Here is a 69,913-nt window from a genome sequence, read left to right as displayed (position 1 = left end):
CCGGTTTGCACATGGCAGGCACCATGGCTCTTGGTAAGGTTCCAGCCTATCTTTGTTTCTGGCGTCTTTTCCTCTCCTCCCCCACCTCCCCATCCCATCCTACATGTCCCACCTGACCCAGGGTCCGTCCACATCCCTGTGTGGTCGGAACCGAGGATGAGGCGTCTGTGCTGTGCTGGACTCTACCCTTGGCCAACTACTCGGACTGCAGGGTGGGGTGAGCTGGGCAGCCGGACAGTGACAGCGGGAGGACCAGACGACCTTACCCGGAGCAGCCTGGGCCGGGGAGCTTTAATTTATTTAATCAATTCTGGCCCCCAGGCTGGGAACGGAAAACGGCAGGATATTAAATCTGTCGCTCTTGCCAATCTGTCATAGGGATGTCAGCCCACACTGAGTCTCGTCCTCCCGCCCTTATCAGCTGTCTCCTCTGGGTCCCAGCCGGGCCGTGCCCGCGAGCAGGCAGCAGGGTGCAGGTGGAAGGAGCGGTGAGGGGCAGGACGCAAGGACCTTTGCGGGGACAATTAATGTTTAGAGTTGGGAGGCAGGATCATTTGTAATCCAAATCCTTCAGTTTATGGGTAACTCCCAGAGAGCATGGGGGTTGCCTCACTGCACGCAGCCAGTTGGGGGCAGGCCTGGGGCTCAAACCCAAGACTCCTGATACCCAGGCAAGAGCTCTTTCTATTCATTTAATCGACATAGTTTCCTTACATGACTAAGTGCTGATCGCATCGATTGCTCATTGGGCACAGTATTTGGGTTCCTATTACGGCTGTAACAAGTTACTATGAGCTTAGAGCAGGCGTGGGCAAACTACGGCCCGCGGGCCGGATCCGGCCCGTTTGAAATGAATAAAACTATTAAAAAAAAGACCGTACCCTTTTATGTAATGATGTTTACTTTGAATTTATATTAGTTCACACAAACACTCCATCCATGCTTTTGTTCCGGCCCTCCGGTCCAGTTTAAGAACCCATTGTGGCCCTCAAGTAAAAAAGTTTGCCCACCCCTGGCTTAGAGGCTTAAAAGAGCTCACATTTGTCACCTTACAGTTCTGGAGGTCAGATGTCCGAAACGGGCATCTCTGGGCTAAATTCAAAGTGTCAGCCGGGGTGCCGTCCATCCTGGAGGCCCCAGGGGAGGCTCCATCTTTGTGCCTTTGCAGCTTCCACAGGCCGCTTGCCCACATTCCTTGGCTTGCAGCCCCCTCCGTGTTCACAGCCTGCAATGGCCAGCTGGGTCTCTCATATCCTGTCACTTTGACATTGACTCTGCTGCCTCCCTCTTCCACTCCTGAGGAGCCTTGTGATTACCTTGAACCCACCTGGATAATCCAAGTTAATCTCCCCACCTCAAGGTCAACTGATCAGCAACCTTAATTTCATCTGCAATCTTGACCCGCCCCCCCCCCCCCCATGTAAGGTAGCATAGTCACATGATCAGGGGGTGAGAATGTGAACATTTTTTAGACCATTATTCTGCTGATTTCAGACCAATCGGCAGACCAGGCTGAGCACTTCACACTCAGCACCTCACTTTATACTTAAAACAACTTGACTGATCACTGCTAGTTTGCCCCCATTGTACAGATGAGAATACTGAGCCTCAAGGAGATTGAGACTTGCTAAGTAAACCACACAGCGAGTCATGGGTGGAGCTGGGATTCAGACTTTGGTTCTGTTGAGCCAGAGGCCAATCTCTCCCCTGATCTGCTGCACTGGGGGTCTTGATGTCCAGTTTCAGTTGTCCGGGGGTGAGGGGTTGTCTGAAATCACCTGAATCCAGGCAAGGCAGGCAAGACCCTGCAAGGAATCTGCCCCTGGCCTTGGCCCACACAGCCAGGTAAAGAGGCCACACTTTTTAAAAAAGGGGGGGGGATGTGAACAGCCCCCAGACTGTCAGAGACACTTTCTGTTCTAAGTAATTGGGCGTCTGGCTCCATCTCCCTCTCCCCAGCCCACTCTCACTCATATGATTTATTTGCTCATAAAATTGAAGGCCTCCTCCTCTGGTGCCATTTTCTACTCAGCTTAGACAAATATTTAGCAGCCAGACCTGACCTTAATTTCCTTAAATATCAGGGGCCCTGGAAGATGGAGAGCCTGCCCAGTGGGTGAGGACAAGATGAAGCTGGGGTGGGAAGAATGGATGGGATGCTGCTTCCCCTTCCCCTGGTGAGGACCACATCTCCCCATGACCATCCAGGTATGTGCCCCCAAACTTTCAGTCTCCCTTACTGAGGCTGTAAGACACGGTGGGTTGCAGATGGCAGGGTTCCAGTGACTCCCCATGGGACTGCTGTGATGTTCCATCTATGGCCTGATACTTTGTAGTATCTTCTCGGATCTGCATCAGGAACCTGTCACATTGTAGCAACATGGATGTATCTCTCTCACATCGATGTCTCTCTCTCTCTCTCTCTCTCTCTCTCTCTCTCTCTCTCTCTCTCTCCTCTCCCCCCCCCCTTTTTTCCACTCCCCCTAAAAATCAATGGGAAAAATAGCCTCCGGTGAGAATTAACAACAACAACAACAACAGAAGTCGGGGTAGTGATGGTACCTGCCTCATGTTTCTGTCGTGAAGATTCTATTAGAGAGAACTCACAAATAGCTCCTAGCAGAGTGCTGGCCATCAGATAAGCTACCAATAAATACGCTGTTTGTTGTGGGTTGAAGTGTTTCCCCAAAAGATATATTGGCGTTCTAAGTCCCCAGGACCTGGGAATGGGACCTTATTCGGAAATAAGATCTTTGCAGAGGTCATGGAGTGGAGATGAAGTCGTTCTGGGTTACAGTGGGCCTGCCCAGTGGCTGGTGTCTGTGTGAGAGGAGGGAAAGGTGGACGGATACACACTTAAGAAGGGCACCGTGTGTGTGGATGGAGGCCAAGGTGGGAGCGAGGCATCTGCACGCTCAGGACCACCCAGGGAGCTGCCCTCCCTAGAGGCGAGGGGAGGGCCTGGACCAGATTCTTCGTCAGAGCCCCCAGAAGGAACCCATTTTGCCAACACCTTCACTTTGGACTTCTGGCCTTCAAAACTGTACAAGAATCAATTTCTATTGCCGGAAGCCCCCCAGTTTGTGTTCATCCGTTACAGGAGCCGCGGGAGATAGCACACTGTTATTAGGATGCTGCCAAGGCTCTGAACACAGGCTGGGTACACAGTGGCGCTCAGCGACTGCGGCTTTGCTGTCCTTGGTACTGACTCTCAGCCTCCAGTTCCACCCCCACCCCCACCCCCCTCTCCTCCTCCTGGCGCCCTCGCCCTCCCTCCTCCCTGGCTCGTCTGGCCAGGCCTGTCTGGGCTGGAGTGACTCTTGCCACCACCCCCACCGCCCACCCTGAAGGTGGCCAGAGCAATTCCTGGCCCCATGCAAAGGCCTGCAGCACCTCATTACCAGGCAGAACACAGTGCAATTTCACCCATGGACAGCGCGGAAAGCCAGGACTTTGCTGGGGTAATGGATGGGCCGGGAGCTACTATTGGTGCCTCCTGCCCCCTCCTGGGCCCAGCAAATCTCCCAAGCGCCCAAGAAGCTGGCACACACACGCTTCCCAGCTGAGGCGCACAGATAAACCTCGGCAGAGCGCTGGCTGTTCGGTCCTAGGGCACATCAGGAAATTAATGGGTCTTTCCATGGGCAGCGCCTCTTGGCTGGCCCCGCTCCCGGCTGCCTGCCTCGCTCTGCCTGCCCATCTCCCCCGTCCAGGCTTTGTTCCCTTCTTCCCTTTGTTTCCTGTTGGCAATAAATGTGATTCATGCCAGCCCAGCGGGGCCCTGTCACCCCGCCCAAGGCCGGCGGTATATCTCAGTGATGAGCCGCTGTGGCTGCAGCCGGGGCCCCATAGGAAGTGGCCCCGTGGATGAAGGCAGAGCTGATGCGGGGGCACCAGGTGGGTAGCAGAGCGCCAGGGCTCTGTGAGGTGCCGCTGCCCAGAGGGCACCAGGGGGCACTCAGAGAAGTGGTGGTGGCCAGGCACTCCTGGGTTAACCCGTCTGCCCTGACAGCTGCAAGTAGCCTGGCTCCTGAGCCAGTTTCCTAGGGCTGCTGTAACAGAGTATCCCAAGTGGGGGGGAGGAGACGCTTAAAAAAAAACAGAAATTTATGGCATCACAGTTTTGGCCACCAGAAGTCCAATATCAAGAGGTTAGCAGGGCCACGCTCTCTCTGGAGGCTCAGGGAAAGCCTTCCCAGCCTCTCCAGCTCCTGGTGGTGGCCCCAGTCCTGGGCCCTCCTCCGCTGTGTCCCTCCAGCCCTCCTCCGGCTTCCCGGGGCCTCTTCCCTCACGTGTCTGTCTTCACGTGGCCTTCCACTCCCTGTGTCTCCTTCCTCTTCTTATAAGGACACCAGTCACCTTCCATCAGGGGTCACCCTACACCAGTCTGACCTCGTTTTAATGAATTAGATTTGCAACGATCCCATGTCCGAATAAAGTCAGTCACCTGACTTTATTCCTGGGGGTGAGGGCTTCAACATACCTTTCTGGGGGACAGATTCAACCCATAGCAGCTCCCATGGCTCCCAGCAGTCAGGTCCCTGCCCTCCCCTCCGAATCCACCTCTCACCACCGCCCCTCACACACCTGATGTCCCGCCATCCCGGGCCACACCCTCCTATGCGCTGCCCCTCTGCCTGGGTGCCAGACTCCTGTCTAACGGCTCACCTGCCGCACCCCAGGGTGGTCCAGCTGCTGAATGCCTCCTCCTCATCCATCAAGGTGAAGCTTGGCGGTCACCACTCCCGGGAGCCCTTGCTGGCCCTCTGCCTCTAGGCTCCCTTAATGCCCCGTGCTGACCGCACTGCGGCTCCTTACCCATGTGCCACTCCTCCTCAGGCCCTGAGCTCCCAGGCTCCCAGTGGGCAGGATCTGCGTCTTACCTCGGCACCCCTAGCACACGGGTGCCCAGGAAATGAATGACTGAGTGAAGAGTGCTATCAAGCAGCATTCATTGAGCACTTACTGGGTCCTCATGCCCGGCACTGTCCTAAGCCAGTGGTTGGCAAACTGCGGCTCGCGAACCACATGCGGCTCTTTGGCCCCTTGAGTGTGGCTCTTCCACAAAATACCAACTTCTGCGCATGGGCCACAAAGTTTCAATCGCACTGTACGTGCGCGCCCGCACATGGTATTTTGTGGAAGAGCCACACTCAAGGGGCCAAAGAGCCGCATGTGGCTTGCGAGCCACAGTCTGCCGACCACTGTCCTAAGCCCTTTTCTTACATTAACTCACTTAATCTTCGCAATAACCCTATGAGCAAGGTGCTGTGGTTAGCCCCATTTCACAGATAAACAAACTGAGCTCAGAGTAGTTAAGCAACCTGCCCAAGGTCTAATGATTGGTAAACAGCAGAGGTGGAGATTTGAATCCGGCAGCGTGAATGAGGACCCTACCCCACCCTTGGAGGGCCACGCAGCTGAGCAGACAGGAAGCTTGGACTTCAGGGTCCAGGGAGAGGCCCCGAGCTTCGGTGTGGGAGAGGCCACGGCCCGGAGGTGTGTCCCTGGACGGAGGAGGTGGTGTTCTTGCACGTCACCATGCTGGGGCCCCGTCATTTGATCATGAGACTGTGAGCTCCCTGGGGGCAGGACTGTGAGTTCCGACAGAGCCCTGCCCACAGCGGCTGAGCCTGGCATCTCCAGGTGGGGGTCCTACCCAGCGGGGGCCCTCTGCGTCCTTCTCCATCACTCCAGAGCCGCCGTTCCATGAGGCTCAGAGAGAGGCAGCTGCAATGTGCTCCAACCCGCTCTGAGCAGGAGGGAAGCGTGGCTTTGGGGTCACCGACTGCTCTTTTCCTCTCGGGGCCGCCACATGCCAGCTGTGTGACGCTGGCCAGGTCACTTACACTCTCTGGGCTCTCCTTTCCTCATGTGGACAGGGGCGAGGTGTTGGGGGGAAGACAGCGCGGAAAGCTGTGACAGACAGGTAGGGAGCAGCAAGCTAGCAGGCAGTCGATGGCGGCCATTACGCCTCCCCCGTCTCTTCCTCCATGGTGTGATGGATGCAGCTTCCAATTCCTTTGCCTTTAACTCACTTACTTAAATTTTAACAATTCGTTTAAAGAAATGAAGCAAAACACAGATAAACAGCCATTTAGAATCATGACTCCATAATCGAGGAATTCTCTTCGCGGTGCAATCTGTTCAGTAATTGTTTGTGAAGTGGGAGGGAGAACCTGGCGCGGCCGGAGGCTCCCGGGGAGGGGCGAAGGCCCTGCCTCTCCTGACGGGTCTCTTCTCCCCAGAAATGTCACTGGGCGGCAGCCTAGCGAGGTACCTGAGAACCAGGTGCGGTGCTGGATGGATTAGCAATGTCTGCTGGGGGAGCCCCATGCGAGGGCAGCAGCCCTGGTGGGGCCAGTCCCCTGGTTTACACACGTGGGAACTGAAGCCCAAAGGGGGCGTCCCTCGCCCAAGGACACACAGAGCTGAGGATACGGGCTCTCTCCCCTATACCGATGGTTCTCGAACTTGAGCGGGCAGCTGAGTCGCCTGGAGAAGCAGGAGAAAGCACAGATTCTGGGCCCCGCCCCCAGCGTCTCTGATTCGGAAATCTGCATTTCTAATGCCCTCCCAGCGATGCCGCTGGTCAGGTGACCTCACTGTGGGAACCACTGCTCTCCACCGACCTGCTGGGTTGAAAATCGAGGTTAATTCTGAAAAATGGGGCTAACTGTCCCCTCCTGAGCTGCTCGGGTGGCAGGGGAGGGCATGTCAGGTCAAGTTGGGGGGTGTGCTCTGCAGGTTAAAGCAGAGGCCTCCACCTCGGCTGCACGTTAGGTCACCTGCTGCTGGACCTGGAAAAGTCCTGCTTGAAAAGAAATAGTAATTGTGTGACGTGGCGGAGGTGTTAGTGATGCTACGGTGTGAATCATTCTGCAACACATCAATGTATCAAATCAACACGTTGTACACCTTAAACGCACACAAGGCTCTATGTCAATCATCTATAGTAATAAAAGCGTAATATGCTAATTAGATTGGACGTCCTTGCTGAGGAAGCCGGGGCTGTGAGGGAAGCCCGGGTCCCGGGTGCCAGACGGAAGCCGGTGCCCGCAGCTGGGGAAAGGAAGGCCTACTCTTGCATGAATTCCGTGCATCGGGCCTCTAGTACCTCAATAAAGTCCTGCTGCTCAGGCCACAGCCCAGACCAATTAACTCAGAATCTCTGGGGTAGGTCCAGGCTTCAGTGGTTTCCAAGCCTCCCCGGTGATTCACAGTCAGTAGGTCCGGGAATAGGCCGAGAGTCTGTCTTTTAAACAAATGCCCAGGTGATGCCAGTGCTACTGGTCCCCAGGCCACACTTTGAGAAGCAAGATGCAGAGAGAAAGAGCCCCTGCTGTTATCACCTGAGCCTGGGCACCCTTCGCAATGCTTTAAGGAGGCAGATAAGGGTCCACCCTCAGGTTGGCAGCCCCCCTCCCTGTTACCAGTGTTAGCAGCATGCCATCCTGACTGCACTGTTCCCACTTCCCTGCAGTCCTGGCTGGAGGCATGGGGGATCCGGGGACCACGCCAGAGCTCATGGCCGAGCACAGCCCCCGCAGGCCCCATGCTGCGTTGTCAGGCGGGAGCCCAGCACACCATCCGCCACCACTCATTTGCTTCGTCTCCATTCTGGTCTTTAGCGAACGGCATCAGAGATGGTGGATTTTTTGTTGTTGTTTGCAAACCCAGCCTCGAGGCTGGAAATTGACATCATCCTCTCTCCTCTTGCATCCTTTGTGTCTCGCTGTCTTTTTGCCCATGATTCCTCCTTGCCAGTTGCGCACAAGGTATTTCAGCTAATTCATGCACTGGTTGAACGCCTACTGTGTGCAAAGGGGATAGCAGCTTGCTCTATGACCTTGAACAAGACTGTTACTCACCCTGAGTGAGAAGTTTATGGGTTGGGATCTCGTCTTAGCCACCTTGGTGTCCCTGGGGCCTGGTACAGTACCTGGCAAGTAGGCAGTGCTCGGCCAGCACCTGTTCAGTAAACGCTGTTGAAGGGATGAAGCCAGGACTTCTCAGAGCCTTTGTTTCTTTGCCTATAGAACGGCCTGTTTCATAAGAGTGCAGTGGGGCTTATCATCACCGGGGAGGCTACCCGTGTGCAGGTGGGTAAACTGAGGACAAGATATGCAAGCAGTAAGGCACTGGAGAAAGCTGAGCGAGAGCCTGAGTCTATGACACTCAGGAACCTCCATCTGGGGCAGAAGAGCCATTTGCCTTTGAAGGCAGAGCGGCCAGACCAGAAGTGAAGCTGCATGCAGGATGGGGTTGTGTTTGCCCTCTAGCACTTCTGCCATCACCAGAAAAAGGATGTAACCTGTGCACAGGCGGCAGGCCCTGTGCCTGCGGAGGAGCTAAGCCAGCGGCGCCCCAGCAACTGGCAGAGGGAAGTGGCCCAGGAGCCAGGCCAGCCATCGGCACTTTTGAGGACTGGCTTAGCAGGTAGAGAAGCCGGGGCGAGGTCTGAACCTTCCTCTCCCTTCCTGAAGTATCTGCTCAGAACGCTCAGCCAGCAGCAGTGGGCACTGGTGCCAAGCTGGGAGTTGGCCACAGTGGGCCAGGCGCCTGGCTCAGAGGAGTCCAATCTGGGGCAGCCTTCTCTGTCAGCCAGATGCAGCCCTGTGGGGGGGCATCCGCACCGTCCACCTCCCTCAGAGCCTCCCTTGAGCTTCCCAAACCCTCGTGTGCAGCAGCTTCTCCCAGCAACAGTGCTTGCTCTGTCCCGGGCAGCTCAGACCCCATCTCCTCCTTGGGTGAGGGGATGACAGGGTGCCATGTAGAAACACAAACATGAAGCGCTACAGGTTGGTGCCATTGCTGAGACCAGGGAGCTGGGAATAGGTATCTCCTTGTACCCAGCTCACGCAGGCCAGTGTACAGTCTGGTATCTGCTGCCGCAGGAGCTCCTGGTAGAGGGCAGCTGTGCAGGCTCCAGTGGGGTGTGTAAAGGCATCTCGGTCTCTCCCCTCCTCTACACCCATGGCGTTGGGCCTCTCCCCATGAGATTCAACAAATTTATCATTCTAAGCATCCTTGGCTCTCGGTGTCCAAACTTCTATGATTATAGGGCTCCAGTTTTATGTAATCAAGACTCTCAGTTGCAACCAACAGAAAAGCCTGGTCTCAAAGCTGAAAAGTCCAAAAGCAGACTAGGACTCCAGGCATAGCTTGGTCCAGGAGCTCACGGCAAGTCTATCTCTGTGCCTCGGTTCACGGTGAGGTTGGCACACTTTATGCTTGGGATAGACCTGATGGCTAGTGGTAACCTTCCTATCCTCTCAGTTTCAAGTCCTGCAGGACAAATGGAGTCTCTGCCTCGCTTCCTCTGACTCCTCATATCAGGCCCAACAAGCTGACAAAAAGTCCAGGACAGAATTCCGACTGGTCTGTATTTGCCATGAGCCTATTCCTGAACCAATCACGGGAGCCCAGGGGACAATGGGATACTCTGATTGGCTTAGGCCTGAGTCACATGTACATCCCCCCACCCCCATCCAAATCACATGGATTGAAGGGGAATAGTGAGTCTCTATTGAAAATTGGTGAGTTGCTATCCAAAGAATGGCATACAGATTCAGGAAGCAAAAATAAAAAGTATTCCCGCACTGAGGCTCTGAGATGAGTGATGATGCTCTGAGACTTGACTCAAGGTTTCGAGGAGTCCCTAAAGCTCACCTCTCAGATTTGGGACAACGGTGGTGCCAGAGGTGAGGGTGAAGGTAAGTCTCCCCCACTCTCCACTCTTCCAGAGTTAAACCACGTGTCCCTTTACTTTCCTTGACATCTAATGCTTGGAGCCCAAGTATTCTCTTCGCATTTCTTCTCTGTTGTTATGTTGCAAGGAGTGGCTTCGGGGGGACAGTCAGCTGTCAGTTTGAATCTGTAGGAGGGAAGGAGGAGGTACAAACACAGCACAGAAGATTGAATTATTGATCCCAATTCTTCGTTCCCCTGGAGTGGTACTTTATATTCATACCCTTGCCGTGGCTACATGGTGAGGCGAGTCTACTTGGCTGTGGGCTTGGCCAGGTGACTTGGTCTGGCCAATGGGTTGGTAGCAGATATAATGAGAGAAGAGGTGTGAGATGTGTTGTGGGGTTGTGTTTGCCCCCTAGCACTTCTGCCATAGCCAGAAAAAAGAACTTAACCAGGTAGCACGGCCCCTTACATGACACATGGAGCAGGCATGAGCTGGCCACACCCGAAGCAGAGCTCTCCGGCCAGCTTCTAGACTGTGAGCAAAATGTAAGTGTTACTGTCGAATGCAGCTGAGATTTTGAAGTGGTTCGTTATGCAGCATTACTGTGGCAGTAGCTGACGGATGAAGGTAGCAAGGAGGATCAGAGGCTCTGGCTGACCAAGAGAGTGTGGGATCAGCCCTAAAACTGGGGCTTTGGGGACCCCACAAAGTCAGGAGGTGGGAGCCCGGGTTCTGGCATCTTCCCCCAAAGTGCCATATGATCATGGGAGGTCATTCCTCTAACGAGCTTTGACTGTCCCTCTTCTAAAATGAGAACAATGTCTGACCCTGACTTCTAACCTCAGTAGCCAGGTCCTGGAGCAGATGGTCCCAGAAGTCCAGGCTCTGCTGCTGCTTGTGACCTGCCCGCTCCCCTGGCCCCAGCTCTTGCCTGGGAAGTGGCCCCCCTAAAGAACCTTCACGCACCCCCACACCCTGTGCACCCTCACGCAACAGACTCTATATAGAAAACAAGTCAGACTGTGATGGGTGCAGAAATAGACGTGCGAAGTTGTTCTGGGAGCAAAGAGGAGGCAGAGCTGAAGACTCTGGGGGAGAGAGTGGGGGTGGGTGGGGGTGACTTCATCATAGAAGCGAGGAGTTGGGCCTGAAGGATGAGTAATGCTTCAGCTGGTGCACAAGAAGAGAAAGCATTTCGGGCAGATGGAGTGACGTGAGTAGAGGCGGGGGCATGACGCAGCCTGGTGTGTTTGAGCGATGATGGCAGCTTGGCAGCTAAGGGCTGAGTCAGGGCTGTTGGGGGTGGGGTGGGGGCTGCCGTTTGATGAGGGTGGAGAAAGGCCTTTGAGGAGAAAAAGGCCTTGAGTGCCGGGGCTGTGTCCTGTGGGCAGCGGGGAGGGTGTGGGCATGGAGCGCTTGGAGCAGCAGACCCTCCTGCCGGGAACAGTGGGAGTCACTGAGGGTTCCTGGATGTCCCGGGTGCTCCCCTGGCTTCCCCAGCCCCTTGTAGTATCCGCAGGAGAGAGCAAGGCCTGGGAGCCCTGCAAAGTGAGCAGGTTTGGGGGCGGAAGAGGCAGGGACTCTGAGCGAGTTGAAGAGGAGTCTGCTTGAAATAGATGATGACCGAGTGGGGAGCAGTGGGCTTCCAGCTAAGACGAGAGGAAGGAAGAGGGCGGGGCGGTGAGCTCCTCTGGGTCACAGCATCGAGGGGGCTGACTGAGCCTCCGGTGTGACCACAAATCCCGTCCTCTTACACTGCAGACCTATGGTTGCAGCGGGGCACCCTACGTCCAGCAGTCAGTCAGACCTGGGTTCAAATCTTCACTCTGCCATTTACTAGCTGTGTGACTTCAGGCTAGGGACTTAACCTCTCTCAGTTGCCTCTTTTGTGAAGCAGGGACTATACTATCTGCTTTCTGGGATTTTTGTGGAGATGAAATAATAACAGCTGGCGTTTACTAAGCATTTATCATGTGTAGACTCTGACCTCAGTGCATCCCTTGAACCCCTGACTCCTCAGCACAGCCTTAGGATGTAGGTACCCTTTACAGAGGAGAAGCCTGAAGAACAGAGAGGTTATATGAATTCCCCAAAGTCACACAGCTAATAGGTGGCAGAGCCGGGATTTGAACCCAGGTTGTCTGGCTCCAGGGCTTGTGCCCTGAACCCGTGGGCTGTATCTGAGATGACATGGACAATTCACACATAGGACACATACAAAAAAGGCTGGGGATTCCCTTGTTATCTAAAAATCCTACCAAAACTATTTGGGAGAACAAACAATTCCTGGGAGATGAGTTGCAGGGAGCCCTCCACAGGTGGGGAGAAGATCCTCTGAACCTTGACCCCAAATGAGACCGAGCAGGACAATGACCTTGCCCACGGACTGCTGCACGCCAGTCACACTGCATATGCCATCCTCACAACCAGCCCTCGAGGTGAGTCTTGTCTCCCTTTTAAGGTAAGAAAATTGAGACTCAGAGAGTTGAAGCAATACCACCTGGCCAGTAAGTGACGCAGCTATAAAGGGACTCAAGTCTGTCTGACTCCAAACTCCATTCTATTAACCACCTGCCCTGCAGGCCCCTCAGTTATTCATGGATTAAAGTGATAATGATCACAAAATCCTCCGGGGATTAGCACAAGTCCTCTGCTCTTGGTCCAGTAATGCTGGGTCCCACGTGTACTGGTCTGGTTCCATTTTCCTGTCTTAGCAAACGTGATGAGTGTTCGCTGACTCCAGGCGGCCTCTACACGCACGGGGAGGAGAAGGGTTGGAAGGTACAGAGAACAGAGCAATCCAGGTGAAATCAGCTTAGAGTTTTAAAGTAAAAGCAGAAGAAAGAAAGCATCCACCCCACAATCCATCCAAGGCCAAAAGAGACTGATCGCACCCCCTCGGGCCCCGTCACCCACGGGTGACAAGGTGCTGTTGGCCCCAGCAGAGCACGGGTACGGGAGAGTGTGGGCTCCAAGGTCAGCTGGGCCTTACACACCCTGGCCCCTCTGAGCCATGCTTTGCTCATTCATAAAAGGGAGATGGTTATTCTCCAGGGGCTGTTGGGAAGATAAAAGAGGATGGTGTACGTAAAATGTTTATACGGGGCTTGTCACACAATAAAGGCTCAATAAATGTTTATTGTGGTCATTATGAAGGAAGGGGATATGCATAAAGGAGAGAAGGTGGGGAATTTAGGAATTTGGGGAAAGAAACAGGAAAGAAAACAAGAAGAGGAGGAGTGGGGAGGAGAGGAGGAAGAGGAGGAGCAGGAAGAGGAAGGTAAGGAGACATACCACTGGCCCAGCTCCCCAGCACAGCCAGCTGTGCTGGCCTGGCCCAGGCTGCTCCCCCACATGTCACTACTCCTGCATTCCTCCTGCATCCTGCTGCCACGTCTGCCAGGCAGAGCCCTGGATGCCAGGGAGAACAGCTGTCCCCACACGTGCCCAGCTGCAAAATGAGGACCCAGAAGTGTTGTGAAGGACATAGAGGCCTTGGGGGGATGCCCCAAAGGGCAGTGCTGTTAGGAGGCAACCACACCACTGCAATCACCTACCCTGGGCCTCAGGCTCCCATCGGTAAGTGAGAAGTCAGGAGATGACCTGGCATTTTGTGTGCCAATCCCGTGGGGTGTTCACAGCCAGGGGCCTGGGCCCCTGCGTTGTGTCCTGGAAGGGGTGGGTACAGCCCTGCCCTCCTGGGTCCTGGGGCTGTCCTGCCATTTGGCAGTGAGGTCTTTCTAGTTTGCATGGGCGAATCTCACCAGACAAATCAATTCTCGAGTTGGGATGTGGGCTGGGCCGAGAACCCTTCCCTTAGCAGATTTGGGCTCAGAGAGAGGAAGTGCCTTCCCTGGTGATGAATTGGGGAAACTAGCTTAGCTGTGTTTTAGACATGAGGCCTGGTGCCACAGTAGGGGGCTCTGAGAGTGGGCACCCAGCAGGGACCTAGTTCAGCCAGGAGCAGTACAGCGGAGCAGATAAGTGTGGTATCTTTGACATCAGGCAAACCTTGGTTCAAATTCTTTCCATCGCTGACTCTTTCTGTAACCCTAACAAAGTCCCTTAACCTCTCTGACCTTCCATTTTCTGTCTGTAAAATGGGAATAATAGCATGGTAAAGAACTTGGACTATAAACTCAAAGTGCCTGGGGTTGAGTCCTCGGTATTTATCTGCTGTGTGAGCTGAAAGTTATTCTCTGAGCCCATTTTCCCACCTGGAAATAAGGATGGTAAGAGGACACCTCATGGGGTGGCTGTGAGTTTAAATGAAGTAAATAATGCATGTGTACAGGAACTGGCACTCAATAAAGGCCGGCCATTCATTATTATTGATGCTGATGCTCTTAGTAGCCTCCCTCGCTGCCTAAAAGGCATCCTATCCGCCTGGCACTGATGATCTGTCAGCCAGTCCTTTATTCCAGCTCAGAGGCCCGGGCCACAGAGTCCTCTGGCACAGAACATTCCCTCCCCTGCCCACACGGAATAAGCCAGAATAGGAGCTGGCAGTGGGGCAGCCCATCAGAGCTGCACAGACTCCTAACTGGGAAAGTGCCAGAAAAGCTCTTTCTTGCTGTCACTGCAGAGGTCCAGATGGAACCTGGTGGTCAGGGTTAAAGCTGGCCTGGCTCTGGCGCCAGTGAGCCAGCCAGACTGGCTGGGGCAGGGCTAGGTGCTGGCCAGCTCGTGCCAGGAAGCTGAGGCCAGAGGGACAAACAGCAGGGCTGGGTGAGAAGATGGGGCTGAGATTCCGTGCTGAGTCATGAATGAGCTCACACAAAAGCAGGTACACCAGGAGCCCTAGGTATTCCTGAGGAGGGGCAGGGGGTCAGGCCCTGTAGATCACCCTGCTCTCCAATGCTTGGGCAGTCCCCTCGGGCACTCAGAGACCTCCACCAGGAGTAACTGAGTTATTCTTGAACCTCAGCATTACTCACAGCGAGCATCACACCACCTCCAAGGATTCAACTCAGTGGCCAACTCTTCGCTTCTCATCCCTTTGCCCTCACCTCAACTGTGGATCGGGTGTTACATCAGAATTAGCCACTGTCCGTGGTCCTGAAACGCCCCACTAACAAGGACTGCTGGTGTGTGTGGGTGTGGGGGGCGGGGAGGGTGGACTTCTACCCAGCCGCTCCTGGGAGTTCTGAACCAGGTGATGGCTTTCTTTCCAATATCTGTAATCCCTTTTACTAATACAGAACCAACAAATTCTCGACTTTAGGCCTAACTATTTATGTAACTGGTTGCGTGTCCTTTTGATGTTCCTTAACATTTACCTCTGCTGCCATACATCCCTTTGAAACATTGGGAAGTCCATATTCCCCATGGCTTGCCACCCATTCTAAACTCATTCTCTCTTCCCATACTCTCCTGGGAGATCACGGTTAGATCTCTAGCCTCATGTCATCATTTGTCAGGACAACACAGGCCAGAGTGGGAAGGGCACCAAGACCACAGTGTAAGTTAGAGCAAACCTGAGCCATCACAAAGGTCTACTGGCTCCCCATCTACCTCATTCTCCATTACCCCACACGTCTGCTCCCCTGCCAAGGGAAAGGGGACCCCCAGGCAGCATGGAATCTCCTTCCAGGGCCCTTTCCACAGAGAACATAATAGCTACCATCTTTCCACTCCATGCCACGCACGGTGCTTCTGCATAGGGTCTCCCTCCTCAGGGAGGTGTGGTCACTGTCCCCAACTTACAGGTAAGGAAATGAGCTCAGAGACGTGAAGGGATTTTCTCAAAGCCACACAGCTAGTGTGTGACTGAGCTGAGATTAAAACCAGAATTTTTTTTTTTTTTTAACCAGAACTTATCGGCTATTTCTGACCTCTGCCTTTCAATCCAGTTGTATTAATAAGACCCTCGGGGAGTCTGCTTTAAAGCCCTTAACTTGGAGGTTATATTCTCTCCCACACGATGGTCTGGTCTGGTCTTTGGCTAATGCTGTCCTGTCCAGAACTTTGACAGGGTCCTGCTCTCCCCTGCCAGGACTTTGGCCCTACGATGTGAGAACACCCTGGGGTCCTGACCCCTTATTGACTTCCACTCTTGAAGGCCTCAGCCATAGCCCGTCTTCTCCAGATGTTGGGGTCAGACCAAGGCCCCTGAAAACATGGGTGGGAGATGCGGGGGTCATCTTGTTGGGAGAGCATTATGTGGCAGCGTGAATATTGATGAAGCTGTAATTGGCTCCCTCTTTCAGAGCCAGGGCATCTGCAGGCCCAGGCGCCGGGGCTAATTGTTGCAGGCAATTAATAACTTGGATTGTGTTCACTCTGGCGCAGGCTGCCTGCTTCCTTGGAGGAGGCAGGCAAGGCTGGGAAAGGAGTGCTAGGCCGGCTGTTTGCAGAATTCTGGAGGAGGCGGGAGTGAAGGGCTGCCATCTGCTCAGCCTCTCTTACCCCAGCCTGGCCCTATCACCTCTCCCCAGACCTCTCTCTCCTCTCTTGAATTATTGCCCCCCTCCCCATCCTCTGTCCCCTTCAACTCATACTTGCCCCCATGCACAGAGCGCCAGGAAGAACGGGGCGTGGAAGAGGAGAGATGGTGACTTGGGAAGAGCTCAGGATTGAAACCCAGGAGGCCTGGGGCCAACTCAAGCTCTTCCACTAACTTGCTGCATGACCTTCAGGTGGAAATTCATTCGCCAGGAACTTGGGCGAGTTTTCTGAGCTCTTTTGCATCTATTATATCACATGAAGTGCAATCAACCCTGAAAGTCATGGAAACAAGGACTGGTCATTCTATCATAATCTCTCTAACTCTATAACTATAACTATATCACTACGTACATATATAACTAATTATCACCTATAAATCTGTGCTCCACCTCAGCTGAGAAGATCATGGCAGGCATAGTATAAGCAGGGGTCATTAGACTCCCATTTTGCAGTTGGGGAACCTGAGCCTCAGAGAAATGAAATGATTTACCCAAGGTCATACCATTAGTAAAAGACACAGAGAAAACTCACTCAGCCTTGTAAATCTGAAGCCCTTTCCCGCACACCTCAGCCCCTTGCCTCCACTCACTGGCCAAGAGCTCCAAGTCAGGGTGTAGCCAACTGAAGGAGGGCTGCTTATACATGTGGTTACTCTATTCCCTGATGCTGGGACAATGAAGAAACTGTCTTAGTCTACGGTATTTTAACAGATAAACACCCAACCTTCCCCATATACTCTTCCCCTCAGCCATTCAACCATCTGGTGGGAGGACTTGATTCGTATTCAGTCCTCCTCACCAGGGCTGGGGCTAGGAAGTGAGAGGTGTGATGGTCACCACTAGGTCATCTCTTACCCAGCAGGTAAGGAGAAGAAAAGAAGAAAGAGGAGAAGGAGGAGGAGGAGCTAGTATTTATTTAGAGCTTGGTTTATGCCATGCCCTGTGCTAACGGGTATTTTTGCACTGAGTTTATTTCATTTAATATATCTCTGTAACCACTGCTATGAGGCAAGTGCCTTTCCAATCCCCATTTTATAGATGAGATGACTGGGGCTCAGCGAGGTGAAGTGACTTTCCCAAGGTCACACGGCTGGTAGGGATGGAACCAAAGTATGGCTGTGCTGGGATCCGTGCTGAGCTCAGAGGATCCACTTCAAACACAGTCGGAGAGAAAACAGGAATAGAAATAAAGGGATGGGAGCTAAGGACAAAGCAGCCCTTTATGGCTCAAACCCCTTACAGAAGAAGGCTTTTCAATTAGCGGTGAAGACAGAATCCAGGGGAAGCCGCCTGTTGGCGCCAAGAGGCATGTAAATCAGACCCGGAAAGAGCTTCCACCAGACAGCTCTGGAGTGGAGGGTCAGGGGCGGGAGGGCGGGACAGGATTTTATACTCTGCAGCCTTTCCATTGGGCAGGTCATTTGGGCACTGGAGCCATCTTTAATTAGCATCTTGAGGTAAAGGGGGCTACAGGGTACCCCAGGTCGGACAGGGATCTCTGAGTCCAGCACCCCCAGGTCTCCATAAACAGATGTCCTGCAGGCAGAGTTGGAGCAGAGGGAAGGGAGTTGGACGATGAGGCCCCAGGAGGAGGATTCTCATGACTTTCCCTGCCCGCGCCAGCTCCTGCCGCCACCACCAGCTCCACTTTATGGCAGGCATATTTCAAAGGCCCGGTTCCATTTGCATTTTTAAAACCTCGCTGATGGCCTGGGAAAATTGTATTTTCCCAATGTTCCTGGGTACCACACTCCTCCCCTCCTCCCCCACTCCACTGGGCCTCCATCTCTACACCCTCCGTTCTGGGAAGGCTCCCCAATCAAGGGCAGAGCAAGCCCAGCCCCCATCCGGGATCATCTGGAGGTCCCGGGAGGCCGGAGACAGCTTCTGGGAGGGTGTAGAGAAGGTGGCCACAGCTAGGACCCCGATCCACTAACTCTAGTTCGCCAAGGAGTGGGGGCGGTGTCCCCCAAGGAGGGCGGAGGGTGTTGGGGCACCACAGGGCACATTACTGGCTCTCCCTGAGGGTTTGTCAGGCTGAGAGGGTTTGTCAGGGCAGGCGCTTTGAGGAACTTTGAGGAGGCTCCTGGAAGCAGCCTTCACACCAGCTGAAAAGAGTAAGCCATTCACGCAGCAAACAAAACACTTTGCTCTCAGCTGGGCTTGGGAACACACTCTGTCTCCCTATTGCTCCTTTAAATGCCAGTCTTTTCCTGTTCTTCCTCCCACCCTCTCCCAGGGCACACATTCTCGGCCTCCCCTCTGAGATGTGCCAGGAGGGGCTGTCCTCTGCACTCAGATGTCAGCTTTGGCCTCTGATATCGGAGCAGCAACACATACGCTCTCCACCTTTTGGGTGAGGACTCCAGTCTCTCTCTGTCCGCCCTCACAGCTCAGGGCAGCACTCCTCATGCCTGGAGCTGCTCCCAACACTGTTCTCCAGGCCACCGGGAGCTTCTGGAGTCCCCTACAGACCTGGCAGCCTGGCAATGGCTCCCCTGGTGACCCTGAGCACATAGGGAGTGAGTGCTGGGGCAGGGACACGGCCTCAGGACATTTGCTTCTGCACAGATGTGCTCCCCAGTCTTCCCTGTTCCTCCCTCAGCACACACTCCGTGGATGTATGACAAGCTCCCGGCTCACCCCTCACACAGCAGTGGCAATGGCCTCCCTTCTTTCTGGCTTCCCTCAGTCCTACAGCCGGGGACTGGCAGCTGGTCCTCTTTAGAGGCATCCCCGTTGGATCTCCCTGGGTGACACCAATGCCAATGCCCTCTGAGCACTGATGGAGAGAAATGGGCCAGACACTGGCCACCGCTCCCCAGCTGCTTCTCCTGTGGTCCTCGGGCCAGGGTTATCAGGCCACAGGTGTGTTAGAGCTGGAGGGATGCCGGGGCCAGGAGTTGGCATGACTCTGGGCTCTGGTGCCAGAGAGGTGAATGGAGAAGGAGGGAGGGAGGGACGGTGCCAGGAGCCTGGGCTTGGCATCTCCCTCTGGGGAGACCCAGGGATGCCCTCGAATGTCAAGGAGCCTGGTGACCTGCCAAGGCTGGGTGACTGGGAGAGGAACCTAAGAAACTCCTGGGGAAGGGAAGGCGGCCCCGGCCTGAGCCATTTGCACAAGCGAGAACTGACCCCCAGGGGTCGCTGCGCCGCTCGCAGCCCCGGCCGCTGGCAGTGGGAGCCCGGTTGTACCACCGCACGGCTCCCGCAGGGGGAGCGGCGGCCACCGTGGCGCCTGGCGGCGGGCTCGGGAGACAGCAGTGCGCGGTGGAGCGCAGGCCCTCTCCCGCCACTGACGCAAGGCCGGGCGGTTCAGAGGCCGGTGGCGCCGATGGCTGGGGGTGGGGCCCGGCTTCAGAGCCTGCCCTGGACACCCCCACATCCCGTGGTAGAAGCCGAGACCCAAACAAAGGCGGGCGGCGAATAAAAGGCGGCGGCGCGGAGAGCTCGGGGTTGCGCGTTGGGGACCAGATTCCGCACCAGGCTGTACGCGGTCTGTGCGTTCTGGAGCGGGACTGGGAACCCCGGCCTCCCGCAGCTCCGAAGAGCTTTTCCCTGCGACTTCCGCGAGGAGACCAGTCCGCCCCGCTGGGTGGCTGCAGTCCCTGGCGGCTCCGGCGCGCCTCCCTCCCGCGCCCGCGGCTGAGCCCGCTCAGCTTGGCCAGCCGAGGTGAGTGCGACGGCCGCTGGGCGCCATCGGGGTGTGGGCTGGGGGATGCATTGCTGCGGGAGCGGGGCAGGTCCTCCGCGCCGCCCCTACCCCGGCCTGCGCGGGGCCGTGTGTGAAGTTCTCCCGAGCCCCAGCCAGCCCGGGATGCGGGCGTCGGAACCCACCAGCCCCGGAGAACCCAGAGCCTGTCCCCCGCGGCCGCTCTCCAGCTCCGCACCAACTCCCCGCGGACCCAAGCAGCCTCGGTTCTGCACGGGCCAGTTTGAGGTCCAGAAACCACGAGGCATCCGACCTGCGGGGCGCCTTCCGACCTCTGGCCCCCTGCTCGTCGCGGCGGGTGGATGACTGAGTCCATAAAAGTTGTCAGCCTGAACCTGCCCCGAATCGGGCTCGGGGCCGGGCTAGAGCGGAGGGAGGGGTCAGAAGAAGGTTTGTGACCGCCACGCCACCTGCTCGCCGCCTGAGCGCACTTACGCTCTCAGCGGGACATTTCCCGGGAGCCGCGGCCCCGTTAGCCGGGCTGCAGGTCCGGCGGGGCGGGCGAGGGAAGCCGAGTGAGAGTGGAGGTGGGGCGGGCAGCGGAGCAGTGGCGCGCTGAGGATCGGGGAAGATTTCTGGCGCGAGTGGTGCTGAGTCCCGTGAGTCAACCCCGCCTCTGGGAGAACTTTTCCCAACTCCCGGGGGTGGGGGTGGGCGCAGCTAGGCTTCCGGGGCCCCTCTCTGCTGAGGAAGCCCACGCCAGATCCCTGCAGTCCCTCGGGAGGCGTGGCGAAGGGCCCCGCCCCTCCACGCCCTGGGTCAGCACCGCGGACAGCGCCTCGCGGGGGAGCATAGCCTCAAACCCCAGGAACCCACATGCACCCTCACACAGATCTACAGACCACCCGCAAACACCCCCCACCCGGATTCACAGTCCATTCACACAAACCCATATCCACCCACCGTCCGCACCATCCACACGCCCGGGAAGGTCCATCCACACGCACGTGAACAAGCTCAGATCTTCCCAGGAGCCCCTGCAGCCTGGCAGCCTCTTCACTCCAGGTCCAGTTGTCTCCGGACCCAGAATAAGCCCAACTCCAGAGCTCACTGCTGAGTCCTCACAGGGATGCCCAGGACTCAGAGCCCTCACCACACACACACACACACACACACACACGCACGCACACACGCACGCCAGTCCTGCTCCTGCCAGGGGAGCAGAGCACACACACACCCCCCCTCACCCCAGTGCAGAACCAGGCAGGAACCCCGGCCTTTGCCAAATGGAGGGAGGAGCTTCCGGCCCAGTGGAAGCTTAGCTGCGGGCAGAAACCCAGCCTCCCCAAATCTTGGTTTTAGGCTCAGTGCGTTTTGCTGAGCCCCCCTTCTTCAGACCTTACCCCAGACAAGCCTCCTTCGACAGCCAGGGTCTGTGCCCCTCTCTCTGCATCATTCTTCACTTGCACTTTCTGTGTCTTTGTTCCCTGTGCTCTTCTCCTCCTCTGTGTTTATCTTTCACACACACACCCCCCTCCTCTTTCTTTTGCCTTTTCCAGTTCCTCCTTCCCAGGCACCTTTACTCTCTCCCCAACTTTCTTCAGTCAGCCCACTCCCCTGTGGGTACAGCTGGCTCCTACGGGGAGCTGACTCCATTCTCCTGGCAGATTCTGCACCCCTACTTTCCTCTTTGGGAGTCTGGCACACACACACACACCCCTTTTCACCCATGGCCTCAGCAGCTTCTGCCCCTCCCCAGGAAAATGTCCAGGAATAGATGCACCCGAGACCCCACAGTCTCTCCAAGGGGCCGGGATTCCACACCAAGTGGCTCCATCCCCACCTCCCTGGGGACCTGACTTTTTGACAGGCCTGGTGCCCATGCCCTGGCCTGCCCTTTGATGCTGCTCCTGCTGTCGCCCTTAATATCCAGAAACTAGGCTCCAGCATGATGTGGTGGGAGGAGCTCTGAGTGCACGTGGGGAGGCCTGGGACCTAGTCTCAGCTTGGCCACAGATCAACTGTGCCCTTCAGTGAATTCCCTTCTCCAAGCCTCAGGCTTCCGGTCTGTACAAGAACAGGGCAAGTTGAGGTGACCTTCCGGGTCTCTTTTTGGCCCTAGTAATGTGGGACATTGACTGTCTCATGAGCCTCTTGAGTGTGGGTGGGAATGAAATTTTCGGTTCTAACCCCAGAGCTATTGTACCTTTCCCCTTTCTCAGAGCACCCACCACTAGTGAAGTCATCCTGTCCCCTGAATGAGGGATGTTCAGATGATTTCCTTTATAGGACCAGAGATGTCAAGTAATTTTCTTGGGGTCACACAGCTGAAATGCAACCTCCATTGGGGCAGGCAGTGATTCCACTGCCTGTATATCCTCTGTATGAACCACAGTTTTTGTGGTTGGTGGATGCTTAGTGAATAAATGAACAAATGAATGAATGAATGAATAAAAGAATGAATAAAAGAGTGGAGCCTTAAACCTGGATCTCCCGATCCCCAGAGCCTTGGGGTCATGGTTTAAGCCATTTTCTCTATAGTTTAGACATGTTTTCCTTGTCCCCCCATTTCCCTTCCACTTGCCTGGTCATGCAAAGGCAGATGAAGTTGTCTAAGACTCTTTCTCCCCAGGACTGACTCTGATTGTAAATGACCACGGAGAAGGGACCAGCTGAGAGCAGCTTTAGAGGGCCTGCTGGTGGGTAGGGCCTTGGCAATCAGCCCCAAGTTCCTAAGACTCAAAAGTAGGCTGTGCATGGGCAGCTGGCCAGGATCTGAGGCTGGGAGAGAAGATAGTCATCCCTACCATTTGGCTAAGCAGCCACTTCCCACAGCCCCATGAGCTGTAAAAATCACCTTTACAGATGAACAAAGCGAGATGCTGGGAGAGAAGGTGGTTTCCCTAAGGGCAAACAGCCCGCCCACGGTCAGCCATAAAAATAGGCACCCACACATGGAGGAGGTGGTGGAGGTGGCTGATAATAGCACTATCGCTGTTGATAATGATGGTAGCATCATCATGATTGGAAGTTCAGTGATTGGCCTCTTTGGTTCCTTTTCTCCTCTTTGAAATTGTCTCCCCATGGGAACCTCTTATGCTCCTCCCCCACCCAAATGTGGAGAAACTGGGGGCTGGGACAGTGAGACAGGGGGTCTGGTTGTCGGTTAGTCCCAGCCGAGGAAGAGGGCTTGTCATTTGACATCCTCCTCCTCCTGCCCACCCTCCCCCACCCGCGTGCGTCTCTGCCGGAGAACCAGTGTCCGAGTCCGTCAAACACCCTTCCTCGCTGGGTTCCACATGCAAGGCGCAGGGAAAAGAAATAAAGAGCAGTGTTGGCCCGAAATAGACTCACAAATATGCATGTTTTCCCAAAGTCGCATTTCACGGGCAAACATTTTGATCTGAAGGAAGGAAGAGCCCTTATTTTGCCCAGTGTTCTCCATTATTTTATTTATTTAGGTTTAATCCTCACCCGAGGGTATGTTTAGAGGAAGTAGGGGGAGAAACATGGATTGGTTGCCTCCCATCTGCACCCAGGCCAGGGACTGAACCCACAACCTAGGTATGTGCCCTGACTGGAAATCGAACCTGCAGTCATTTGGTGTACTGGGTGACGTGCCCAGCAATGGAGCCACCTATCCAGGGCTCTGTATTGTTTCTGGTATTCGTTCGTTCATTCATTCATTCATTCAGTAAATATTTTTTGTGTGAATGTAAATTCCTCTGCTCCCTGAGTCAGAGGTGAAGGGCAGTACTGTCACCTGACGCTGGCTCTGGCCATCTCTCATGGGCCCAAGGTGGGGACTCCAGACTTCTGAGCTAGGGCCAGAACTGACTTCTGAGCGAGGGCCCGAACTTGGGTGCCTTACCTTTGCATCTCAGGCTCTGTCTCCAGCCATGAGAGCTGTAATCCGTTTGCCTGGGGGATGGGCTCAGGCAGGCGTCCCACTGTGAGGCTTGGGCTAGAAAAGATCTTTAAACTCCGTAAGAGGCCAGGGCTGCACCTGGGGACGTGGTTTCAGGGCGGCAGGTGAGCTGCCCAGCATCACACAGCTCGTTGGCTGCAGAGCCTGTGTCTCAGCGTCCCAGCCGGGCATGCCATGCCGCGAGGGGAAATGCAGCTGGCTCCCGCTGCCCAGGGCCTCTCCTCCACATCCCCTCAGCATCGATCCTGACCCTGTGGCCTGTCCCAGATCCCCAACTATTCATCATCACGAACACTAGCACCTGCAGAACACGTGCCATGTGCCAGGCACTGTGTAAATGCTTATATTAATTGATGCGGTCCCCACAACAGCCAAAGTGTGCTTGTTCCACTTCACAATGGGAGGACCAGCGGCTAGAGAGGTTGACTCCCCTGCCTAAGGTCACACAGCTGGTAAAGAGGCAGGGGGGCCCCCAGGGCCTCCATGAGCAGGTTTACTCTGGGGGTGAAGAAGGAGGTTTGGAAGCAAAGCCGAGGGAGGAGGAGCAAACGGACAGCGGCAGGCTATTTACGCGACCCCTCCTGCCCTGCCATTGCTTGCTGGCATTTGTGCCGGCAGAAGCGGTGCCTCTGCCAAATCCTGGAAGGAAGAAACCCGGTGCGGGGTCCTGGGGCCAACCCCTGGGGGACGTAGGGTCTGGGTATTTCTCCCTGAACTCAGGGGAGAGACCGAACTAGGCATGCAGAACCCCGAGCATGCGCTTGACTCTGACATCTGCTTCCTCCCTCTGAGGGACCCAGAGTGGGGACCTGGGCATTTTGGAGAGGGCCATTGGGTAGCAACTTAGGGTCTTGCTGTCTGTAGTGAGCTTGGCCATTGGGAACGAGGAGGTGGCGGGGACAATAGGAAGGACTGACTTGGAGTTAGATGCCAGTGGGAGCCGTGCAGGTCTCTTATAGGGGGCGCTCTTTGGAACCCAGAAGTGATGTCCCAGGAGACAGTGCCCAGAGGTTTAAAAAGCCTTCTCCTGAATCCCCACCCCAGTCCCTGCCTAGCAGCCCCACTGTGCGCCAGGCACTGGACATGCGGAAGTGGGGAAGCCCGCCTCTGTCTCTGTAGCGCTCACCAGCCTCGCATCCCCGCCCTGGCACCTCCTGCCCCAGCGGAGGTGAGGGATGAGAAGGGATGGCTCACCCAGGCCCCCCACCAGAAGTAGACGAGGGACCCATGTGTCCCCTGGGACTCAGAGGACATGACCCAGGCACGTGGTCATTCCAGGGTCAGGAGAGATGTTTCCCATGGTGGTGCCTGCAGGACACCTGAGTGTCCACCCCTCACCCCCCGCCCCGGCTTGATGTCCTGGTGGGAGGGGGTGCAGCAGGGAAGACTCACGCCTGTCCAGCCATCTGCCCAATGCCTCCGGCACACATACTGGCACCTGGACCACGCGTCCTTTGCCAGATCGTGTTAATAAAGGGGACATGACTGCCAGCTGGAAGCCACTCCTGTCCTGAAGGAGAACGTGGTGATCTGCTTGTCTCTGGGGAAGCAGCTCAAAGGGGCTTGGAGTTGGGGCCGCTGGGGCAAACGTGTTCCCAGGATGTGTGGGGAGGAGTGCCGCGTGCTCCCCTCCCGCGTTGGCCTCTGTGCTTCCTGGTGGGCTTCTCGCGTTCTTAGCCGGGAGAGTTCTGCAGGGTGATCGCCCGGAGATAACGATGATGACAATAATGGCCAACATATTTTGAATGTTTACTCTCTGCCAGGCACCGGGCTTAGAGCTTTATAGGTATTATCATCCCATCTTCATCCCAGCCCTATGCAGAGTTGCCATTGTTATTTCATTTTAAGGATGAGAAATGAGAACCATAGAGAGACTGAGCAGCTTGCTGGTGAGCCATGGAGCTAGGAGTCAAACCCCAGGCAAGCTGGCCCCGGGGATGCCATAACCACGGCCACCACAAGACCACTGAAGCTCACACTCTGACCTTCCTATCAACTTGATTTGGGTCTTTAAAGATGAGCGTGATTGAAACCCAAATACCTTTGGGATCCTTCAGTAATCTGGGTAATTTGTGCATAAGGATTTGAGCTACATCCCTGTTGACTGGGTGACGTGGGTTGACCGTTTGCCTCTTGACTGCCGAGCAACCAAGCAGATCCCTTTTCAGATGTCCAGATGTGGGCAACATCTGGCAGACTGGCAGGACTTTTCTGGCGGTCATCCAGATGTTTCCCCTGTTCGTTTCATGTAGACACAGCTGGGACTTGCATCCCTCCAGATATGCTTCCATGTGGGAAATTCCTGGTTGAAAGCACTTGCTGGTTTAATTTTATTTTAATACTAGAGGCCCAGTGCATGAAATTCGTGCAATGGCGGGGGCGGTCCCAAAGCCCAGCCTGCACCCGCTCACAGTCCAGGAGCCCTTGGGGGATGTCTGACTGACGCGGAGGTGGGAGAGTCTCCCGCCACTGCCACCTCAGCCGTGAGCTCAGCTTCTGGCTGAGCAGTGCTCCCCCTGTGGGAGTGCACTGACTACCAGGGGGCAGCTCCTGCATTGAGCGTCTGCCCCCTGGTGGTCAGTGCGTGTCATAGTGGCCAGTCATTCCACCACTTGGTCGATTTGCATAATAGCCTTTTATTACATAGGATTGATTTTTAGAAAGAGGAGGAAGGAAGGAAGAGAGAGAAAGAAACATTGATATGAGAAAGAAATACTGTTTGGTTGCCTCCCACCTGTGCTCTGATCGGGGATCAAACCTGCAACCCTGGAGTGTGCCCTGACTGGGAACGAACCCACCATCTTTCAGTGTACAGGGTGACGCTCCAACCGACTGAGCCACACGAGCCAGGACCATTTGCTGGTTTTAAAGCATCACCTAGTGACTTCACAAAGGCAGGATGGCGGCGTTGGTTCCTCTCTGCGACCCAGGCCTGAGAGCCTGGGCTAAGCCGGAGGAAAACCGGCCTCTGGGGAAGTGGCAGGAGGTAAAGGAGAAAACCTCCTTCCCTTCTCAGCCCGGACGCTGGGGCGAGGCTGGCTGGTGAAGGGCATGCGGGCGAGTAGCCGCTGCATGCTCCCTGAGAAGTTCCTGACTTTCCGACCCCGTCCTCCGGAGGCTTTGAGCAGATGGTCCCCGAGTAGCAGCAGGAATTGGTGATGAAAAGAGACATGTCGGCAGAGAGGCATTCTCGGGCATTAATGAGCATGAGAATAGATCTGGGGTGAGAAGGTTCCCAGAGCCTTGGGGAGGAAAGGATTTCAAGACGTTGCAAGTTAAGATCTTGAAAATGTAACAGAAAGTCCTTATTTTATATAGCGAGCACCAACCAGTGAAGGAATTAAGACTATGAATGACTAAGGGAATGAATGAACTGGGAAATGTAGAATTAGTGAATGGGGCTGATGGACTTGGACAGCCAGGGCCTTGATTGGGTGGGGCCTGACCTGGTTCTCAGTACTGACAAAGGGAAGAGTCCTGTTCTTGTCCCCCTGGGATCCCCTTTAGCTCAGGGTCAGAAAGAAATAGGATGAACCCCTGAATCTCATCTTCTTACTGTGCACCGCACCCCCCATCCTGTTTTGCAGGACCTCCGGTCACGGGGTTCCCCTGGCTCCTGGCCATGGCAAGGTTGGCACCCCAGGTGGCTGCAAAGCTGATGGAGGCTGCAGTTTCCACACCCCGAGAAATCTGCAACCCTCGTCACCTTCCCAGCTGCTCCCCCAGCCCTAAGTCCCCCCTCCTCTCTTGTCACACGTCTGTGACTGGACCTTTGGGAACTCCAAATGACAGAATTGGGAGGTACCTGAAAGCTCATTGGATCTAGCTCTCCCATTGGACAGACAGGCAAACTGGGGCCCCAGGGAGAAGGAAAGACTTGCCCAAGGTCACAAGCAAATGGGAGACAGAGCCCATTATTGCGGAAGGACTAAGGAAGTTCCCACCAGATGGGATAGCACCGCGTCACTGGGCAGGGGCAGCAGGGGCCTGGGATTCTTGGGCCCAGGGGGCGCCCTTGGGTCACTCCTGGCCTCTGGGGCCAGGGCCAGTGGTTCTTAGTTTCGGGGGTCCTGACCTTCCCCAGCATCTTGTGGGAAAGGCGGCAGAGTTGGGGGGTGGTCCTTGGGGATCTGCCCGCCACCCTGGGCATCCTGTGGCAGCTGCTCAGCTCCGGCCCTGACCCCTGTCTCTCGGCAGCGGCACCAGCGTGGAGGGTGGGCTGAGGCTGAGGCCAGTGTTAGACACCCCACCCCGGCAGGGGCCTCTGTGCTGGCCCTGGGTGCGAAGGGGCTGGTGGACTTTGACATCCTCTCCCCCCACTATGCACACCTGAGCTGTCAATCAACAGTGTAGCCAGGAAGCCCTTTCCCTGAGCCACTGACCTGTGCGGGCACAGGGGTGTGTTTCTACCTGGACCCCCAAGATGGTGAAGTTGGGTGTCAGTTCCTGATGCTCTTTTCTCGTCCCCCTTCCCTGGAAGCTGCCCCACAGGCTGGGCTGTGCCCAGACTGTGGCCAGAATGACTCCAGGGGCAGGCACTGAGTGTGTATGTATGTGTGTGTGTGCGTGTGCGTGTGCGTGTGTGTGTGTTTGCGCGTGTGCGCTGAGTGTACGCATGATTGTGCATGTGTGCAGGCCAGCAAGGTTTGGGAGGGCTGGCTCTAGAATTCTGGGAGTTTTCAAACATGTAAGATTCTAATACACTGAGAAAAGGAATCAGCTTATCAGAAATCAGGTTCAAAGAAATCCCTTTTCTTAGCTTCAGTTTTCTTGTTTGCAAATTGGAAATAATCCTTACGACTGGGAAACGTATAGGAACATGATCTCCAGTGCCGCACCGATGCAAATCCTTCAGTCCCCCAGGCCGAGGGGAGGGGACAGGAGATAATGGCTCTGACTCGGGACCGAGGGCCTGAGCAGCCTCCAGCATCTCCTTGCGGTGCTCCTTTCATCAGTGCTGGCCTCCTCGACCCCCACAAGCCCAGGCGGCTGGGGCTGGGGGAGCCCCGAGTTTGCAGAGGGGGAGATTTGCCCTAAGGCTTCTCCCTTTCTTTCTAGGCAGTGAGGCTGGAGGTACAGTCCCTTCTCAGATCGCCACCCAAACCAGTCCTGGTGGCCCCTTGGGGGGCTTGATTGCTTTGCATTAAGTGCCTTTTTATCTTTGCGCTTCCAGCTTACCCTCAAGCTTCTCTTTGGTGGGGAGACCCAGGAGAGTCTTGCAACGTCCTGGACCCACAGATGTGTCTGGGTGTGCTGCGGGGAGCAGAGGGAGACAGGCCTCCGAAGCTCCCCCTGAGCTAAGAACTGGCAGGCGGCCACCTGCCGTGCCCCAGTGCAGCCCATGGCATCGGCACATACTGGTCAGCGGACCTGACACGTGGAGTGATGATACAGCAGGACCCACCTGTGTGCTCCCCAGTTAGACAATAGCTTCCGATTAGGGATGAAGGGGAGCCCACTTTAGAGAGCATCTCCCTCTAGATGGGGGACCATCCATCCAGAGATGGGACTGACTTGCTCTGGGTCACCCAGCAGGCTGGTGGCAGGGCGGGGCCCTACTCTAGCCTCAGGGGGCCCCTTGGGCTGCCCCACGCACCCATCCCTGCTTCCTCTCCTCCCTGCCTCTGAGCCTGAGTTCCCAGGAAGAGCTGGCTGGAGCTGAGATGCAGAGATGCCCAGGGAATTGTTTTACATATTTGTTAATCGGGTCTCGGAGAGAGAGAAGGGCCCCGAGCTCATCAGCCAGGAAGGAATCCAATTTGGCTTTTATGGCCATGGTTATTGGTCTTATTTTGCAGGGATCTTTTTATTTGTTATTAACGCAGTGATCTGGGGGCTGGGGAGCTGACTGGCTGCTGGGTGCAGGGGGTCCTGTGGGCTCACTCGGAACTCCAGGCAGCGGCCGAGACTCAGGGGTGGGGGTGAGGGGGTGGGAGGAGGCAGCCTGGACAGGTTGGCCAAGGCATGCAGTGAAGGTTTTCCGGAACCTTCTGACCCTGCAGACAAGGGGCGTTTGAGGGGCTGGCTATAACTCGCGGTTCTGTATGTTGCCGGTTTTATTAAGCTTTTATTGCCTTTTCCTCAGAGATGCAAGGCTGCCGATAGGTCTGGGATGTGAGGCCTGAGCTGTGTAGGCAGAAAGGGGTGGAGAAGAGAGGGCAAGAGTGGGCCAGCTGGGGTGCAATTCCTCTGTCAGAGCAGTGGCTACAGGATGGGCTCTGACCGGCCTGCAGAGGCTCAGGTCCCAGCCCCCCAAACTGCCTCATGGAGCTGAAGCTGGAACAGAAGTGGCATTAAGTAAAGTGCCCAGTGCTAGGTGGGCACATAGAGTGCTCAGTGGGTGGGCAGCTCCCGCCCCAGCTCCTCGAATGGGGCCTGGCAGGCAGGGGGCCATGGGCCTTCTGTTTTCTTCCACTGCCTGGCCCCACCAGGAGGAGCTGGTTGGCAGACATGGGTGGCCTGTTTGTGTGCCCCACCCCCCCGGGAACATAGTCCTGTTCCTGGTCCAAACGTCATAATTTCTCCCCACCCACCCCCTTGGCTGGAAGAAGAGGCACTTCAAGGCATGAGTCCTGGACACAGATCCGGAGGCTGAGTCTACTCCCAGTGCCAGGGGGTAACCAATGTGAGCCCCGGTGGAAGGCAGGGCAAAAGCTAGATCATGCTGGGGGGAGACGGAACGGGGGAGAATGGTCCTGGACCATCTGCAACAGAATCCCCAAGGACATGGTGCAAAGGGATGCCCCATCCCCTGAGTCTGGTTGGCTAGATCTGGTGTCTGTCCCAGGCGTTTGCATTTGCACCAGGGACTGGTCCCCATCCCAGTCCGAGGGCCGATGTGGTAGAGAGTGAGGGTCAGCTCTGGCCGACTTGCAGACCTGCCATGAGCCGGGGCCAGATTCAGGCCTCTCCCCAACTGCGAAACTCACAGTGATCATACTATGTGACTCAAAAGGTGGGGTACCACCATCCCCACTTTACAGATGCGGAAACTGAGACTTGCCCAAGGCACCCAGCTAGTGGCAGAGCCGGGTGTGAAGCTAGGTCCATCTGACTACAAAATCCATGTTAGCACCCTCCTCCCCCTTACAATCAGGCCCTGGTGCTCTGGGTGCCTGGTATACCCTCTGAGAGTGGGGGGACCAGTTTTGGTCCCCTGAGCCCACTAGCCAGAGAACGCATGGAATGGGGACAGTCACAGTGGCTGTTGTGACCATTAATGTTCGTTCCTCTGGTGCCGACTGGTTCCCCGGGTGATATATTGGCGGGAGCAACGCTTGTTTGCCTGATATATATGGAGCTGTTGGGCTTACGAGTCAGTGCCCACAGCTTCCTCACCAGCTGTCAGCCCGGGGCGGCCATCTGTCCTTTAAACGCTTCATCCCCACAGTCTGCCCTCCTTTGAGAAATGAGGGTCCAGGGCAGGACCACCACAGAGCCCTTGACTAGCTCTCTCTCCTCTAACCCCCACCTGGGCTCCCAAGAAATAAGTCCAGATTTCATTTGTGGGGAGGAGCACTCCTCTGAATTTCCCACCCTCTGCTGGCCACGGTAGACCATAATAATGGTATGGATTCCTTGCAGGGAGGGGGCAACAGGTCTGATGGGAGAAGGTGCAGGTACCTGCCTCAGCTGCAACCACAAATCAGGTTTTCTCAGGGCTGGGGAGGCAGAGAGTTGGTAGATTTAAGTTCTTCTGGGGGAAGGGCTCAGACATGTGCTCGCAGTCACCTGGCCAGGGCCCTTTCTCTACAGGGCTTCTCCTGGCTCTATTGCCATTTTCATTTGAGATCTAAGTAGGACTTGGGGCTTCTGGAGATAAAACTTTAGGAGGGGCCTAGGATGCAGCTGCTAGGAGGGCTCCCTGCTTCACCCCCACTTTCCCTCTGGGATGCTTTAAGTCCCTTTGTATTAGTCAGGGTTCTCCATAGGAATGTTTAAAGGACAGATGACCAATAGAGTATAGAAAGATGGGTGGATGGATGGATGGAAGGATGTGTGGATGGATGGATAGAAGGATGTGTGGATGGGTGGATGGATGGAAGGAAAGATGGATGGATGGATGGATGGATGGATGGATGGATGGATGGATGGATGGAAGGATGGGTGGATGGATGGAAGGATGGATGGGTGGATGGATGAATGGATGGACGGGTGGATGGACAGAAGGATGGATGGATAACAAGGAATTTGTTCACATGATTGTTGAGGCTGAGACGTCGTTTCTGCAGCTGGCAAGTTGGAGCCCCAGGACAGCCCATGGTGCAGTTACGTCTGTGCCTGGGGGCCTGACCACCAGGAGCGCTGATGCTTCGAGCTCCTCTTGGAAGCCAGCAAGGACCAGGAGCAGCCGATGCTTCAGTCTGAGCAGAAGGCTGGAAGCACCGGTGGCCCAGCCCCAGCAGTCAGCAGAGAGTTCCCTCTCACTCAGCCGCTCTCAGAGCTTCAACTAATTGGATGGGGCCACCCACACGAGGGAGGACAAGCTGTTTTACTCCGTCTGCACACCCAGAATTGTGTTCGGTCAAATGTCTGGGCACCCCTGGCCCAGTCAAGCCGACACATAAAATTAACCATCACACCCAGGCTCCCACCGAAGGGAAGCTAGGCTTCTGAAACTGGTAGGCTTCCTTTGCACCATGCCCTACTGAAAGCAGAATTGCCGAGGCCTGAGTGATCTCCGGTCCTGTGAGGATGGTGCGGGCTTGCTAAAGGGCGGTGGGTTTCTGACATCTCAGCTCTCAGGGAACTCAGCGCTGCTGGGAGTGGGGCAAAGAGCGTGGGCTTTGGGAAGGATAAGTCTGAGGTTCAAATGCTAGTTCCACCTCTATTAGCTGTGTGACCACAAGGGAGTCACTTTACCGCTCCTATTGTTTCTTCCTCTGTGAAATACTCATGATGCTCCCTTGCAGGGCTGATGTGAGTATGAGAGAGGGTGGACAGAGTGCTCGCGCACAGCTCATTATTATGCTACTAGAGGCCCAGTGCACGAATTTGTGCACCAGTGGGGTCCCTCAGCCTGGCCTGCGGGATCGGGCTGAAACCAGCTCTCTGACATCCCTCGAGGGTTCCTGGATTTCAAGAGGGCACAGGCCAGGCCGAGGGACCCCACCGGTGCATAGCTGGGGCCGGGGAGGGACCGTGGGAGGGCTCCAGGGCGAGTCCAGCAGCAAGCTAACCTACCAGTCGGAGTGTCTGCCCCCTGGTGGTCAGTGCACATCATAGTAAGCAGTTGAGTGGCCTTAGCATATCATTAGCATATTACGCTTTGATTGGTTGAAGAGCCGACCAGACAACCGGACACTTAGCATATTAGGCTTTTATTATATAGGATGATTTTCTTAAAGGATGCCAGAGTTTCTGCATGGAGCTAGCCCAGCTTTGGCTTCACCCCATCTGTGTGATTTTGCCCCAATTTGACCTCCATGTCCTCAACGATTCTGCAGCCTCTTGGCCCAAGGGGGAGTGCTGGGCTTCTGAGAAGAATTTGGGATTCTGGGTGGTAGGCACTAAGCCAGGGCATCTGAGTGGTGCAGGCCCTGGGGAACTAGGGAACTAGGACTAAGATGCCTAAGAGGGACAGGACCCTCCTCTTCCCATTCCTGCCTTCTCCTACTCAGATGAGCTACATCACCAGAGGGCAGGGCAGACCCGTACCCAGGAGGCAGTCAGCGTTCAGGGGTAAATGGAGCTGCTCGACTCACAATATCTCATTTTGAACTTCCACTCGCTCAATCTCTCAGCCCAAGGATCAAAGGCCCCAAGATGTTTTCCTAGGAGCAGAGCTGAACCAGGGAGGCAAAACACCCCGAGACAGGAAGAAAAAGCTGATGAGCTCCTAATTGCCATTAAATTATAGATACATATAGGTATTTTAAGTCGAATCTGCATGTCTAATGTGATTTTTTGGATTACATTTTCATCATCTGGCTGGGATGGGGCATAAAGAGGGAGGGTTCCTTCACCCTTTGGCGGCAGGGAAGTTGTAAACAGGGCTGTAGACAGGCTGTGGGTGGGGCCACATCCCCAGGGGGCTGCTCTGAAAACAGCCAGGCCAGGAGGGAAGCTGGGGATGTCTTTGAGGCAACACTGCCTCCCACCAAAGCCCCATTGTGTCTAGATGGGCAAGTCCATCTGGCTGGTGACTTGAAGAATGCCTTCTTCCTTAGACCTCCAAATAGCTTCCCTTGGGGTGGTGAACACACAGTACAATGTACAGATGATGTTATAAACTGTACACCCGAAACCTATGTAATTTTATTAACCACTCACGCCAATAAATTCAATAAAAATATTTAAAAAGAAAATTAAAAAGATAACTCCCCAATTATGGCTCTTTGGGTCCAGATGTCATCTTCTCCTGGGGTTGCCAAAAGCTCCTCCCAGAATCTGGTGAGGGAGCAGATTGCACACTCCTTCGAGCCAAGGGTCCTGGCTCTGCCACTGAAATATGACCTTGGGCAAGTCCCTTCTCCTGGCAGGGCCGAGATTTCCCTGTGTGTAAACGAAGGCGTTCCACTGGATGTGCCCGGATGTCTCCTCTGGGTCCCGTGGGCCCTGACCTGCGCCCTGCTCATTTTACAGAGCCCTCTCTCCAACGGGGAGCAGGAGGCTACACGCTCATCCACCCACTGGGCCTTTGCCAACTCTCTCCCCAGGTCCTCCTGCTTTCCAACCGGGATCTCCCAGCCGCCACCTGGGCCAGCTGGGCTTGTTTCTCTCCTTGTGGGGACAGAAGCCCCTCCCACGCCCATTATATAGGAGCTCCTCAAGGAGTTGAAGGCTCTTCGCAAAATCTCTTCCACACACAGGCACACACGTTCTATTTTTAAATAACATTTATTTCTGATTCTAAAAGTAAGACTGTACCTGCTAATTGCAGAAAAAGTGGAAATAGACAAGTATGAAAGAGAAAATAAAAATCGCCCGCCATTCTCCAAGTGATAACCACTGTTCATGGGTTTTCTTAAATGCATGTATTTGTGGATTTATTTTTTTCTGTTATAAGATTGGGATTATGCTGCAAAGGTGACTTTCGAGGCGACCACGCCTGGCCCTTGAAACTGGGTCAGGTTCTTCCTTCGGAGGGCTGCTGCTGCCTCTTAGGCGACTTCCCCACTTGCTTTTCCCAAGAGGAGGGGACCTTGTTGTGTGGACAAGTGTCCACCTCGGTGCATGGGCCCCTGGGAGGCCCAGAGTTTAATTTTGACCACTTCTGAGTGTGTGTGTGTGTGTGAGTGTGAGTGTGTGTGTGTGTGTGTGTGTGTGTGTGTGTGTGAGAGTGTGAGTGTGAGTGTGTGAGAGAGACAGACAGAGGCAGAGGGAGGGACAGACAGCAAGAGAGCACACGGGGCGGTCACTGAGCAGGAGCCTATGCCAGGGCCCACCCAACGGGAGAGCGTAAGGCGTGATCACAGTCCCTTGTGATGAGTCCTACTTCGGGCTCTTTGAGCCAACAACAGGCACCTTGCAGCAGCTGGAGCTCCTTGCTAAGCTAATCAATTCCTGTCATTTGAGAAAGGAAGACAAATTCGAGATTTGCAGCCCATCCCGTGGAGGGGTCTGGGGAGGTGGTTGTCGGCTGAGGCATCAGAGTCAGACCCCGCCCACCAGCGGGGCCCCCTAGGGAGGGAGTCCTCCTCTCCATTCCTAAGTCATCTTTACCCGGCAGCACTGGGGGGCAGGGGGAGTGTGTTCAGATCTGAGAAGGCTTCTTGGCAGAGGTGACACTTGAGTACGGCCTTTAAAGATGCTTTAGATTTGGGCAGCTGGGAAAGGGAGTAGCATTCCTAGGGGAGCAGCAGCGGGATAGAGGGGCCCCCAAATCACCCAAGGAGTGCTGCTGTGACAGACCCAGAATCTTGGCCTTTGACATCCTAACAGACGAACACATTGTAAACCTATACCCTGAAAGGAGGCTGAGACTGGGGATGGGGGGGATGGACTTGGTTCCCAGAAAAAGTGCCAAAGTGGCCCCTGCCCCTCTCCACTCTCACCTCCAGCTTCCTTTGAAGGCTGGGAATGGGACCCAGGCTCCACAGGCCCCTCCGTCCACCTCCACGTGCAGCCTGGGTTTTGCTCTTCGGAGACAAAGTGAGTCGGAGCCACCTCCGGCTCACACTCAGGAGTTTCTGCTAATACAAATCAAGCCTCTGCGGTTAGTATGTCTTCGTCAGGCTCGCTTTAGGGCACCGCAGAGGGGAAGTTTAATTATTTCACGGATAGGAACCATGCAGAGGACAGGAGCAGTCCCGCCCCTTCCCGGCCTCTCTCCCTTGCAAGTCTTCTGCTTTCCTAGTTCCTCTCCCACCCACCATCCTGCTCACTCTGTTAATCTCTTCCTTTGTTTTTCTATTTGCATCTCTATCGCCCCCTGCCCCCCAGTTCCCCTCTCCTCTCTGATCTAGTCTCTTTGTCGGTTTCCTTCCTTTCCCCTCACCCTCTGTTCCCCACTTTCTCTGGGCTAACGGCAGCCCCCTCTCTACCCGGACAGACTGTCTAATTGAAATGAAGCACTCCAGAGAATGTTAATAGGAAAGGCAGCATTAATTAGCCAGCTCTGGCATAATTAGCTTCCTTCTCTCACTGCCTGACATCTAACCGGATAATGAGTCTCTCTCCATCCAAACAGAGGGCAGGCAGGACAAGGGGGACAGGTCCTGCCCAGGGATGCCAGGAGGCCTCCTTGCCTTCAGGCCACCCTGCTGGAGTCCTTAAGCTGCCCGGCCCTGCCCTCTCCTGCCAGGCCCCCTCCCCCACCCCCCCTGCTGCTTGTTCCCAAGTCCTAGGGAGACAGATGCCTGGCCCCTGCCTGTGCCCAAAGGTTTGCTGTTGCTGGAGCTGCATGTTAAGTGGTCTGAGCCTGACAAACAGTGGCTGCAGCTGCAGCGTCCCACAGACGGGGCGGGGAGGTGTTGAGAGGAGTTCTTGAGGAGAGCCGTGGCCCGCATCTAGCCCTGGCACAGCTGCATGGGCAATGGACGGGCACCTTACACTCCCCAAGGGGTGGGGGTGGGGGGGGGGGAGGGAGAGACCAAAAAATCTGTTTATGTGACAGAAAATAACTAATGTACTACACAGACTGCAGAGCGCTTCCACCCTGCCCCCCCCCCCCCCCCCCGCCCCATTGTGTGAGGCAGGAATGGCCATCTCTCTTTTACGAAGACTCTGAGGTTCAGAGGTTCACTGTCTTGCCAATGTTCACACTGCCAGGACCCAAACCAGGGTCCATCTTGTTCCAAAGATCAAGTTCTTTCCCTCTCCCTTCATACTTCTAGAAGGTACTTTATAGTTACTCAATATATGTTTTGTGCAGGTGTGGTTGAGTTCAGTTCCGTTGAACTGAACTGCTGGATGCAATTCCATTGCGGTATTTGTTCGTGTCTATGATCGGGCAGGGTTAATGCCCAGGCCTGGGCGACTGCAGCCGGGGCCCCCTCCTCCCCTCTCTCCAGCCTGCTGACCCTCTCCCTCCTCTGTAGGCGATGGACTCAGAGGATGACCCGTTGTTGCAGGATGTGTGGCTAGAGGAGGAGCAGGAAGACGAGGAAGCAACGGGTGAGGCCTTTAGGAGAGCCCAGAAGCCGGGGCCCCAAGCTGGGGCAGAGGGACAGTGTTGCTGGCGCGGCTGGACCTTGCCCCCCCGGCCCCCAGCCTCCGGCTTCTGGAGCACCTTGGGCTGGGCCTTCACCAACCCGTGCTGCGCGGGGCTGGTGCTCTTCCTGGGCTGCAGCATCCCCATGGCCCTGTCGGCCTTCATGTTCCTCTACTACCCGCCGCTGGACATCGACATCTCCTACAACGCCTTTGAGATCCGAAACCACGAGGCCTCCCAGCGTTTCGACGCTCTCGCTCTGGCGCTTAAGTCCCAGTTTGGCTCCTGGGGGCGAAACCGGCGCGACTTGGCGGACTTCACCTCCGAGACGCTCCAGCGCCTCATCTCCGAGCAGCTGCAGCAGCTGCACCTCGGCAACCGCTCGCAGAGGGTGGCCAGGGCCCCACGCGCGGTCCCGGCCGCCCCAGGGTGTGGCCCAGGCCCGGGGCGGGACACCTCCACCGCCCGGAAGCCAGCAGCCAATCAGAGTGGGCGTCTTCGAGACGCATCGACCCAGGCAGATCTGGCAGCCAACCAGAGTGAAGCCCCGCTGACCCAGAGGCTGGACCGGAATGGGCGGGGCCAGCTGGGGACCCCGCCCACCCTGGCCAATCAGAGCCGTGCCCGCCGGGGCGCCTCGCGGTGGGACTACTCCCGCTCCTACGTGAGCACCAACACCCAGACCCACGCCCACTGGCGCATCGAGCTCATCTTCCTGGCCCGTGGCGACGCGGAGCGCAACATTTTCACCAGCGAGCGCCTGGTCACGATCCACGAGATTGAGCGCAAAATCATGGACCACCCCGGCTTCAGGGAGTTCTGCTGGAAGCCCCACGAGGTGCTCAAGGACCTGCCGCTCGGCTCCTACTCCTACTGCTCCCCGCCCAGCTCGCTCATGACCTACTTCTTCCCCACGGAGCGGGGCGGCAAGATCTACTACGATGGATTGGGCCAGGACCTGGCGGACATCCGGGGTGAGCAGGACAGGGTGCGGGGTGTGTGTGTGGGGGGGGGGGGGGGACGGGAGGGGGGTCTGTAAGGGGCAGGGTTTGAAGCAGCCTCGGGGTGGGACTTGTAAGGAATGGGGCCTGAATGGGACTGGGTTCAGGGTTTGGAAGGTTGCTTGGAAGGTTCAGTACTTCAGGGACTGGAAGGAGGCTGGGGAGGGACTTGGCTGTGAGGCTGAGTCAGGCTGGGGCTGAGCGCTGGGCAGGCCTGAGGGCCATGTGAGAGAGGGTTGGTAGCAGGGTTGGGTGTGAGATGAGATCCAGGGCAGGCAAGGAAGGAGGTTTGGGCACGTGCCTGGATGGAAGGGGATTGGGAGTTAGTCTATGAGCCTTGGAGTTAGCTGAACCTCAAACAAAAATGAAAATGTCAACTAAGTGGGAGCTGCCCGCCCGTGGGGTAGGCTCAGCCTCCGCTGTCCCGCCTTTAATCTGCCTAGAACCTGCCCATGCCCCCCTTAAACCATCCCTCTGCCCCATTAGGAACAGCTTGGGGCTGCTCGAGGGGCAGTTTCCCATTTCCTTCGAAGGGGCGAGGTGTTGAGGAGGGGAGGGTGACCCTGATGCAGGGCTGGTGGGAGCTGACCTGCTGAGCTCTTTACCCGCACCCCCCCCCCACCCCTGCACCTGCAGGTTCCCTGGAGCTGGCCATGACTCACCCCGAGTTCTACTGGTACGTGGACGAGGGCCTGTCTGCAGAAAACCTCAAGAGCTCGCTCCTGCGCAGCGAGATCCTGTTTGGAGCGCCCCTGCCCAACTACTACTCCGTGGACGATCGCTGGGAGGAGCAGCGGGCCAAGTTCCAGAGCTTCGTGGTCACCTACGTGGCCATGCTGGCCAAGCAGTCTACCAGGTAGGCGTCCGGCCACCCCCGTGAGTGCCTGCCCGTGCGTGCACCAGGGAAGGGCTATATTAGGATAGGCCAGTGGTCGGCAAACTCATTCGTCAACAGAGCCAAATATCAACAGTACAACGATGGAAATTTCTTTTGAGAGCCAAATTTTTTAAACTGAAACTATATAGGTAGGTACATTGTTATTAACTTAATTAGGGTACTCCTAAGGCTTAGGAAGAGCCACACTCAAGGGGCCAAAGAGCCGCAGTTTGCTGACCACTGGGATAGGGAATTGGTTTCCAGGTGCTTCTTTCTCATAAGCCCCAGATCCCCTTCCCTGCAACCTTTTCCCTAGGAAGTCTTTCTGTCCAATCAGGGGCAGAGCCAGATATAGCCTCGCTATCCCTCTGACAGGTCAAAGGCTCCTCTTCTTGATCATCACTAATGGTTAGTGAGCCTGACAGCTCTGGAGGAGGTAGGAAATCCCAGAACTCTTGCCCTGGAGGTCTTGGGTATTGATTTTTTTTTTTTCTCCCTGCAATGGTGCTTGAGGGCTTTCTGAAAAGAGTATTAACCAGGGATTGAGGAGTTCCTCTCTTCCTCTATATCCAGGGAGATAGTTGACAAGTCACTTCACTTCTCTGGGCCTGTTTTCCTACTTGTGTAATGGGGATGACGAGTGCTGCTACCCTTCTGGAGTCAGGAGGAAATGAGCTAAGAGATTGGACAGTGGGCCGTCCAAAATTACAAAGCCCACAAGAGGTGGGATGGGGTTAAAACCCAGGCTTTCTCATTCAAAGTCCCCACTCCTGGGTTTTCTATGCCAGTTGCTGTGTTAGGAGCTCCTCCCAGCCCTGCTTCTTTGTCAGGCAGACCCCCGTGTGTCCTCTAAGATCCAGCCTGGGAAGATTCTTCCCTGAGGCTTGGATTAAATGCCCTTCTACCCCCTGCCACAGTCCCCCTCCTTCTCCCCAAGGGAGGCAATAAAGAGCATACACAGGCTTTGCAGTCAGACCCAGTTACTCCACTCAGCTGTGGGAGTTTCAGAGATGTATTTCACCTCTCTGAGCTACAGTTTCATCATAGCCCTTGCCCATCTGTATTTCAGTCGTTTAATTCCTTGTCACTCGAGGTGCAGTCCTCAAATCAGCAGCACCCGCAGTTCCTGGGGCTTGTTAGAAATGCAGAATCTCAGAGTCTCCAGGCCTTTCCTACACCTACAGGATTTCCAGGTGACTTGTTTGCACATTAAAGTTGGAGGAAGTTCTGGTTTAATTATGTCTCACTAGAGTGTGAGTTTGTTGAGGACTGGGATTGCTCCTGGCTCATTTCTACAGGCTTAGCCTCTTGCACAGCACCAGGAACACCTTAGCAGGGGTTTGTCTGGGGGAGGGAAAGGTACTTGCCTGGGTTGGGAAGCTGGGAGGGGCTGGCTGTAGAAGGAACTTCAGGGTTTTAGATACCAACGCCTCTGCCTGATACGCTCAGCTGCTGAGGCAACACACCTGCTCTGGGTAAAAAGCCTCTCTCCCCCTTCCTGTCTTCCCAGAGCTTCATGGGAGTAGTGACAAGCAGGACCTTTGTAGACGTGACTTAGCACCTTCCTTTGGATTAATAAAATCTTTTTTATTATTCTATTATTGGTTACCCAAGAGATGGTAACGTGCACCTTGACTTATTACAGAATAATACAAATTGTCACTTTTACTACTTCCATGATAATATTAGAATCTTAGAACACAGTTCACTGCATTTATAACCCTTCAGCCTTTTGCATTTTTGTTGCATGCATTTTAATTCAATATACATTTTAAACCTCATAAGACACTACAGTATTGTTTTACTGAGTCAGTTTTCATTTATATTTACTCACATATTTACCTTTTCTGTTGCTCTTCATTACTTTCTACAATTTTATGTTTCCCTCTGGGATAATTTTCCTTATATCTGAAGAACTCTCTTTAGTATGTTTTTTAGTACAGGTTTTCTGGTGACAAATTCTCCTTTGTTTGCTGAGGAAACTTCTTTTACTTTTATTTTTAAAGTATATGTCTACTGGTTTAGAATTATAAATGGGCAGTTATTTTCTTTTTTTATTTTTATATATATTTTATTGATTTTTTACAGAGAGGAAGAGAGAGAGAGATAGAGAGTTAGAAACATCGATGAGAGAGAAACATCGATCAGCTTCCTCCTGCACACTCCCCACTGGGGATGTGCCCGCAACCCAGGTACATGCCCTTGACCGGAATCGAACCTGGGACCTTTCAGTCCGCAGGCCGACGCTCCATCCACTGAGCCAAACCGGTTTCGGCCAGTTATTTTCTTTTAATGATGTTGATCCATTGTGCTCTGACTCCCATCATTTCTGTGGGAAAGTCAGCTGTCCATCTTTTTGTTGTCCTTTGAATGATTGTCCTTTTTCCTGTGGCAGCTTTTAAGATTTCTCTTTGTCTTTGGTTTCACCAGTCTTACTATGATTTATGTTGGTGTGGTTTTCTTTGTTCTGCTTGGGGTGCATAGAACTTCTTGAATCCATGGGTTGATAACTAGAATCCGTTTTAGGAATTTCCTGGCTATTGTCTCTTCAAATATTGCCTCTGCCTCACTTTCTGTTTCTTTTCCTTTTAGGATTCTAATTACATGAATGTTAGCTCTTTTCACTGAGTTTCAAATGCTCTTCTCTAGTTTTTTTCTTTTATGTTTGGGTTTAGATATTCCAGTTCACTGATCTGTCTTCTGTTGTATCTAATCTGCCGTTTATGTGGATAACACCTGGTGCTCCTCAAGTGTTGACAGCCATCTCTAATCCACTTCCATCTTTCTCTGTCCATGTTCCTTCCTTCCCCCAGCAAAGTCCAGGTTCTTTATGGGGGGACAGACCTCTTTGATTATGAGGTGCGCAGAACCTTCAACAACGACATGCTCCTGGCCTTTATCAGCAGCAGCTGCATTGCCGCCCTCGTTTACATCCTCACCTCCTGCTCAGGTAGGCCTTCTCTGGAGGTCTTGTCTCCTCCCAGCGTGCTCCTATCTGGACAAAGCCTTCCTTCTCAAAAATGCCAGAAATAGTCTTCTCTCCACCATGTCAGAGCTGGTGGGGAAGGGTGCTCAGAAAACACTTTCCAACCCCAGGCAGGTAGGCTGAGGTCCAGAAGGCAGGTGGGCCTTACCCAAGGGCCCCCACTCCCGGGACCTCACACAGTTTAACCTTTTGCCCTTTGACCATTATTGTTCTTGCTGGTAACCTTGTTTGGGGGAGTCTGGAGTATTGGAACCTTATTATGGATTATTCTGCACACTGTTTTAGTCCCAAATCAGCCACATTTCTGCCCCCCAGTGTACTTTTCCAGTACTACCTTCCCATGTACCCTAGTTCTTCATACTGTGTATACAGTAGGAACTCTCTATTGCCCAAATGAAAATGAAAAAGACATTCATTCATTCATCCATGTAACAAATATTAACTGCCACCAACTCTGTGCCTGATGCTCTAAGGTTTCAGGGATCCAGCGGTAAACATCACAGACACACTGCCGATCCCCACGGGGCCTTTGCCTACTGGGATGGCAGGCACAAAATAGATATGTAATGTTTGCAATTTCCTAATGGCCCTTGAGATAAGTTCTGCAAAGATGAGGGCCCTTGAGCAGACTGCCTTACTCAGAGATGGCTTCCTCTGCCCCTCGGGTCTCGGGTTTAGCCCCTTCGCTGGGTATGGAGAACTATGCTGGGCATGGAGGGGGTGCTGAAGAGTACTCCATGGTGGGGGGCAGGTGTGAGGCAGGACCAGCCATGGTCAGGGACACTAAAGAGGGGGTGTGTTCCATGGGGTCCCCCCACTGTATTCCCTGTCCCCTTGCCCCACCCAGTGTTCCTGTCCTTCTTTGGGATCGCCAGCATTGGCCTCAGCTGTCTGGTGGCACTCTTCCTGTACCACGTGGTCTTTGGTGTTCAGTACTTGGGCATCCTCAACGGCGTGGCTGCCTTCGTGATAGTGGGCATTGGTGAGTTGCCCCCGTTGCCATGGCGACGGGCTTCCCACTTGAGAACTCTGCCCCAGAAAGGGCCTTATCCCTGGATGCAAAGCCTGGCTCCTGTGAAGTCTCCAGAAAGTCCCTCTCAGACCTCGAAGCCTCAGAGTGTGGTGGGAGGTAGAATAGGGGTGAGGAGCAGAGCCCTGGCATATGGTGGTGGAAGCCCCAAGGGTGGGAGGAGCAGGTGAGTCTACTGGATAGAGGTTAAGAATGGTGGGGGAAGTCTAGCAGAGGCGGGAAGAGGCAAAGATTTGGAAGAAGGAACCTCATTGTGGGAGTGGGGTGTGGCCAAAGAGCATGGAGGATGGGGCTTGGACTCCTGATGGGTGGACCCAAGGGTCAGCTGGGTCTTTCCAAACTCCTACCTGAGAAGCAGGATTTCCCTGGAGCCTGACCTCTCAGGGCTCCCCTCCGGGTTGGGCTCGGCCCAGCCTGGGTCTGATCCTGGAGACAGCAGAGTGATCCTGAGCCTGCCCGCTGGCCCGGGACTCCCTCCTGCAGGTGTGGACGACGTCTTCGTGTTCATCAACACCTACCGCCAGGCCACCCACCTGGAAGACCCGCAGCTTCGGATGATCCACACCATCCAGACGGCAGGCAAGGCCACCTTCTTCACCTCCCTGACCACGGCCGCCGCCTACGCAGCCAACGTCTTCTCCCAGGTCGGGGACCGCCTCTGTGCCTGCCCCCACCTCCCGATCTCTCCCATACTCCCCTGGCCCCGTTCTCTGCTCCTTCCACCGCCCCTTCTCTTGTGGCCACACAGCCTTTTTCTCAGGCTCTTGCCATGTCGGCAGAATCCATTTTTGTGACTTATCACGATTACCAGAACTTAACAAATGAGACGATTATAATAATACAAATAAAATGTATTATTGATGCTCATTAATAGTAATCCAGCATCTGCCCTGAAGAGCATTTGGCAGTTTCCAAAGTTCTTTTGCATTTAGTCCTCATGAAATACTTGTGACAAAGACGTCATTACATCCTTGTTTTCCTAATAGATACACTGAGGCCCAGAGAGGTAGCGTGACTTCTCCGAGGTCACACAGCTGGTAACTGGTGAGCCTGACCACGTCTCCTGACCACTGGCTCTTTCCACCCATGGGCTTGGTACTGCGTAGTCATCACTCACACTGACCGTCCTTTGGCCGGCCCCATGCTCCTCTGGGCTTCTGAGTTGGGCTCAGGAGAAGGCTCTGAGTTTGGGTCGGGCTGTTGGTGCTGATAGAACCTGAAAGGCTGTGAGCCTGCTTGAGTTCCTGAGGGGTTTCATCGCCTGGGCTGAGCATCCCATTTAGAAACTGCTGAGCCGGCACGGCCATGGGTCAACCTGAGAGGGGGCGGTGAAGGATTTAGAAAAGACGGACAAGGGAATAAAGCTGGGGCTAGGTGGGACGCTGCCCTCTCTGATGGAGAGATAGCACCACAGCCTGCAAGCCGAGTCTTCATTTTATAGCCAGATTCCACGAGGCAAAGAAAGGGCGTGGTCAAGATGTTTACAATGTTCTCTCGGTTTCGAATCTACTCAATTACATGCACCGGATCAAGCTTTGTTTACTTGCTGCACCTCCCGTAGCCCATATCACTCAGCCACGTGGGACCACAGGTTCAGACCATAAAGTCAAGCTCACAACTATCGCCTTTGGCTATAATTGTGCTGGGACTTGCACGTGGCTTTGCCACAAGAGGATCGTGCCCTCTCATTAGTCCCAGGCTTGAGCCTGTTCAAACGCTGTACCCGCTCTCCTCAAGAAACCACTAGATCAGTGGTTCTCAACCTTCTGGCCCTTTCAATACAGTTCCTCATGTTGTGACCCAACCATAAAATTATTTTCGTTGCTACTTCATAACTGTCATGTTGCTACTGTTATGAATCGTCATGTAAATATCTGATATGCAGGATGGTCTTAGGCGACCCCTGTGAAAGGGTCGTTCGACCGCCAAAGGGGTCACGACCCACAGGTTGAGAACCGCTGCACTAGATGCTTTGGGATAATCCAGGCCTTCCTAGAGAACCACATCCAGGAAGCAGGCAGAGCTGAGTCCAAAGCCCACCCCTGCCATTTACTGGCTGTGTGACCTTAGGCAGGTTGTTAACCTCTCTGAGCCTCACTTTCCTCATGTGTGGATTAGGCGGGGACTGAAATGAGATGACTGTGAAAGTGTTTCACAAGCAGTGAAGGCTTGTCTGCTTGTTGCCTACGGTTTTCTCCCGTGCCGGTCCCTGTAACAATTCTGGAGCACGCCCATTGCTCTGAGCTCCAGGCTCCCTCTTCCTGTCACGTGGCAGCGTTCGCTCCCTTTCCCCTCACTAACGTGTGGCCTGGTCTAACGGGGTGTGTCTGGCTCCCAGTCATTCATGTGATGACGGTGATCGCGCTTGCTCTATGCCAGGCACTGTTCTAGGCAGTGGGCTGCAGCACAGACAGGAGCCTTCTCTCCCTCCCCTGTTGTGTCCCCTGGCACCAGCCCTTGTCTTCCGATGTCCTCCTGGGCCAGTGGTCGCCATCCCAGCAGCCTGGCCTCCTCGTCCTGCCTTAGGGAGTGGAGTGGTCTGAGGTCCTGAGTGCCTTTGGCTGTAGAGTCCGCAGGCCCCTGGGCTCCAGGCCTGACCAGCCCCACATCCTTCTGCCCCCTCATCTCTTCTACCCCTCCGTCGCCAGATCCCGGCCGTCCATGACTTTGGCCTGTTCATGTCCCTCATCGTGTCCTGCTGCTGGCTGGCTGTGCTCTTCACCATGCCTGCTGCCCTGGGCATCTGGAGTCTTTACATGGCACCACTAGAGGGCGCCTGCCAGACCAGGTGAGCTGGGCAGGTGGGGTGGGGGGCCTGTCCACTCCCTGAAAGTCCTTAACAGTCCCTTTTGATTCGTTTTTGAGCACCTTTTGTATGCCCAATCCTACGCTGCCAGGGGACAAGGAAGGAGAAGAGAACCCTGTCGGGAGGGTCCCACTTGTGACCACCTGCTGTGTGCCAGGAAGTGGGCAAAGCGCTTTGGTACTGATCATATTGACACCCCCCACCTCCCCCCGGGACCCAGGGAGCTGGTTCCCCTCATTCTGCCCATTTTACAGATGAGGAAACAAGGGCTTGGGGAGGTTAAGCACGTTTCTCCAGGTCACCCACTTAGTAGGCAGCAGAGCCGAATAAACCCAAGAAAACCTGACCTGGATCCCAGGCTCTTAGTCAGCATGTTAAATGCCCCCAAGGCTCTGGTCTTGGTGGAGAAACAATATGTAGACACAGGAGCCGTGTGCCAAGTCGAACATATGAGTCCAGAGTTGCTGCGGGAAGCTGAGGGCTCAGGATCTCGTGGATCTGGTGGCCGGAGAAGGAAGGGAAAGAGGGAAGGAGGGAGGGAGGGAGGGGAGAAAGGGGATGGAGTCTGGCCCGGGGTCTGCCTAGGCTGGGATACTGAGGAAGGAGGGAGGGTCTCTGGCCTGGGGGCAGGACACAAAGGCAGGAATGTCGGGGTTCTGTGACATGTCACCTGACCATGTGAGCCAGGAGTGGTAGGAAAGGGTTGGAAGCCCAGCTCGGGGTTCAGACTTCACCGCTCATGGGTGGTCGTGCGGGCTGGGCACTGCCCAAGGCCACTCCAGCTGAGGCACTGCCGTGCACTGTGGGCATTCACATCTGACTGTTTCTTTTCTTTTAAATGTTTTTATTGATTTTAGAGAGAGAGAAATGGAGGATAGATAGAAACATCGATGAGAGAGAAGCATCAATTGGCTGCCTCCTGGCACGCCCCCTACTGGGGATCGAGCTCACAACCTGGGCATGTGCCCTGACTGGGAGTTGCACCAGTAACCTCTTGGTTCATGGGTCGACACCTAACCACTAAGCCACACCGGCTGGGCCTCATTTGGCTATTTCTATGACAGTTTCAGGACAGAGGCAAAAAGTCTTGGGGAAGGATGCGTTTTCTAATCTCTACAGAGATACCAAATATGCCTCCCCCATCTCCATCTTCACCCCCAGCCCCCAGGTTGGGGCCGGGGACCAAGTGGACGCAGTGGGCAGTCTGCCCAGCCTTGGGCTCCAGCCTCAGCCTCTTTGCTCAGCAGCTGGGACCTCGGGCGTAGGACTCAACCTCCCTGCATCTCAGTTGGCTTGTCTGTTTCGGTGAAACAAGTGTAATTCCTGGGTAGGATTCCTGTGAGGATTAAGTGAGAGAATTCCCCTGGGGCTGGTAGCTGCTGCCTGGCACCGAGCACTCTTTATGTTCGCCGGGCGCATTGGTCGTGTTCCTAGGGTAAGCCTCGTCTCCCCCACATTCTCTCCACCAAGGCCGTGGCCACACGCTCAGCCCTCCCCACTTCCTTCTCCTCCCGGTCAGGGCCCTGGGCCTGTGCCAGCACAGGCAGGACCCTTGCTTTGGTCACCGTGATGGGTGGGGGTCTGCATGTTGTCATCCCCGCTCCCTGGGTAATGGCTGCTTGGTCACTATTTGTCCCTCAGAGGAGTCGCTGGGGTGATGGAAGGCAGTCAGGGCAGGTTTCTGCAGTCCATGGTGAATGTGCCGGGTGAGATGTCAGTGGCGGCGTGAGACCTGGGTTCCTGTGGTCGCCAGGACCCGGCCCCAGTCTCCCCGGACACCCAGACCATCGGGCTCACCCCTCTCCCCACTCTCTCCCTAGCTGCCACCAGAAGTGTGGCCGCAAGAGCTCCCTGCACTTCCCCGGGGACGTGTTCGCCACTCCGGAGCGGGCCGGGGGTGGCCCCGCCCAGGGCCCCCTGCCCTACCTGGACGATGACATCCCCTTGCTGAATGTAGAGGAGGAGCCAGGTAAGAGGTGGCACAGGCCTGACCCTGGTGAGGCCTGGGGCTGCCTCTGCCAGGGGAGTGACTCTGGACAAGATGGTTTGAGGAAGGGCTGGCCCTTAGGCAGGGGGCTGGGCCAGTGGCCTGGGGGCTCCCCATCGTGCATTTGGGCTTTCCCGGAGAGGGTGGAGACAGGGCGGGCTTTGACTCAGGTCTGGGTCTGGGCCAGGCCTCTCACAGGCCCCCGCTCTGCCCGGCAGTGTCTCTGGAGCTGGGGGACGTGTCTTTGGTGTCTGTGCCCCCCACCGGCCTGCAGCCCGTCCCTGACAGGGGCAGCCGGGGCCAGCTCATTGCTCAGCTGCAGGAGCTGCTGCACCACTGGGTCCTGTGGTCAGCCGTCAAGAGCCGCTGGGTGATTGTGGGTGAGTGGACCCCCATCCTCCTCACCCTCTATCTTATAACCTCTACCCAGTGTCAGAGTGTGGGGAGCAGACTCCCCCAAAGGACATGTAGGCACTGGGACCCCACCCCGTCCTGCAGATGAGCGAGAGGTCAGAGACCTGCGTTGGCATCCACACTCTCCCTGAGCCTCACCTCCCACCTGTGTCCACTGAAGCTGGTCCTCAACAGCTTTTGTTTATTGAGCACCTACTATGCGCCAGTCACCGTGTTGGGCTCTGAAGTTAGACCAACTCGGCTGAGTTGGACTCCTCATTGTACCATGTGCTAGCTGTGCGGCCTTGGCTATGTCCACCCGCCTGCCCCTCAGTTTCCTGTCCTGTGATGGAAGATAGTTACAGGGTCTGTCTCTATGGCACTTGGGAGGCATGGCAGAGTGCATGGCATGCAGTAAGTGCTCAATAAACTCCAAGTGCCATTGTTATCATCCTCATTATCAGGGACAGTATTTAGGGCTGTGTGCAAACACTGGGCGAGCCAGCTCTCTATAAACTAAATGTGCTAAGATGGTGACTGCTTGTCCAGGAGTGTGAGCTTGTGGCTTATAGCCTGATTCCCAAGTGACGCATAACAAGCAACCCCCACCCCTGGAGGACTGATCCCTAGCAAGCTCCACCCACAGGCCGGCATGTGGGGTCTGCCCACTCCATGGGAGACCCTGCCCCCTGCTCCCCCATGAAGGGAGCAGCCCTTTGCCAAGGCTCTGGAGGCCTCGCCGGAGCCCCAGCCCCACCTAGTGTGGCCTCTTCCCTCGCAGGCCTCTTTGTCTCCATCCTCATCCTGTCCCTGGTGTTTGCCAGCCGGCTCCGCCCCGCCAGCCGGGCCCCCCTGCTCTTCCGGCCCGATACCAACATCCAGGTGCTGCTGGACCTCAAGTACAACCTGAGCGCTGAGGGCATCTCCTGTATCACCTGTTCAGGTGAGGGTTGCTGGGGTCCAACCCCAGCAGGTCCAGGGGTCCCCAAAGGTGTGGATGGAGTTGGCGAAGAAGGAATGACACGGAGACAGCGTTCAGTTGATCAGCAGCCTAGCCAGGATCTCTAGCCAAGTTCTGGTTAGGATCTCCAGCCAGGTTCTGTGTCCATGTTCTCTTGCTAGGTTCTCCAGCCAGGTTCTCCAGGTTCTCCAGCCAGGTTCTGTGTCCATGTTCTCTTGCTAGGTTCTCCAGCCAGGTTCTCCAGGTTCTCCAGCCAGGTTCTGTAGCCATGTTCCCTTTCTAGGTTCTCCAGCCAGGTTCTGTCCAGGTTCTCCAGCCAGGTTCAGTCACCAGGTTCTCTTGCCATGTTCTATCCAGGTTCTGTAGCCAGGTTCTGTCTCTAGGTTCTGTGTCCTGTTGTCTTGTTACATCTGTATTTATACCAGTTGATTCCAATCCTATCAATCTCTATTCCAAAGGTTAGGGCATTTCTTATCTCCATTCCAGGGAGTAAAGATTATGTAGCTTAAGCGTGATTGTTCATAGTTAAAGTGATTAACTATCCGCCTGGCACTTAGTTAAGGGGTTTTATTCCCTCCCTAACTTCAGGGGAAAATCCCTACCTGGGGAAACAACCTTTCTCGGAGAGGTGACCTTGGTTAAAACACATAGCGCCAAGAACAGTATGCCATATACGCCAGGTCCCTTGAAACATGTGCTGTGCAGATGTTTCTTCCCTGCAGCGACTGTGTCAAGCAGCAAGGATGGACCGGCTCCCGGCAAGGGTTCCCATCTGGGGGTCCCCTGTGGGGTCTCAAGAAGTGTTAGCCTGAAAGACGTGAGGCCCACGCTCCGTGTTCCCACATTTCATTAAACAAATGCACCCTGGGTGTCGGCTACCTGGCGCCGGGGAGGCCGCAACAGGTAGGACCGGCTTCCTGAGCTCAGGGAGTTCGTCCCACTGCTAGCGGCCAGCCATTGTCATAGTAGACCTGAGCTGTGATGGAGGAAGAACAGGGTGACTGTGGAGCGCAGCATCATGGAAGGCTTCCTGGAAGAGGCGGCGTCTAAGCTGAGACCGGAGGAATGGGAAGGGGTTAGCCAGGCTGGAAGGGAGGGACGGTGGGGGGCTGGGGCCAGGCCCTCATTTTACAGAGGGGAGCCTGAAGTCAGGGTTAGGGCAGGGGGAGTCGACCCAAGGTCACCCAGCTTTGATTGGGTCGTTAGAAACCGAATGAGAAGATGCTTGGGCGACCGCGCCGGCTCCTGGGAGGAGATCGCTGGCTGCTGTAATTGCCTTCGTCTAATTAGGGCGGTGTTCGCACTGACTTGGCCTCCCCTCGGTAATGGCATCGGCCAAATGCATGATAATTGGCTGCAGCTCGGAGAGGTGCCCGAAGAGCCCCTCCTAGATTGGAGCCAGCCCCGGCCACATCCCGGCTCCTCTCCTGCCGCCTGGGCTCACAAATTAAGCTCCGTGATCACCGCCGCTCCCAGGGCTCCTGCGATCCCTCGGGGCCAGGAGGCCACGAGCCCCGTCCACTCCCATGTCACAGAGGGACAGGCCCCAGGGTGACCCCGACGTTCCCGGGAGCAGCTGGGGAAGGACCAGGACCCCAGTCGGAGTCCAGCCCCCAGCCTCTTCTGTCTCTTAGCTCTCCGGACTGCCTCCTAAAGGGACCCCTCCTGATTGTAGCAAAAAGGCTTTAGGGGCAGACAAGCCTGGGCCCTCCTGGGGCTCTCAGCCTCTCGGCTCCTCTGCAGGTCCCCCAACCTCCCGGACCCTCCGCTTTCTTCCCCCTCCAATGGGGTTAATAACAGCGACCTCCTAGGAGTGTTGTGAGGATTAAACTTTTGGAGGTGTGACGTTTCTCTCATTAACAAATAAAACCCACCTGCAATGCTTGGGCAAAACAGGAGAGCCTCCAGCACTCCTGCGAGCTGGGAGCATTCCGTTTCTAGCTGCCCCTATAAGTGCTCTAATTGAGCATCTATCGCCAGCCCCTATTGCAGCCCCTGGAGGTCCGGTGTCACCCATCTGACAGGAGGGGAGTGAGGCCCGGCGAGGAGGGGGGAAGCTTCAGGAGGCTCTGGCTGGCGGCTGCCTTTCTCTTGCCTTAAGGTTCCTGTACATTCAATATTCGATGTCTTTTATTTTTTTTAGTTCCACTTAATTTCTTTCAGATCCCTGACACTCCCTCTCCCCAGGCTGAGGGTCCTGGGCTCCATGTCCGTGGGGTGGTCACCAATCCCCGCCCCTGCCCGCCCCCGCCGGTCCCAGCCAGGCCGGCCCTGCTGCCCCTGACCCAGCTCGGGGGTGGGGGTAGGTCTGTTCCAGGAGAAGCCGCACAGCCTGCAGAACAACATCCGGACGTCCCTGGAGAAGAAGAAGCGGGGCTCCGGGGTCCTGTGGGCCAGCCGGCCGGAGGTCACCCCGCAGGGTCAGTGGATGTGGGGTCTGCCTGGGGTGGGGGTGTCGGGAGACCCTGCCGTGCTAGGGCGTGGGAGCCCGTGAGGAGAGCAGGCGGTGGGACAAGAGCCTGTGTTCTTGGGTCACTGTGGAGGGACTGGGTGGCGGGTGGACTCAGGGTGAACCGGGCCCTCCGCCCCTGTCCCACCAGCTGTCCCCAGCCAGCCTGTGGGCTCCCCTCCTGCCACCGCTCCTCCCAGCCTGTGGGCTCCCCTCCTGCCGCTGCTCCTCCCAGCCTGTAGGCTCCCCTCCTGCCACCCCTCCGCCCAGCCTGTGGGCTCCCCTCCTGCCACCGCTCCGCCCAGCCTGTGGGCTCCCCTCCTGCCACCGCGCCAGCCTGTGGGCTCCCCTCCTGCCACCGCTCTTCCCAGCCTGTGGGCTCCGCTCCTGCCACCGCTCCGCCCAGCCTGTGGGCTCCCCTCCTGCCACCCCTCCGCCCAGCCTGTGGGCTCCCCTCCTGCCACCGCTCCGCCCAGCCTGTGGGCTCCGCTCCTCCCAGCCTGTGGGCTCCCCTCCTGCCACCGCTCCTCCCAGCCTGTGGGCTCCCCTCCTGCCACCGCTCCAGCCTGTGGGCTCCCCTCCTGCCACCCCTCCGCCCAGCCTGTGGGCTCCGCTCCTGCCACCGCTCCGCCCAGCCTGTGGGCTCCCCTCCTGCCACCGCTCCGCCCAGCCTGTGGGCTCCCCTCCTGCCACCCCTCCGCCCAGCCTGTGGGCTCCCCTCCTGCCACCGCTCCTCCCAGCCTGTGGGCTCCCCTCCTGCCACCCCTCCGCCCAGCCTGTGGGCTCCCCTCCTGCCACCCCTCCGCCCAGCCTGTGGGCTCCCCTCCTGCCACCCCTCCGCCCAGCCTGTGGGCTCCCCTCCTGCCACCGCTCCTCCCAGCCTGTGGGCTCCCCTCCTGCCACCGCTCCTCCCAGCCTGTGGGCTCCCCTCCTGCCACCGCTCCTCCCAGCCTGTGGGCTCCCCTCCTGCCACCGCTCCGGCCAGCCTGTGGTGCCCGTGAACCTGCCCTGTGCACCAAACCCATCCCGAGCCGGGGAGGGCAGGGGCTTCCCGACGCTGGGGTCGCCATCAGAGCCGGGGTGCTAGGACACGTGTGGGAATTAAGTGCCCCACAGGGCAGTTCTACATGACCATGGTCACCCCATCTGTGCCCACCATTGTCCTTAGCAGCCCCGGCCCCCCGTTCACACTGCTCCCATCACTGGTGTCACTCACTCCCCTGGTCCATGCCGACACATCTCCACCAACAGCTTCCCATCGCTGCCACTCCCTCCGCCCATGCCACCACCCGAACCGCTGACCGCCACCTCGTCTCCCCCACTGTCCGTGCAGCCACCTCATCCTGGTGACCACCACCAAGGTCAGGGCTCAGCTCCTCAGCAGAGGGAGGACTGCTCCAGGGTCAGGGGGAGCCAGTCCCGGTAACTCTGCCCCTTCCACCCCTCTCTTGTCCCCTAGACTCCCCGGGCACCGTGTACGTGTCCAAGGTGAAGAGTAAAGGCCGCCCCGCTGTCTACAGGTTCTCCCTCAACGCCAGCCTGCCTGCCCCCTGGCAGATCGTGTCCCCTGGGGACGGGGAGGTGCCCTCCTTCCAGGTAAGCCCGGGCTGCCGTGAAGTGAGCCACCACGACCAGGGGAGGGGGCCCTCAGTGCCTCACTGATGGGCACTGGCCGCACAGGGAGGGGGGGCCGGGTCTATGAGGCTGGAGCTACTGCAGGCAGATGAGGATTCTCTCCCGCCAGTAGCCAGGTCTGTGGCAGGGACCCGCAGGGTGGCGAGAGCATGGGCTCCCGAGTCAGCCAGGCCTGGGTTCGAGTCTTGGCTCTGCCATGTATACTCTGTGTCTGGGCTGCTTACTTAGTCTCTCTGAGCCTCAGTTTTCTCATCTGTGAAATGGGGAGATGAAAAGCGGCAGCCAGGGTTGCTGGAGGTGCATGAGGTCAGGCCTGTGCGTTATGTGCCATCTGGAGCCTAGTAAGTGCTCAGTGAGTGGTGGCCACTAGTTAGATTGTTGTTCTTGGCAGCTGCTCAGAGCCCCAGAAAGAGCCTCCAAAGGCCAGCCCAGGCCTCCAGTTTTTCCTTTTTTCATTTGTGTTTCTTTAAGATGTTACATCCTCCAAAGTGGCACTTAACACGTGTCAGCACATTTGTCCATTTGAAAGATGAGGTGTCTGAGGCATTTCCTGACTCTGAGCCTTTGCATTGCTGTTCCCGCTAGAAAGTGTTCCTTCCAGCTTAATGCATGCTGATGCCACACTCCGAAGCATCAGCTGCCATGGAGCCCTGTCCTGGCCATCCTTCTTGGTTTGCCCTCCTCTTCCCCTGCCCATTTATCCTGTCTTATCATCACGATTGTTTAATTCCTGGCCCTTAAAAGAACCTACAGCTGTGGTAATCAGCCCATGAGGGCAGGGACCACGCCCATCTTGCTCACTGTGTTCTCAGAGCCAGCTCAGGGCCTGGCCTGGAAGAGATGCCCAGTTGAAGGAAAGACTGAGGCCCAGAGAGGGAGGGAGGATTTGCCCGATCTTCCAACTCCAACCCAGGCCTCCTGTGTTTCTGCCCAAAGCTCTCTCGTCCACTCTGGGGGCGGGGACCGGGTGGGACAGGCAGAGGAGGGAGGGGCCGGAGCCTGAGGCTGGGCGCAGGCCGAGGCAGCCTCCCGGAGTCACGTGTCTTGTCTCTGTCGATCCACTGCTAGGTGTATAGAGCGCCTTTTGGTAACTTCACCAGGAAGCTGACCGCTTGTATGTCTACAGTAGGGCAGCTCCAGGCGGCGAGCCCCGCCCGCAGGTGGATGGTGACGACCTTGGCCTGCGACGCCAAGCGGGGCTGGAAGTTCGACTTCAGCTTCTACGTGGCCGCCCAGGAGCAGCAGCACACCCGGTAACAGCCTTGCAGATGAGTCCGCTTCCACCGGCCCCACCACTCCCCTCCCCTCCCCTCCCGCCCTCTCCCCCTCTCTCTGTCCCTCTAGCCAGCAGGTGCCTTTAAGAAGCCCATGCCCCTTTCCGCACATCTGTTCAGATATGGCTCTGCCCAGGACAGGGGCGTGGGGACACCGGCAAAGATGGCAGCGTGGCCTGTTCCCCATCTGCCTCCCTCCCTCGCGATGGGCACGAGGCCTCCTCGCTGCTCCTCAGCAGGGCAGGCAGCTCCCGTGCCAGAGCCTTTGCGTTTGCCGTTCCCTCTGCCTACAATGCCGTTCCGTTCCCCAGCTCCTCGTGGGGCCGGCTTCTTCTGAAGAGTCAGGCCTCAGCCCCTGAGAGAGGCTGTCTCAGACCACAGCTCCCTCCCCAGTTAAAATAGCCACACCTGGTCTCTCATCGCTCTCTGGCCCCATCACCACCTGGGATCTTACTGACCTACTCAGGAGCCCGGCGCACCCAGCAGTGGGCACTGTTGGTCCAGGCTGTGCCCCCAGCACCCAGTGTCGGCACGGAGCGGGTGCTCCACAAACACTTGGTAGCTGGCTGCTGAAGGAATACACTCTGCACTTCCTCTCCCAGGCATTTCAACACTCTCCATATGTCACTAATTCAGGAAATATTTAGTGTCCCTGCTCAGGCTGCAAGGTGACAGGAGGGACTGTCTGTCATGTTTCCCTACTGTACGCCCAGGCCCTGCCTCTGCCTGGCTTGATCTAAGTGCCCCAAACACTTCACTGCTTTTTGTGTCTCTGGCATCTGGGGCCAGCTGGGGGCATCTGGAGGCAGCTGGGGGGATCCTGAGGCAGCTGGGGGCATCCCGAGGCAGCTGGGGGCATCTGGGGCCAGCTGGGGGCATCCTGAGGCAGCTGGGGACAGCTGGGGGCATCCTGAGGCAGCTGGGGGCATCCTGAGGCAGCGGGGGGCATCCTGAGGCAGCGGGGGGCAACTGGAGGCAGCGGGGGGCAACTGGAGGCAGCTGGGGGCATCCTGAGGCAGCGGGGGGCATCCCGAGGCAGCTGGGGGCATCTGGAGCCAGCGGGGGGCATCCTGAGGCAGCTGGGGGCATCTGGAGCCAGCGGGGGGCATCCCGAGGCAGTTGGGGGCATCAGGAGCCAGCGGGGGGCATCCTGAGGCAGCGGGGGGCATCCTGAGGCAGCGGGGGGCATCCCGAGGCAGCTGGGGGCATCTGGAGCCAGCGGGGGGCATCCTGAGGCAGCTGGGGGCATCTGGAGCCAGCGGGGGGCATCCTGAGGCAGCTGGGGGCATCTGGAGCCAGCGGGGGGGCATCCTGAGGCAGCAGGGGTGTCTTTTCTCAGGTTGCATCCTGAGTTCTGGGCCAGGCCCCTGCATGCACTTGTCCAATGAGCTGTAGCAGCCGAGGGCCTCTGCTTTTCTCCATTCATTTAGCAAACACTGCACACCGACGAGCCGGCACTGTGCAGGTGCTGGGGGTACAGGGGGTGCAGTGGTGAACGAGACAGCTGCCCGCTGCCCTCGGGCCCACTAGCGGAGGCAGCCGCTAACAAGTCAACCTCGGTGTCATTACCAATTATGACACGCGCTCTGACAGCAGGCCAGGCTGCCATGTGTGGGGCCCTGCACGGGGCTGTGGTCTCTGGCGGCCTGGCCCCAGAACATCCAGCCCCCACGCAAGGCTGAGATCCTCCTGGGTCCGAGGGGTGAGGTGGGAGGCAGGGGGTGAGCAGGAGGGCTTGCTGGGCCCTTCCTCCGGACACCTTGGCTCAGGGACGGGGGTCCCTCTGCCCACCCTCCCCCCACTCTGCCCCCTCTGCATGTACACCACAGCGACTGGGGGCAGGCTTCCTGGACGAGCTTAGAACATTCTAGAAAGAACCTTGAGCTACATCAGGTCCAGTGGCCAGCAAACTGACCGTAGAACCCTTTCTTCAAGGCAGAATCTTGAGTCCCCTTAACTGTTGAGGTTGAGGTGAGGCGGTATCAGGGAGCTCCTGAGCAGGGACCCTCAAGGCTGGCCTTGGACCCCTCTGTGAACTCTTGCACCCCCTAGAGGGCAGTTTGGAAACTGTTGGTCTCCTGCACCCCTCAGGCCACAGGTGGGGAGACACTCATGTAGGGGAAGGGCCTTGAGCAGGCCCATACAATGGGCTTTGGCCTCCAATCCCCAACCCCCAACTGGAGGCCAAATCCCTGTGCTGGGGGAGCCCCATCTATCCCCTGCATTCTTCCAACCCCACACATGACCACACTTGCCTCGCCTCCCCGAGTCCTCCCAGCCTCCCTGGCTTCAGTCCCAACCTCCCTGGCTTCAGTCCCGCCTCCCCGAGTCCTCCTAGCCTCCCTAGCTTCAGTCCGGCCTTCCCGAGTCCTCCCAGCCTCCCTGGCCTCAGTCCGGCCTCCTCGAGTCCTCCTAGCCTTCCTGGCCTCAGTCCAGCCTCCCTGGCCTCAGTCCGGCCTCCTTGCCTCCACAGGAAGCTGTACTTTGCACAGTACCACAGGCCGCCTTTCCACGGGCGCGTGTGCGCGACGCCTCCCGGCTGCCTGCTCAGCTCCAGCCCCGATGGGCCCACCAAAGGCTTCTTCTATGTGCCCAGTGAGAAAGGTACTTGTGGGGAGACCACAGTGGGGCCTGGGGGGCTGGGCCCACCTCCGGTACAACTATGACTCCCCTGCAGGGCCCAGGGCCCGCCTCTCGGCCACTTTCGGCTTCAACCCCTGCGTGAACACGGGCTGCGGGAAGCCGGCGGTGCGGCCGCTGGTGGACACGGGGGCCATGGTCTTCGTGGTCTTTGGCATCATGGGCATCAACCGCACTCGACAGGTGGACAACCATGTCATCGGGGACCCGGTACGTGGACCAGGTGCCCAAGGGTCCGACTAAGCAGTGTGCAAACGAGTAGCAGCCCTGAGCACCCCCCCCCCTAGCCCTCTACACGCCCTCCCCTGGCTGGCAGGACCCCCGCAGCCCCTGGCTATCGTTTCTTTTGAGGACTGAGCAGAGTTGAGGTGTCAGAATCACCCAGGAATCTGGATACATTGGGGTCTGAGTTGGCTGTCCCTCACCATGGGGGCTGGCGTGGAGATGAAGATAATACAGGTGCAAAGCTGCCTGCCCTTCGGCTGCAGGGGTCCCCGCCTGTGGGGTCCCCGCCTGTGGGGTCTCTCTCCCCTCGTACGCGTTTGTGTTCTGTGCTGGGCTCTCGGGCATTTGAAGGGAGAAGGCTGATGGGGCTGTGACGAGGTGTGTTCCTGGCGCGCAGTGGGAGCGGGGCATGTGGGAGGAAGGACGGCGTTGCGCCATTGGGCCGCTGCCTTGAGCAGTCAGTCCACCTGCGAGTCCAGGGTCAGACAGGAAGTCCTTTGGGAGCCGGGGAGGGGGCAGAGATCTGTCTGCTCAGGCCAGCCCGAGAGTCGTGGTGTTCAGAGGAGGCTGGGAGGAGAACAGGCCGCCTGCCAGGGAGGACGTGAGGGGTTTGGCTGTGGGGAGGGGGAGGAGAAAGCAAGAAGCGGGTTGGGGGTGGAGGGGCTGTGAGTGGAAGCAAGGAGGTGAGGCTAAGGGACCCAGGACTGCGTTCCCGACTCACTGAGCGGCCTGCGCCGCTTGTGTCTCCTTGGGAAAGGGCAGCGTCATCTATGACAGCGGCTTTGACCTCTTCAAAGAAATTGGGCACCTGTGCCGCCTCTGCAAGGCCATCGCGGGGAACTTGGAGCTGGTGAAGCCAGGCGGGGCCCAGTGCCTGCCCTCAGGTATGTGGGGAGCCAGGCCCTCAGAGGGAGGAGGGACTGGGGGCACCGGGGTATCTGCAGACATGCATGAGTGCTTGAGTGTCCGCACTGGGGTTGGGGGTGTGCGAACATTTGTGTGTCTCATGTGTGATGGGCTCATGTGTGATGGGAATTGGCCCAGAGGTGCCGTGTGTGGTGACAGGTGTGGTGTGTGTGGGCACACCTGCAGGAGTAGCTTTTCTAAAATTGGGGGCACGGGCTGGCCCACAGGTGCCCCCAGGCCTCCCTGAGAGGGCACAAGACGTCACTCTCCACCCTGGGGGCAGATGGGTGCTGTGGGTTCCCAACATTGCCAATGATTACACACACTTTAAACCTGGAGTTTAGAGGGAGGGCGTGTGCCCCTCCCACACGCGCACACACACAGGTGAGCACGAGTGCACGGTGGGAGGGGCGGTGGGAGGGGCGGCCGGGGGTGGGGTGCCCTCCCAGGTAACCGCCTCCCCTCTCTCCTCCTCCCCGCAGGCTACAGCATTTCCGCCTTCCTGCAGATGCTGCACCCTGAGTGCAAGGAGCTGCCCGAGCCCAACCTGCTCCCGGGGCAGCTGTCGCACGGGGCCGTGGGCGTCAAGGAGGGGCGCGTGCAGTGGATCTCCATGGCCTTTGAGTCGGTGAGCCCCCGGTCGCCTCCCGTGCGCCCCCCTGGTCCCTGGCCCTTGTCCCAGAGCAGAGAGCTTGCTCTTCAGAGGGGGATACAGGCCCGGAGGGGTGAGACTGCTCGTCCAGGTCACCTGTGAGTGAGCTCAGGTGGAGGCCAAACCACAGAGCCGCAGGGCTCAGCCTTTCTTTCTTTTTTCTTTTTTTGTTAATCCTCACCCGAAGATATTTTTCCATTGGATTTTAGAGAGAGAGTGGAGGAGAGAGGGAAAGACAGAGAGAAACATCGATGTGAGAGAAACACATTGATTGGTTGCCTCCTGCACGAGCCCTGACCAGGGCCCCAGCCAGGGGGGAGCCTGCAACCGAGATATGGGCCCTTGACCGCAATTGAACCTGGGATCCTTTGGTCCACAGGCCGATGCTCTATCCACTGAGCCAAACCAGCCAGGGCAGAGCTCAGCCTTTCTGCATGCGGGCGGCCAGCAGCTCCCTGCACCTCTCTCCCCACCTGCCTGGGTCTAGTTGTTTGGCAGCCTCTGGGCTGCAGGGGCAGGTAGGTTGGGGGTGGGGGAAAGAGCAGGATGTTCCCCTTTGCCATGTCGGGGGGCTCCCCCTAGGGGGCCTGGGAAGCCAGGGGACTGGCCATCCCATAGCTCACTGCTTCCTCTCTCACCTGGACACTCCTGGGCTCTGCCCAAGGAGGCACACATGTGCGCACACACACGCACCCACACATGCACACACATGCCCTGGGCATCTGCGGGCCTTGCCCAGCTGCCCCTGCTGCCTCCCCTGCTGAGACCTGGGCCCCGTCCTGCTCTGACCCCCATGGGCTCTGTGTCCCAGAGCAAATAGCTCGTCCCCTATGGCAGGGTCACAGATCCCTGCCCTCCGATGGCCACCGAGAAGCAGCAGGGACACCACGTGAGGGCGTTGGGGAGCGAGAATGACAGTGACGCGGGCACAACTGGAAGCGGATTCTTGTTCTCTGTCCCCACCCCTGCTTTTCTCCCCGCCCCGTGTGCCATTCACAGCCCAGGCGACCGCCACCAGCGAGGGGCCCCAGGGACCCTCCCAGCCCTCAGTGAGCCCCGGGCTAATGCAGACACCGGTTCAAAGCCCAGGAAGTTGTTTTAACTGTGGTGAAATATGCGTAAGAAAACTGACCATCTTGAATGTATAGTTCAGTAATATTAAGTATATTCACATTGTTGTACAACCACCACCCCATCTATCTCTTAACTGTCCGTCTTATAAAACTGAAGCTCTGTCCCCATTGAACACTAATTCCCCACTCCCCTCCCCCTGCCCTGGCACCCACCACCCTCCTCCCTGCCTCTGTGAATCTGGCTCCTCTGGGTGCCCACAGAGGTGGGATCGCACAGGACTGGTCTTTTTGTGTCTGGCTCATCTCGCTTGGCATACTGTCCTCCCGGTTGGTCCATGCTGCAGCACGAGTCAGAGTGTCCTTCCCTTTTTAAAAAAATATGTTTTTATTGAGCAGAAGGGAGAGGGAGAGAGAGATAGAAACATCAACGATGAGAGAGAATCATCCATCAGCTGCCTCCTGCACGCCGCCTCCTGGGACCGAGCCCGACACCCGGGCAGGTACCCTGACCGGGAATCAACCCGTGACCTGGTGCATAGGTCAGCCTTCAACCACTGAGCATGCCAGCCCGGCAGAATGCCCTTCCTCTTTAAGGCTGAAACCTCAGGCAGTTTCAGAGAGGAGAGGATCCCTGCTCAGGCTTCTCTACACGACAGATGTCACGTCCAAGCTGACCACCTCCACCCTACCCTCAGTGCACACACACACACACACACGTGTGCACAGACACACTGGACATGTCTGTTCTCAGGGAGTGGCCGGTGAGATCACACAGGGGAAGGCCCAGAGGAGGGGGAGCGCCATGTCTTCTCCCCCCACAGCTCCCAGCGCCGGGCCCTGTGAACCAGACAGGCCACGCCCGGCCTCCCTAGACGCAGTCCAGCCAGGAGGCGGGCAGGTTGCTGGGCAGTGATGAGAACTACGATTCAGAGTTTGGGTGCCCTCCTGCTCGGGGGCATCAGGCCATTCTCCGACCCTGAATCTGGCCACTGAAACAGTAATGATAGGTTTCTCTCAATAGGTTTCTTGCAGAGGGCAGAGGCTGCCCAACTTGGGGTATCCAGGAAGGCTTCCTGGAGGAGACAGGACATAGAGAGCCTTGGAGGATGAGCGGGAGCTGGCTTGCAGGCCGAGGGTGGGACACAGACCACAGGGGCGCTGGGAGCTGAGGTGGCTCTGGGAACGGGGCAGCGACTTTGGTGCCCTGGAACCGGCCGTGGCTGTGAGAATCATACGTGTCCCCAGAAGCCAGCGGGCGGTCATCTTGGATTGGCTTGCCCTTCACTCCCCACAGACAACACCCTCTGTTCACAGGTGGCCACGAACTGGCTGCATCTGCCCCAGGAGTAGGACCAGCCATGGCCTGGGAAGGGCGAGGGGGCCACAGCCACCCGCCCGTCTCACTGGCTGTGTCCCCCACAGACCACGTACAAGGGCAAGTCCTCCTTCCAGACCTACTCCGACTACCTGCGCTGGGAGAGCTTCCTGCAGCAGCAGCTGCAGACCTTCCCGGAGGGCTCGGCGCTGCGCCGCGGCTTCCAGACCTGCGAGCACTGGAAGCAGATCTTCATGGAGATCATAGGCGAGCAGCCGCCCGGTCCCCCCTCCCCCCCAACCCCCAGGCTCCCGGTGGGGTGGGTGGTGGCCGCGGACAGGAGGTGACCGGGGCAGGGAGGGCAGGCCGTGGCCGTTCTGAGCACACTGTCATCCTCTCCATCCTGGCCTAGAGCCCTGCAGGGAAACGGGAAGAACCCAGCACCCGGGAACACCGATCAGCAGCCGGAGTTTGGTCCCCCTGCTCAGGGCCTCTGGCCACATTCTCTGGCCCTGAATTTGGCCACCTAGAAAGGGAAAGCAATGGCCATCATGGCCGCCTGGTATCATTCAGGGCCGGGCCCTGTGCTCCTGGCCTGGGCTCTCTCTTTTTTAAAAATATATATATTTTTATTGATTTCAGAGAGGAAGGGAGAGGGAGAGAGAGATAGAAACATCAATGATGAGAGAGAATCATTGATCGGCTGCCTCCTGCATGCCCCATGCTGGGGATCAAGCCCGCAACCCGGGCATGTGCCCTGACTGGGAATTGAACTGCGACCTCCTGGTTCATAGGTCGATGCTCAACCACTGAGCCACACCAGCCAGGCGGTGCTATCTCTTTAAACTCCAAATGAGGCCTGTGGGTTAAACACTGTTATTGCCCCATTTACAGATGAAGAAATGGAGGCTCCGGGAGGTCAAGTGACTTTCCCCAAGTGACACAGCCAGCTGTGCCCTCGGTTTAACCCCTGTGACCTCTGAACCCTGAGGGTGAGGGAGGGTTGTGGGCGCCCCACCTCGCAGCCCAGCTGAGGACCCCCTTCTGTCGCCTCGCAGGGGTGCAGAGTGCCCTGTACGGCCTGGCCCTCTCCTTGCTCATCTGCGTGGCCGCGGTGGCCGTGTTCACCACCCACGTGCTGCTCCTGCTGCCGGTGCTCCTGAGTATCCTGGGTATGTGGCCGGGCCAGGACCTGGCCGGGTCCCGCTGGTGGCCGCCCATCGGCAGCTTTCTCTCAGCCCTTAACTGTCACTTCTCCCCAGAGATGGCTTCCTGGCCAACCCCACCCTGACCCCTGGCAAAGTGCCCCTCTGCTCGGTGTTGTCCCGGCAACAGGGGTTCATAGTTGTGGGCCCAGTGCGCCTGGGTCCCCCCAGCTCTCTATGGCCCTGGCCCTCCTGCCACCAGAGGTGGGGGCCCCCCGCGAGACTTCACCCCATCCCCCAGGGGCCCCCTGAATCCCCTCAGGCCCCCCGGGACTGTGTGGTGGGCAGGTCTGAGCTGCCTGCTGCTGCCCCTGCCCCGCAGGCATCGTCTGCCTCGTGGTGACCATCATGTACTGGAGCGGCTGGGAGATGGGCGCCGTGGAAGCCATCTCGCTGTCCATCCTCGTCGGCTCCTCCGTGGACTACTGCGTCCACCTGGTGGAGGGCTACCTGCTGGCCGGAGAGAACCTGCCCCCCCACCAGGCCGAGGTGAGCAGCCTGCCTGCCTTACAGCTCCCCGTAAGCCTTCCCGCCCCAGTGCAGCGGAGGGACACCTCCTTCACGCCCAGGTGTGTTCTAGAAGCTGTGGCTCCCAGGGCCCATCTCCCAGAGGATGTAAGCTCCGAGGCAGCTCCCCCAAAGCAGCGCTGTGGGCCCGGGCGGGTCCATCCCTCGGCCTCCCTAAGTGAGCGTGAGGGGTCGGACCAGGCGGCATCCAAGGGCCTTTCCTGCTTCTGGGCTCCTGAGTCCGCGTCTCATCCTGCAGCCCGCGGAGCAGGGCTGGGTCCTCTTTCATGACCCCGAGGCCACTGGCTGGCCCTGGGTGGCTTAGTGAGAACATGCCCTTGACTCAGGGCCAAAAACAGCTCTGGGTCAGAAACTTTTCGTTTCATCCTTGTTCGGAATTGTATTGATGTGAAAACACTCATAAATAAGATATTTATACATTTAGCTGCTTTTGGTCAAAAGAAGGAAATCAGTTCCAGTGAGGGTTCCCATTTATGAGGACCTACTGTGCAGATCATCACCATCTTGGTTGTCATAGCAGCACTTCATGCATCCCCACTGTGCACGGAGCCACTGGGGGGGAGCCATGCCATCCTCACCCCAACCCTGTGGCATAGCCGCTATAATTATCCCCCTTACGGAGGCAGAACCGGGGGCTCCCAGGGGCAGGGCTGGCCTTGGGCAGGGGTGCATGTTTACCCCGCATCCAAGCCCCCAACCCTGGCCCCAGGCAGGGAGGGACGCCGGGTCACGTCGGGTCCCTGCCCCCGCCCAGGACGCCCACTCGCAGCGCCAGTGGCGGACGCTGGAGGCCGTGCGGCACGTGGGCGTGGCCATCGTGTCCAGTGCCCTCACCACGGTCATCGCCACGGTGCCCCTCTTCTTCTGCATCATCGCCCCGTTCGCCAAGTTCGGCAAGATCGTCGCTCTCAACACGGGCGTCTCCATCCTCTACACGCTCACGGTCAGCACAGCCCTGCTGGGCATCATGGCGCCCGGCTCCTTCACGCGGACCAGGACTTCCTTCCTCAAGGCCCTGGGCGCCGTGCTCCTGGCGGGGGCCCTGGGGCTGGGCGCCTGCCTCCTGCTCCTGTGGAGTGGCTATAAGATCCCGCTGCCCAACGGGACCTCCCTATAGCCCGGGCCCTGGGCCCTGACTGGCTCACGTTTGGTCCAGCGGGCGGGGACGAGACCCTGGTCCTGTGACCCCAGAGGGACTTTGTTCCCCAGCTCGGCTCCAGCTAGTTTTTGTTCCCACCCGAGGCCCACACTGCCTTCATCCCAGTGGCCAGCCGGAGCTGGGTGGTGAAGCCAGCTGCCACCCTGCCCTGCCAGGCTGCTGGCAGCCACACTGGGTTCCCCCTGACAGCAGGAGAAACCAGCCCTCCTCCCATGCCTGGGCACCACGGAGGTCTCCCTCCCACGCTGCCTCGGTGCGCACAACTTGCTGAGGTGGGTGCGACAGGGCTCCCGTTCTACAGATGTGAAAGCTGAGGCACCAGGAGGCAAAGTGACCGACCCGTAGCTGGGTCAGTGGCAGAGCCAGAGCTACTTCCTGAGCCCCATGCCTCCCTTGGGGACTTTGCAGGAAGAGCAAGCACAGTGATTTCAAGGGCAGGGGCCTCGTATACCCCCTGTCCCTCCTCCCCTTCAGCTTTACTAGGCCAGTGCTGGGTGCTCCCGTGGTCCTCCCCAGGCCTTTTGGTCCTGGCCAGAGAGGACATAAGGACCAGCCTGGGTTCTGCATGTCCTATCCTTGCCCCGGCCTTAAGGGGCCCTTTCAAGACCCTCCCCGAGGGCTTTGTGGCCCCAGCACAACCTTCCTTACAGAGCCGCCGTCTCCCTGACCTGACTCTGGGGGTGGAACCTGGGGGAGGGGCAGCCCCGGGAGGCCAGCTGGCCGTGCCCGCTGCCTGCTCACAGCAGATGGTTTCTATTAAAGTGAAATGAAACCGCAGACCGCCGCCATTAACACGAGAATTTTAAGCACCACTGGCTGTATCATGTTTTTAAAGTTGAAATAACTCAGTGTCCGCATGCTGCCCAGAGCCTGGCATGAGGGGTGGGGCTGGCCTGGAAGGAGATGGAGGTGGGAGGAGTGTGCGGGCCGCTGGGGCTCAGGGCCAGGGAGTGCTCTGCTGGCCCAGGGCAAGGCTGGGGGCCTTTGGGGCTCACTGGGTGCCCCTTTGTTTAAGGGGCCCATCTGGCTCCCCAGTTGGGACATCTTTACATGCCATTGGCGTGCCTGGCCTTGTGCTGGGCCCTGACCTTTCTCGTTGGGGCAGACATTGCCCCTGGGCTCTGGGAAGCTGGACACGGGCTGAGCCATCAGGGTGGCCTCCAGGCCGGCTCACCTGGCCGTCTGTGAGCGTGAAGGGGGCTGAGGACGCAGGACGTGGGCAACGCCATGTGCCCTGCCGAGCGCACACCTGGCACTGAGGAGCTGCTTGGTATCTGTCGAGGGAACGTCAGACCTACAGACCCACCATCCGTGGTGAGACACGCCAAACCAGCCATGAATGGCACAAGGTGACACACAGATGGCATTGTGCGGGGGGTTGTGTGAGTCGGCTGGAGCTGCCATCACACAATGCCACAAGCTGGGCGGCTTATAGCCACATTCACTCGCACACAGTCCTGGAGGCTGGAAGTCCAAAGTGAAGGTGACGGCAGGGCTGGTTCCCCTGGAGGTTCTGAGGAGGGTGTGTTCCGAGCCTGGCTCCTGGCTTCTGGTGTTGCCAGCATCCTTGGCGTGCCTTGGTGTGCGGACATCTCTGCCTCCGCCTTCTCTGGCCCATCTTTTCTGTCCTGTTCCCATCACCGCCCCTCTCAGAAGGACACCGGTCAGCTTGGATTAGGGCCCACCCTGGTGACCTTAACTCCATCACCTGCAAAGACCTGTTTCCAAGTAAGCTCACAGTCACAGGTACCAGGGTTCGACATATCTTTGGGGGTTGAACGTGGGTCAGCTCATTGGTTAGCCTTAAGGAGTAGGTGCTGTCATAGGCATGTCACACATGGGGAAACCAAGGAACCGACTTGGCAGGGTCACTTGGGTAGTGATGGTGGGGTCAGACCGAGCCCGCCTGCCTGCCGAGGGTGCACCCCTGTTCAGTGGGCAGCCTCCCGGAAAATTAAGGTTGATGACAGCCGCAGGAATGTTCAAGGTCGGTGCTTAAATCAGGAGGCCCGTTCTTAGAACATTTGGAATGAAACCCTTGAGTTTGTACAATATCTCACACTTAAGCATTTTCCCCGTCAACCTTGTATGAACCTGAGCCCTTGGAGGCCCAGCAAAGAGCGCTGTGGCTGAGGGTCAGGGTTGCTTGGGGACCACACAGCCCCAAGGGGCTGATCAGGGATTCAGGTGGTCCCACCCAGGGCTCCGGCAGCCCCCTCATGTGGCAGGTTGGGGGGGGGGGGTGGCCTGTGGGAGTGACAGCTTCTCCCCCGCCCCTTTCCCACTCCTTCCGGGGACCACTGTGGGAGGAACAGGAAGTTGTGGGAGGAGGCCAGGTGGGAGGGGAGGGGCTGGCCAGTGGACAAGTCATTCCAGAAGGTGTTGAGTGAAAGGACTGTCATTTCCAAGTCCCTGTCCGGAGACCTTCCCAATAACCCAGCTTTAATGTGGAGCCAAAGCCATTTGCATATCACTTGCATGCCTTCCAAACAATGCCCATTTGTAAGGAAACCCTCACTCGGCCCATGTCCTCTCCCTTCCCCTTAGCCTCTGTCTGCCCAGAGCGTGGTGGGGTTGTTAGGTCTGCAGGCCAAGGGCAGAGGAAGCCAGGCCTGGGTCACTGTCCCCTGACCCCCAGGTCATAACCTTCCCGGGAGCTGGGTTCCATCTTACAGTGGAGCATCCTGGGGCCCCAAGCAGGGGCAGCAAGTGCAAGCAGCACCCCACCAGGCAGCCTCTGGCCAGGGCCCGCCCACTCCGCCACCTGCCAGCCACCTGCCAGCCGCACCCTCTGCGATGGCATTCTCAGCTCCTCATCACGGCCTGTCCCGGTCCGGTCCATTGGGTCCTGCGAGGTGACGGCTCTGCCCAGCTCCCGGCAAGTAATTCCCCCTCCCAGGGCAGGTCCCGACAAGGCTGGGGCGCGGATGTGCGTGACGCTCTGGGAACTCCGGAGAACTCTGGGCACACGCTGGCTGCCTATTGCCTACAAATGAATGCCCCTCCGTTCTGTGTGTGCATATTGCACCGCAGGTCCCAGGGGCATTCACTCCCATGAAGAGAACCTTGACCTTCCTTTGCGGCTGATGCACAGCTCACGGTCTTAATGAGCTTTCACCGAGCATTAATGAGACGCTCTTCGTTTCCTCGGCACAGCAGCGAGCCGGGGACTGCTGGGATGTGCAGGCATTGGGGGCGGGGGCGAGGAGGGGCAGAGCGACCCCTGCCCCCGGCAAAGGTTCCCCAGGCCCCTGCTTCCCTCTGCCCTTCAGTGATAGGGCGCTCTCTTGGAGTGCCTCCCCTGCCCCAGGCCCCAGCCATGCTCTCTCAGGACCCTCATGGCATTCCTCAGAAGGGAGGGGTTTATCCTATTTCGCTCCTAAGGAAACAAGCCCAGGGAGGTGAAGCAGCTGGCTTCGGAGTGTGTGCCTCCCGGCACAGGGTGAGATCTGGCTGGCAGAAGCAGCCAGCCGCAGCCAGCCGGGCAGCCAGGGTCCTCCCCGCACCACAGCCACCCCCCTGCCTGCTCCTCTGAGAGGAAGGGACCCAGCCCTAGAGTTGGGAGTCTCAGCTCCAGCCCTGCCTGGGTGACCGTAATCAAGCCACCGACACAGATTTAATCCCCTGGAAAGTGGGGCAGGGGGTCTGACTCCCTCCACTGCTGTGCTGCCTGGATTGGATTCTAAAATGAAGCCACCCCCAGGGCCCAGCCCCTGTGCCCACCCCCGTGTGAATCTCTCTTGTTCCCATCATTGTTCACATCCGAGGAGCAGGAGGGTGCTTGCTGGAGCTGTTGTCTATTCCTTTGTTTATTCCACCACTGCTTATTGAGCATCTACTGGTGCCAGGCACTGTTTCCGTCCTCAGGGATACAGGGGAACAAGACCCTGACCCCAGAGGCCTTATAGTCAAAGTGGGGAAAATACCGTGAATAAAAGGATTCCTCAACTATATAACCACAAACCAGAGGACTTCGAGGGTGAGGGCACAGAGCCAGGTGGCCTGGCCGGCAGAGGGGTCCCCGGGGAAGTGGCTTCTGTGCTGAGATTTCAAGGAGGGGGACACGTTTCCTGGCCTCTGGGGAATGGACCCCATCAGACACAGGCCTTCTTGAGCCAAAAAAGCACAGGCTTGTGTTTAGGCCTAAAAGAAGGGACTCGTGTGTGAGAGGGGATGAGGCTGGAGCCTTTTGGGGCAGTGGACAGGGAAAGGGACAGCTCACGGGGCCAGGAGAGGGCATCTGGCCGCCTCAGGAGCTTGGCGCTCATGACTCAGAGTCACACACCCACCCACAAAGAAAATGGAGAGCGACAGGCAGGCTCGTGGAGTGGCCTCTGTGCGAGATTCACAGATGGGCCCTGTCACTCTGTCGCTGCAGAGAGAGCTGCCAGGATCAACCGAGTCTCCTCTTCCTCCCGGGGCCTCCAGGGGGGTTCGGAGCGGCCTTCCCACCCGATCCCTAGCCTAAACCCCGTGGCCTTTGGCACTCGGGGCTCAGTGCAGCCCCGTGAAATGCCAGTCACTCCAAACAGACTTAAAATATGGGCCCAGCAATCAATGATTCTCCCTCATCATTGATGTTTCTATCTCTCTCTCCCTTTCCCTTCCTCTCTGAAATTCATAAAAATATATTTTTTTAAAATGGGCCCAGCAGTGGTGGGGAGGGGGCTCCAAACACCACTGCGCACACACCACCTGGTGGTCTCAGGCGGGCGTGGGGCCTGGTCTTTGCCCAGCCCTGTCCTGCCCTTTAAGGCGGTCTGGATTTGCCTTAGGGACTGGCTCTGTGGTCTTTGCTGTAGAACCAGGACGCAGCAGCTGGTGGAGTGCGCTTCTTGGCCACAAGGAGGCGCTCAGGCCCCCACCCCAGTCCTTCAGAGGGAGCCTCTCCTAGTGTCCTCCTCCTCTTTCTGAACTGCGTTCTTCCTAGTCTCCCCACCTTTAACCTGTTCCCCAGAGAAGCCTGTTCTTCCCTCTTCTGGTCATTGCACCTTGATTTTAAGGGTCCTACCCCAACCCAGGTTTGGTGGTGCCATTGAAGCTGAGGACCTAGTCTTGACCAATCAGTGCACTCCATCTTCCTGGCCATAGGAATGGGTTGAGGATGGGCACCTGACCCAAGTTGTCCAATGAGTGTCTTCCTGGGGACTTGCCAAAGTTATGGGGAAAGGTGCACTCTCCTTGGACCGATATTTCCAGGAGGTGGGAGGAAAGCTTGGAGCCTGCCTCAGAATGAGGCCCACAGAGGGAAGCAGAGCCCAGGATGAAAGACAAATTTCCGATGACATCTCTTAAGCCCCTGGATCTAGCCATGCCTGAAGCTGACATACCCCTGGGTTTTTTCATAAACAAGCTGATCAGTTCCTTTCTTCCTCAAGCCACTTTGAGGAAGGTTCTCTTTCACTTTTTAAAAAATATATTTTTATTGACTTCAGAGAGGACGGGAGAGGGAGAGAGAGATAGAAACATCAATGAGAGAGAATCATTCATTGGC

General features: G+C 56.9%; 1 protein-coding gene across 1 annotated transcript; it reads left to right on the top strand.

Moving 5' to 3' along the window:
* Positions 1 to 37,207: 37,207 nt before the first annotated feature.
* On the top strand, positions 37,208 to 65,225 carry DISP3 (dispatched RND transporter family member 3; the record flags this gene model as incomplete). The annotated part of the gene is made up of 20 exons (XM_081088127.1): positions 37,208 to 38,291; positions 38,955 to 39,174; positions 42,009 to 42,145; positions 43,029 to 43,163; positions 43,695 to 43,855; positions 45,860 to 45,999; positions 47,838 to 47,986; positions 48,223 to 48,384; positions 49,179 to 49,340; positions 51,665 to 51,778; positions 53,267 to 53,403; positions 54,511 to 54,695; positions 57,190 to 57,320; positions 57,394 to 57,566; positions 58,339 to 58,465; positions 58,970 to 59,115; positions 61,635 to 61,794; positions 62,586 to 62,699; positions 63,055 to 63,221; positions 64,015 to 65,225. The coding sequence occupies 20 exons, from the start codon at positions 37,208 to 37,210 to the stop codon at positions 64,375 to 64,377; spliced, it is 4,167 nt and encodes a 1,388-aa protein (XP_080944253.1). The 3' UTR covers positions 64,378 to 65,225.
* Between the last annotated feature and the right edge of the window lie 4,688 nt (positions 65,226 to 69,913).

Source organism: Myotis nattereri (assembly GCF_964212035.1).
Source record: "Myotis nattereri genome assembly, chromosome: 3".
Lineage (NCBI taxonomy): Eukaryota > Metazoa > Chordata > Mammalia > Chiroptera > Vespertilionidae > Myotis > Myotis nattereri.
This window is presented reverse-complemented; position numbering and strand designations above follow the sequence as displayed.